The sequence below is a fragment of the Homo sapiens genome, chromosome 16 (genome assembly GCF_000001405.40).
Source record: "Homo sapiens chromosome 16, GRCh38.p14 Primary Assembly".
Lineage (NCBI taxonomy): Eukaryota > Metazoa > Chordata > Mammalia > Primates > Hominidae > Homo > Homo sapiens.
Window position 1 is genome coordinate 76,615,678 of NC_000016.10, and position 72,089 is coordinate 76,687,766.

At 35.5% G+C, this 72,089-nt stretch overlaps 1 long non-coding RNA gene across 1 annotated transcript, besides 2 other annotated features; it reads left to right on the forward strand.

Moving 5' to 3' along the window:
• The first annotated feature begins 19,320 nt into the window (after nt 1-19,320).
• Nucleotides 19,321-42,801, forward strand: LINC02125 (long intergenic non-protein coding RNA 2125). The gene is made up of 4 exons (NR_110934.1): nt 19,321-19,472; nt 19,820-19,946; nt 39,880-39,987; nt 40,991-42,801. It is a non-coding gene; the product is annotated as a long intergenic non-protein coding RNA 2125 (long non-coding RNA).
• Nucleotides 56,272-56,441: an enhancer, noted in NCBI's record as "experimental_44671 CRE fragment used in MPRA reporter constructs". NCBI's record gives its function as "activates a minimal promoter by MPRAs in K562 erythroleukemia cells, with activity observed for the non-introgressed 16:76705931 variant allele {active_cell/tissue: K562}" and the evidence as "EXISTENCE:reporter gene assay evidence [ECO:0000049][PMID:34662402]".
• Nucleotides 67,309-67,860: an enhancer, noted in NCBI's record as "NANOG hESC enhancer chr16:76716883-76717434 (GRCh37/hg19 assembly coordinates)". NCBI's record gives its function as "activates a minimal SCP1, AML or CMV promoter by ChIP-STARR-seq in primed H9 embryonic stem cells {active_cell/tissue: H9 hESC(primed)}" and the evidence as "EXISTENCE:reporter gene assay evidence [ECO:0000049][PMID:30033119]".

A 72,089-nucleotide genomic window follows, 5' to 3' on the forward strand; every position in this document is an offset into this window, starting at 1 on the left:
TAGCAAAGTTTCTCATTACTCACAATGTTTCCCAGGCTTTACTGCACACTTTCTTGGAGACCACACTGGTGTATCTGAAAGGTCACTGGGCTGGGAGGAAGAGAGACAGGTCCTGTTTCAGATTGTAACTTTACTTTCCTCATTTATGAAATGAAGGTGTTATCTAAGGATCATTCAGGTTCTAAGAAGGCCTTGTCCTAGGAAGGTGCTAACGATTTTCTAGTACTGTGCTGTGTTGAGAGAAGGAAGATGAGCATCAGTAGACATTTCAGAAACATACCATCTGCCATGACTTTTACAACAATTCAAAAAGAATGATAACAACCGAAAAATTTCTGATCAAAGCCGTGGCTGAATTTATGAATTTGATTTTCATGCAAATTCAGCTCTGAACATGAAGTGAGTCGTGAAATGGAATTTGAAGGGGTCGTGCTCCATGCTCATGACTGACTGAAACATCCATCTGCCCAGCTCTCTACCCAAGCCCCCATGCTCACAAAGAAGATCTCATTCAGGCTGATGTTTATCAGCTGCTGCAAAATGGACTTAATCGTTTGAAAATAGGAAAATGAAGTTGTCTTTAGACTGGTAATGAAACTCCTATTTGTTTTGGAGACTTTTCCCCCATTGGAAACATTAAAACATTACAAAATCTTACCTACTAAAAATTGTATGCAAATATATCTTAGGAATATGCTTGATTGCCTAAGTCTGTAGAGAATCAGTAAAAATTCTGATTTGCTGCTAAAGTTGTCATAAAAGTTTATGAAAAATAACAGAAGAGAAACAAGAGGAAAGCCACATTAGTGTATAACTTTAACATCTTTCATTCAAATAATAAGGATGATAAAACAGAAAATATATATTTTCTGTTACCTCAGGGAAGAGTCCAGTCATCCATCATAAACCAGATAATACATGTATTTGTAATTTTAACTTTAATGTATAGAACTTTTAATGATTTAGTAAAGCTGAGTTTTCAAGCGTAGTGAATAATTTATGTTTTAATTGAACTGCTTAATCATATTAATAGTTTTCACATCGTACTTCCAAATGATAGTCTTTAGTGTTTCAGTTCAGATTAGTCTTCATTCTTCAGTCCAGATAAACATAACTCTCAAACCGAAGAAAAATAATTGATGCTATAATTTACATCACGTTTGAATGGTTATTTCTATTTTATATTTCACCTCATATTGTATGATTGATTGAGAAGTTTCAAGGGATAGAATTTGTTCTGAAAGTCAATACAATAATATTGTCTTGCAAATTCAAAACCAATTTATTATTGTTTGTTTTTACAAACAGAATATGTCTTGTTTACTGGCTTTGATAATTTTGACCCACAAATGCATATTATTGTATGTCTCAAAAATGACCATGAAATTAAAAAATAAGAAATTTGTATACAAGTAACTCCAATGTCCTAAAACTGAATTCAGTGTCACAGTTCTTTTATATCTAGATATGTAAAATAAAAATTTCAACCTTAAGTGATTACTAAGAAACCTCACAGTTCCAAGAACAGCTTTCATATTGTAAATTTGATTTGTAAAACATAGATTCTCAGAGCTCCTCTGTGTTGCTTTTCCCATTGAAACAGAATAGTATTATTGTTCCTATCAATGTAATAACCAGAATGGCACTTTTAATATTGTATTTCTAGACTTTGTTTATGTTTTTAATTTATTTTCTTTACCATAGTTGTATTAACATTATTTAATCATAGGCCTGGCTATTTACTTTTCTGACAACAGGATATTATTTATTCGGAACACATAGTTTTCATATTAGCCAAAGCTTTCGAAATCATTCTTGTGTGTTAGTTGAATATATAATTAGGCATTTTTCTAAATACACAATAATTACCCAGCAGAAAATGCTACCATTTCTATTTCTTAGTTTTAATGTACACAGAGCGGTTAGTAACAATAACAGAAGTGAAAGACCCAAACACTCTTTGAGTTTTAAAGTAAGCTTCCTATTGAGGCATAACCTGTATAAAGGAAAAGGCACAAACCTTAACTATACAGTTCAATGAATTTTCACAAAGTGAAGATATCCAGGGAGCTGCTGCAGAACATTACCAGTTCAATTCTTTGTAGTTATTATGTATCCATTTGTAACTCCAATGCTAACTTCTTTTTTTTTTCTTTTTTTCTTTTTTTTTGCAATGGAGTCTTGCTCTGTGGCCCAGGCTGGAGTGCAGTGGCACAATCTCGGCTCACTGCAAGCTGCGCCTCTCGGGTTCACGCCATTCTCCTGCCTCAGCCTCCCAAGTAGCTGGGACTACAGGTGCCCACCACCATATCCGGCTAATTTTTTGTATTTTTTAGTAGGGACGGGGTTTCACCATGTTATCCAGGATGGTCTTGATCTCCTGACCTTGTGATACGCCCACCTCGGCCTCCCAAAGTGCTGGGATTACAGGCGTGAGCCGTCGCACCCGGCCTCCAATGCTAACTTCTACCAGCATTGATCATTTTGACTTCTTTTATTAGCATTATATGAATAAAATTATAAGGTAAGAGCTGTTTTATGTTTGGCTTGTTTCACTCAACATTACATTTCTGAGATATACCCATGTTGTTGCACCTGATGTTAATTGATCACCCTTCATTCCTCTGTAGTACTGCTTTGTGTGAATATACAGGAAAGATATAGCCCTTGATGGATGAGGATGTTCATAATGGGGCTGAAGTAACTAAATGATACACCTGGTTCACATATTAAATTTTGACCTGTGTGATGTGTGGAAAAGGGACTGCAATGAGTCACAGCATAGCTGTCAAGAACAGGTGTAAGAGGCTGGGACAGCTTGGAAGGTGGCCTTCGGGCAGAGGTAACTGAGAGATTAGAAAATATTTTTATGTAAACTACAAGGTTTTTCTAATTACTAGAGTGTGGGAGGTGAGAGTGGGAAAACTGTACAGACGGACATTTCTTTATCAACTGGGTGGGTGGAAGTTATTTTTATTAAGATTACTATCAGAATATCAATAATATCAATGTTCCCCTCCTGAGCATGTGAAGTCTGAGCTATCCTGAAATCTTCGTATCTGTTAACTGGGCATTTGACTAAATGGACCTGAAGCTCATTAGTACTGGAAATGTAAGGTTTGACGCTATTGATATAAGGGTAGTATTTAAAGCCACGAGAATGAATGCTATCACCTAGGAGGAAAATAGAGCGTTAAAAGAGGAGATCCTAGACTGAGCCTTACAAACATTCAATATTTTAGGGACCATATGAAAAGAGAACCTTGAAAGAGAGACAGACTCAGAAGAATTTCAGTTTTAGGAGCAGCAGTGGTTAGGGTGGTGATGTAAAAGTCAGAAGAGTATGAGGAGGAAGGGGGTAACAACTGAATCAAATGCTGTTGGCTATGGTAAGATAAGGACTGAAAAATGCCTATTGGATGCTACAAAATGGGTATCTGAGTTTGGCAGCCAGATTGGAGTGAGACATGAATGACGAAGAACTGAAGATACCATGTGTAGACTACTCCTTTAAAAAGTTACCAACAGAGGGCCGGGCGCGGTGGCTCACGCCTGTAACCCCAGCACTTTGGGAGGCCGAGGTGGGCGGATCACGAGGTCAGGAGATCCAGACCATCCTGGCTAACACGGTGAAACCCCGTCTCTACTAAAAACACACAAAAAATTAGCCGGGTGTGGTGGCGGGCGCCTGTAGTCCCAGCTACTCGGGACGCTGAGGCAGGAGAATGGCCTGAACCCGGGAGGCGGAGCTTGCAGTGAGTGGAGATCGCGTCACTGCACTCCAGCCTGGGCGGCAGAGCGAGACTTCGTCTCAAAAAAAAAAAAAAAAAAGTTACCAACAGAGGGAAGTGGAGTATACAGTGGTACCTGGAGGGGTGTGGATTGGTTTTCAAGTTAGAAATGATAAAGTGCATTGGAATGCTGATAAGAATGACTTAATTGAAAGAGATACGAGATACTGAACAGATAGACAAATAACCCAAGCCAGAGTGAACTCTCTCTCCAGTAGTCATCATTCGAAGTTCCAGAACCAACTTCCTAGCTGCCAGATTCAGCTAAGAGGTTGAACTTTCCCAAGGAGTGGCTTAAAGGCTTCCCAAGTAACTTCTTAATCACCCAGACCCCCTCAGGTCACCTGAGATATAGCACATGGCACAGAGACCACTCAACCAACAAGCAAAGCATTTGCAATCACAGTGCTAGGACAGCAATAAACGCCCTGCCCTGTGCTTTGCATCACCCGTTACCTCAGGGAAGGGTCCAGTCATCCATCATAAACCAGAGCACCAATGAACTTTGTTTCATGGCTCATCCTTCAGGTCTCAGATGAAAGACAATTCATGGTGGCAACTTCTCTGTGGACTGCAAAAGCCTAGACATGAAGTTCTGTTTTGTTCTCCCACTTACCTAATGTTGATTCAATAAATATTTATTAAACACATAATTAAGTTCCTAGGGCACTTTGTAATGCCTAACCCACAATAGATGCTACAAGAAAATTTGTAAAATAAATAAAGAAATTAAAAAATGAATAAAATCTAATAGAAGGAGTAATCAGGGTTGTTTTTTGTGGTAATTATCTCTCTGGAGCACATTTAAAAATTCTCTTGAACGTTGATATTTAATGTACTGAGAACAATATTTTGTAATATGTTTACTTACTTTTCAAAAAATTACACCCTTTATAAAACATTGACTCCATTGTGGAATGGTATGAATATTTAAAACACCATCTTTATTTATTAAGAAATCCTTCAAACAATTTAAATACATTATTTTATGCAACAAACTAATTTTTCCCTAAGCTCACGTGACATACCAACATAAGCAGCATATAAAAATAAGTCTATGAAATTCTAAATTGTGTAGTATCCACTCAAAAAGAAAATACAGTGATCAACTAGGGCTTCAGTCAAACATATGCTAGAAGGAAGAAACCCTGTCTTATTGCCTTAACTAAAGATCTCACTAGAATTGTTCAAAAAGCTATTTATAGTTGAATATATAGACATTATTCAATATGGCTAGAAAATAATCAAATTAAGCACCTAGAAAGTATATTTTCTATTTTCTGACATTAGGGTGGTGACATTTTGTGACAAATAAATCCAAAAGTAGATATCTGGAGTCTTGCATTTCCTTCTTAACATATGTAAATATATTGAAGCTATGCTTTATTTACCATTAGCTTGTTTCTTTCTTAACTAAAACTACAACACAATCCTCTCTCCCCATTGTAAAGGCTGAGAGTCCAGTGGATGTCAGTGTTAACTTATACTATGAAACATTTTTTTCTGAACTTTGCTTCCAGTTGTATGTGGTTTGAAAGCAGAAACCATGCTCAATTTGTGTTTTCTACCCAGATTTTAGAATAGCATCTGGCCTTTAGGAGGAGCATAATATATTTATTAAATGAATAAAGAAATGTATAAAAATCTTCCAGCATCAAAGCAGGAGCAATAGCTTGAATGCTGAAGTAATGACCCAGGACCGCTAACTATCACCAAAGCCTAGTGCTACATGTTCTTTAGAACATGATGAGTTCAACTAAGAGAGATTGTATGTAATTTAAAAGTATTTTCCTGCACAAGACTCATGAGGATGGTCTAGCATTAGGCACGCTACTATAGTTGCATCTGCACTCACTGCCCATCCTACCATTGTTTTCCTCTGCCTGATTGTGGTTTCACCTCCACATCCTAGTAGGATTCACAGTCACCATCCATGATGGTTGAAGGATTTCCTCTGACCCTGCCCCTCCCCTGTTCTACCCTTAGACTGGGGAAGACTTTCAAGTATCAGCCTCACATTTACAGAAGACATCGGATCTGAACCATTCTTCTCAAATACACAGATATGATGGGGCTGAAATGGGATTACAGAGGAGTACATAGCAAGCCTGCAACTCCATTAAATCTGTCCTCCTTAAGTTAATAGAGGCCCAAGATCACCAGATTTGATGGTTGCACTTATGGCTTGAATTTAATTAACGTTTCTGTCAAGCCTATATAGCCATACCCCTTTTTTGAGCATCAAATTTTCATCTCTTATGCATTTTTTTATTTTTTGTTGATCCATTGAGTCAAACAAATAATTTTGGATGCTGACTTCAAGCCAGCCAATATTCAAATGCCTAAGGTATCATAGTAAACAAACAAAAAATAAAATCTCTATGAGGATAGATCTTATGTTTTGAGGTTGGAGGCTAGGAAAACATATGAGAAATAAACACATAAATGAAAGGGCAGATAGTTATGCAAATCTTAAAGAAAAATAAAAAGGGTAAGAGGGATAAAGGGCCAGAGATATGGGTCAAGATTACTATTTTATTTATAGTTATCAGAAAAATGCCATGGTCACAAATTGGTATTTGAATTGAGACCTGAGAACATGAAGAAACATAACATGTGGATATCAGAGCAATGGGCCTTCCAGGAAGATGGAACAGCATGTGCAAATGCATAGAGATGAGAGCATGATCAATGTATCTTCAAGAAGGATGATCTGGATGAAGTGGCATGAATATATGTGATGGTAAATGATGTTATAAAGTAGCAGGTGGCTAGATTACATGGGACCCATGGGCCACAAATAAGTATTCTGGTTTTACTTTTACTTTAGTGAAATGATCTGACTTATAATACAAAAATGGATGCTTTATGGAAAACAAACATAAGGGGATGAGGAATGCAGAGAGAGAATGAGTAGTTAGCCGACTACTGCAAAAATCCAATGAGATGATGTTGGATGAAGAAGTTAATTATGGACGTACTGAAAAGTGGTTGGATTCCAAAGATATTTTGAATGGACAGCTGAGTAGTTTTATTGGTGGATTGGTTGTGGCTTGTGGCAAATAAAATGGATGTAAACAAAAAGAACTACAGGATAATTCCAAGTTTTTGGCCAAAGCAGCTGAAAAGATGGCAATATTATTTACTAAGGTGGGAGAAACCACAAGAAATCAGGTTTTGTGTCAGAGGGTAGAATTCTTATCAGCTTCCAAGCTGTATTGCCTAGAACATTAAACAGGCGGTCTAAAATGTGGAAGTCATATTCATTTATGTGTGCTTTGAAATATCAATACAAAACTTATTTAAGTAGAAAACTATCTCTACCAATAATGTGTGTGTGCATGCACACATGTTACTGCAAATAAAACACACACAACCATAACAAAAAAGCCTTTAGACTTGAAGAAGTTCTAGTTTTCACTTCAAAGAATAGATGACTTTTCCCCTGATTTGATTTTTCACATCTAGACCTTGGTGCTTGGTATGGACTGTCATTCAGATTCTTCTCACTTGTGACATCAAAATACTGAATATATGAACAAGTGCCAAAAATAAATTTTCTGCTTCCTTAACATTTTTCTCTTGGCTTGAGTTTTCTAGGGGAAAATAAACCAAGCTGCAAATAGCAGCTGCATTCTGACTGACGAACTGTCACCAGACCGAAAACAAACTATGTAACAAGTTTGAGATTAGAGTAGTTCTTGCTCCGGTGGTTACACAGGGATGGCATAACAGCCCCAGGACACACATGAGCTCAAGGCCTATCATCACATACCTGGGATGAAGGGTGTGCTTCTCTCCATTCTCAAATAAAGACTCAAATAGTGAATGTCCAGGCATCTCAACAATTTACCCCAGATTGTTTCCTTGCATTGAGAGACAGGATAAGGCCAACTCTGAGGAGAATATAGTAACTGGAATATCTCTGATTCAGTCCCTCTTATTCCTCCATTGTTATCCTCCTAATTACCTTCATTTTTTTCTCCACCAGTTACAGTTGTTGGTGACGATATGGGATCAATACACTATGAAATACAAACAGGAAATGTTGTCATACAATGCCTTTGCATAGAAAATAGATTGTAAAGATTGCAATATGAACACTTAGCCTTCTATGTGTAATCTCCAAGATAATTAAAACTAAAAATGGTTAAAATAGGTGACACTGAGGACATAAAATTATAGGTTAGAAGAGTTTTAATTTTCATGACAAGTCCTTTGGCACTATTGATTTTTAACATGTGCATCAACTGCTTCAATGGTGTATATTTTTAGGTAAATAAAAGTGGAATTTTAAAATTTGATAATGTCAATTAAATAAGCACTCTTATCTATGAATAGCTAATTATACACATAGCTATATATGAAGTCAAGAATATAATGAGTTACTCTCATAGTGTCAATACACCATTAACAATTGCAAAAAAAACGTACATGGTGCACTTTAATGGAAATGTCCATATGTAATTATCTGCTGTTCTTTGATCTTTTATTCTAAGAGAACTAAGACTAATAGGTCAATAAATGTCTGTAGATTGAAAAAATTGAAAGGTTCTGAAACTAGGATTCAATCCTCATTAGAGACTCATTGGAAGGGCCAATTAAATTTTGGAAGGCACAAGAAATTTTTGTGATTCGCAAAGTTCATTTTTATGAAGTTTATTTTAAATTTAAAACTATGCTATAGTTAATATACTAGCATCTTTTATTTTACTGAAAATATACGCTTCTAATTTCTGTGTAAACCCTACTGCCAATCTGTTATTATATACCACAGAAGTAATATTTCTGGAGGAATCTGTGGGATATTTGTCACTAAAAATGCTACCCAGAATCTGAACACCCTTCTCAAATTAGTGGCAGGCCTTATTGTGTCAGGTGGGCAGGGTCCTGCCTTTCAACATGCAAGAAATCAGCTTAATCCTCTTGTGGTGGCGAAGGCACAGCCGTGTGTGATTTGGGTTCTTCAACTGAATGCACCCACGTAGGATTTGAGGGAGAGACATAAGTCCAGAAGGAATGGAAACATCAATGTCATTAATTATTCAGCAATGCAGGTGTTCACATCCAAAGAGTCGTCTTGGTTGTTTTTCCTACTGCCTGTCCTCTCTTTCAGTTCCTGACAGTTCTCCAACCTTCCAGGCATTTTTGAAGGCGTTCAGATCTCCCTCCTAGGCCTTATTTTTTCTACTTAAGTTATCCAGAGTTGTTTTCAGTTGTTTACAACCAAGAAGCATTACTGATAAAATAATGTAATGATGACATACTAGAGTAAAATGAACTTACATGCATGCAAGTTAATTATCAGTATAAAGACTTCAACAATTATTAGCTACAACTTGCATTTTGCAGGACAAGTAATAGGGGTATCAGAGCAAACAGAGTGACTAAAAATGATTTTTAAAGGAACACAACTGCTTTTTAAGGGAATTAGAAAATATTTAAGGTCTCACTGTGATGTTTGATTTTATGTGTCAACTTGACTGTGGTACAAGTCCCCAGACATTCATTCAGACATTATTCTGGGTATGTCTTTGAGGGTGCTTCTTGCTGAGATTAACACCTGAATTAGTAGACCCGGCAGAGTAGATTGCCCTCCCTAATGTGACTGGGCTTTGTCCAAGTGTAGGGGAGATGAATTGTCTGCCCATGGGGATGAGATGTAAAGGAGAAGTCCCAATTCACTTTTTCCTTTTGACTACTGAAGAATATAACTATGTAGAGCAGCCCTGACCAACTGAACTATAATGTGAGACACACAGGTAATTAAAACATTTCTGGCTGGGTGCAGTGGCCTAGAACCACTGTACTTTGGTCACTCACACCTGTAACCCCAGTATTTTGGGAGGCCGAGGCAAGCAGATCACTTGAGGCCAGGAGTTCGAGACCAGCCTAACCAACATGGAAAAACCCTGTGTCTACTAAAAATATAAAAATTAACCGAGTGTGGTGGCTCATGTCTGTAGTCCCAGCTACTTGGGATGCCAAGGCAGGAGAATTGCTTGAATCCAGGAGGTGGAAATTGCAGTCAGCCGAGATCATGCCACTGCACTCCAGCCTGGGCAACAGAGCAAGACTCTGATGCAAAAAAAATCTAGTAGCCACATTTAAAGTAAAAAGAAACAGGTAATATGGAATTAATAATTTATTCAAACTAAGGTATTCAAAATGTGATCATTTCAATATGTAATACATGTAAAACTTTATTAATGAAATATTTTATGACAAAACAATTATATTCAATGTTCAAAATTCAATGATTATTTTTACAGTACATGTCAATTCGGGCTAGCCACATTTCATATCCACTGTAGCCACATGCTGCTAAGGGCTACCATACTGGATGGCAGACCTAGTGCCACCAGGGAAAATAACAACGCTACTTTCAGATATTTTTCTCTTTCTTGCTTTAAGAAACTGATATTTGGCTAACAGAGAATCACTAAATGGCTTTTTTTTTTTTTTTTTTGAGACAGAGTCTCACTCTGTCGCCCAGGCTGGAGTGCAGTGGCACAATCTCGATTCACTGCAATCTCCGCCTGCCAGGTTCACGCCATTCTCCTGCCTCAGCCTCCAGAGTAGCTGGGACTACAGACGCCCACCACCATGCCCAGCTAATTTTTTGTGTGTTTTAGTAGAGACAGGGTTTTGCCGTGTTAGCCAGGATGGTCTCAGTCTCCTGACCTTGTGATCCGCCCACCTCGGCCTCCCAAAGTGCTGGGATTACAGGCGTGAGCCACCGTGCCTGGCCAAAAATCACGAAATGGCTTTTTAAATACCTTCAAACCACCAGTGAATAAGTTGTTGTAGAGCCTGTGACTTAGAATGAATACCTACAGCTATGAGAACTGTGGTTTCACCGCTCTGCCAACATTCTCTCTGCCTCAATTCCAGCCATGACCTGCAAAAGGGCTCCATTTTCACATTTCCTAGAAATTCTTATCACCATGATGCAAACCAGTGACTTTTGATCATTTCATTTCTTTGTGTGTCATTCAGAGGGGTGGAAAGATGAGGAAAAGTCTGAACAGAATGTATAAAATTCTGTGGTCCAGTTTAGCCATTCACAATATGTAAATAGCCAAGGAGACATGTGTGTTCATGTTTGTGTGCAATGTCTATAAATTATCAGTGGCTAAAGCTCCAAAGACAGTACAGACCATGAAGACAAGTAGAATCATGATTGGAGAGAAATCCAATGGCAGGTTCACCAATCTGTCCCTGTGCCATTGGCTTTCTGTTAAGAAAATAGCTGTGTGAATAACTCTTAAAGCTTTGTATTTACTTGGTTACATATGTATAAAAATGTGATTTTTGAATTGTCTGTGAGCACTGGTGAGCTAAATGTTAGATCAAACTAAGAGTACAGAGTGTGCTACAGAGAGCAGATATTCACAGCCATTCACCATCATTCTCTTGCTGCACGGTAGGTACTACCCTGGATATATCTCTACTCTGCTTCCTCTCTTCTCTTATCCTTCCTATTGGCACATGGATGTAATGAGATCTAAGTGAATATATGGAAATATGTGGGTATGAGCATGTGTGAAGGCACATGCTTTTTATGTATTTTTGTGTTTTTTAGCTTTATTGAGGTATAATTGATAAACAAAAATTGTATATATTTAAAGTGTACAACATGATGTTGTGATATATGTGTACATTGAGGAAGGATGGCCACAAACTAACATATTTATGGTAGGAATACTTAAGATCAACTCTGTTAGCAAATTTCACCTATAAAATACATTATTATTAATATACCACCATGCTGTACATTAGGTCTCTAGAACTTATTCGTCTTATAACTGAAAGTTTGTACAATTTTACCAACATTTTACTATTTTCCCAACTCCAGCCCCTGGTAACCACTTTTCTACCCTGTTTCTATGAGTTCAACTTTTTAAGATTCTGCACGTAAGTAAGATCATGTAGTATTTATGTTTGTGTGTCTAGATTATTTCATTTAGCATAATGTCCTCTATGTTCAACTCTGTTGTTGCAAATGGAGGATGTCTTTCTATTTTAAGACCAACCAATATTCCATTGTACACACATGTACAATGGAATTGTAGAACACATCCCATGTGTCTTTATTCATTCATCTTTTAACAGACTCTTAGGTTGTTTCCATATCTTGGTTATTGTAAATAATATTGTAAAGAACATGGGAGTGAAGATATATCTTCAAGATAGTGATATTATTTCCTTTGGGTATATACCAAGAAGTGGGATTGCTGGATCATATGATAGTTCTATATTTAAAATTTAAAGGAACCTCTATACTAATTTCTATAACAGCTGCACAAATTTTCATTACCACCAAAGCGAAAAGGGCTCACTTTTCTCTGCATCTTAGACAACACTTGTTGTCTTTTGACCTTTTGATAGTAGCCATAATAACAAGCATGAAGTGATATCTCATGGTGGTTTTGATTTACATTTTACTGATGAGTGATGTTGAGCATTTCTTCATATAATATTGGTAATTTCTGTCTTGTTTAGAAAAATGTTTTTTTCAGATTCTTAGCCCATTTTTTAATCAGGCTATTTATTTTTTGCTGTTGAGTTGTATAAGTTCCTTACATATTTTTGTTATTAACTCATTATTGGATAAATGGTTCACAAATATTTTCTCCCATTCAGTAGGTTTCTTTTTCATTTCATTGATTGTTTCTTTGCTGTTCAGAAACTACTTTTCAGTTTGATGTGGTCCTACTTGTTTATTTTTGGCTTGATTGCTTGTGCTTTTGGTATCATATCCAAAAACTCACTGCTGAAACCAATGCATGGAGCTTTTCCTCTAAGTTTTCTCCTAAGAGTTTTAAGGTTTCAGGTATTATGGATAAGACTTTTATCCATTTTGTGTTGAACTTTGTGTAAAGTATAAAATAAGAATTCAATTTTATTTTGTTTTGTTTTGTGTGGCTATTCAGTTTTCTCAACACTATTTACTGAAGAGATTATACATTTCCCATTGTGTATACTTGGTGCCATATGCTTGTTTTTGTGCCAGTGCTGTATTGTTATACTGTACCTTTGTAATATAATTTAAAATAAAGAAGTCTGATGCCTCTGCTTTTGTTCTTCTTAATCAAGATTATTTTAGCTTTTTGAGATCTTTCACAATTTTAATTTGAAGATATATTTTTTCTATTTCTGTCAAAAATACTATCATAATTTTAATAAGTACTACATTGATTTTGTTGATTATAAAGATTAGTATAAACATTTTGACAATATTGATTCTTCCAGTCTATGAACATGAGATATCTTTTCATTCATTTTTATCTTTTCCAATTTGTTTTATCAATGTTTACATTTTTCAGTGTACAAATCTTTCACCCCTTTGGTTAATTTACTCTTGTGCATTTTATTCTTTTTGATGCTTTTGTAGATGGGATAATTTTCTTAATTTTGGAGGGATAGTGTATAGAAATGCAACTAATTTTTGTGTTTTGATTTTTGTATCCTACAACTTAGTGAATTCGTATGTTAGTTCTGTTTTTGGTGGAGTATTTAGGATTTCTATATATAAGAATGTGTCATCTGCAAACAAAAACAAGTTAACTTCTGACTTTCTGATTTGGGTGTCTTTTATTTCTTTTTCTTGATTAATTGATCTGGCTATACTTCCTGTTGAATAGAGGTATCAAAAGTGGGAATCCTTGCCTTGTCCCTGATCTTAGAGAAAAAGCTTTCAAATTTTCACTGTTGTGTATGATGTTATCTCTGAGCTTATAATATATGACTTTTATTGTGTTGAGGCACATTTCTCTATAGCTAATTTGTTGACAGTTTCTATCCTGAAAGGATATTAAATTTTTTCAAACACTCTTTCTGCATTTATTGAGACAATCATATAATTTTTATATTTTATTCTGTTAATGTGGTGTATCACATTTATTGATGCATAGGTTGAACCATCATTGCTTCTTGGGGATAAACTCTGCTTGATTATGAATAATGATACCTTTACTGTGCTGTTGAATTTGTTTGCTAGGATTTTGTTGAAGATTTTTTAAATCTATGTTAATCAGAAATATTCTCCTGTTATTTTCTTTTCCTAGTGTTCTTGTTTGGCTTTGGTATCGGTATCAGGGTAATATGGGTGTTGTAAAATATGTTTGGAAGTGTTTTATTCCCTTCATTTTTTGGAAGACTTTGAGAAAGATTGGTATTAATTTTTACTTAAATGTTTGGTAGAATTAGCCAGTGAAGTCATCAAGTCCTGGAATTTTCTTTGATGGAAGACTTTTGATTACTGATTCAATCTCCTTACTCATTATTAGTCTGTTCTGATTTTCTGTTTATGATTCACTTTTAGTAGGGCATATGTTTCTAGGAATTTGGCTATTTTTCTAGGTTATCCAATTTGTTGGCATATAATTATTCCTAGTAATTTCTAATGATCCTTTGTATTTCTGTGGTATCAGGTGTAATATATTCTCTTTCATTTTGAATTCTATGTATTTGAGTCTTCTTTTTTCTTAATCTTGATGAAGTTTTGTCAATGTCATTTATGTTTCAAAAGAATACCTCAGTTTTGTTTATATTTTTATAGTGTGTTTCAGTCTGTATTTCATTTATTTCTGCTCTGATCTTTGTTATTTACTTCCTTCTACTAACTTTCGGCTGAGTGTGTTCTTTTTCCTATCCCATGAGGTGTAATATTATTTATTTGAGATATTTCTTCCTTTTTAATGTAGGCATTTATTACTGTTCCCTCTTAGAAATACTTTTGTTGCATCCCATAACTTTTGTGTGTTGAATTTTATTTATCTCAAAATATTTTAAATTTCCCTTTTGATTTCTTTTTTGACTTCTTCATTGATGAGGATTGTGTTATTTAATTTCCACATATTTATATATTTTCTAATTTTTCTCTTGTTATTGATTTCTAGTTTTATACCATTATGTTTGGGAAAGATGCTTTTTATGATTTCAGTCTTCTTAAATTGTTAAGAGTTGTTTTGTGGCCTAATCTATGATTTATCCTGGGGAATGTTTTGTGTATGCTTGAGATAAATATGTATTCTGCTGCTGTTGGATGTTATGTTCTGTGTATATCTGTTGGTTCCATTTAGTGTAAAGTACGGTTTAAGTCCAATGTTTTCTTACTGATTTTCCTGTCTGGATGATATATCCATTGTTAAAAGTGATGTATAGTAATCCTTTACAATTATTGCATTACTGTATTTTTCCTGTCAGACATCTTAATATTTGCTTCATTTATTCATTTGCTCCTATTTTGGGTACATCTATATTTACAATTGTTATATCCTCTTGAGAAATGGACCCCTTTATTATTATGTAACAGCCCTCTTTATCTCTTTTTCTACTTTTTGACTTAAAGTCTATTTTGTTTTCTGATATAAGTACAGCTACTCCTGCTCTCTTGGTTTCCATTTGCTTGGAAAATCTTTTCCCATTACTTCATTTTCAGCCTGTGTGTGTCCTTATAGGGGAAGTGAGTCTTTTTAAGGTCGTCATATAATTGGATCTTTTTATTTTATCAATTCAGACACTGAATGTTTTTATTGGAGATTTTAATCTATTTACATTATTGATAGGTATTACTGCCATTTTGATAATTGTTTTCTGGCTGCTTTGTAGATTCTTTGTTCTTTTCTTCCTCTCTTGCTCTCTTCCTTTTTAATCTTATCCTTTAATTATTTTCTCCTTATCTTTTGTGTATCTACTATAGATTTTTGCTTTGTAGTTACCGTAAGGCTTACATAAAACATTTTAGAGTTATAAAGAGCTATTTTAAGCTAATAGCTTTACTTCAATCATATATAAAAACTGCACTCACTCCCAATAGTATGCTGCTTAGATCACAATTTATATCTTTTTAGACTGTGTACCTATTGTTATCATAGCTATAATTATTTTTAATACATTTGTTTTTTAAGACAATATACTTTCCATTTCATGTGCGTTTTGTACTTTCATATGTTTTTATGTTACAAGTTAGTGTCATTTTCTTTCAACTCTTTATCATTTTGTGTAAAACAGCTCTAGTAATGATAAACCTCCTCAGCTTGTGTTCATTTGGAGAAGTCTTTATCTCCCTTTCATTTCTGAACAACAGTTTTGCTGGGTAAAGCATTTTTGGTTGGCAGTTTGTTATTCTTTTAGCACTTTACATATATCATCCTACTTTTCCTTGGCCTGCAAGGTTTCGCTGATAAATCCACTGATAGCCTGATGGAATTTCCTTATATATCATTAGCCTCTTTTCTCTTGGTGCTTTCAAAATTCTCTCTTTATCTTTGATTTGTGTGTGTGTGTGTGTTCGTAATCTTTTATTGGAGTTTGATTCTATGTCTTGGTAAAGTCTTCTTTGGATTGAAGCTTATTGGAAATCTTGGAGCTTCATATACCTAGATGCTCATACCTCTACCTACATTTGAGAAGTTTTCAGCCATTATTTTTGTAAATAAGCTTTCTAGGCCTTTCTGTTTTTCTTCTCTTTATTATACAACCATTATGCAAAAGTTAGCTGTAATGATGGTATCCATAAATTTCATAGTCTTCCTTCATTCATTTTCATTCTTTTTTTTCTCCTTCCACTGGATATGTTCAAATAATCTGCCTTTGAGTTCACAAATTCTTTTTGTTTGCTTGGTCAAGTCTGCTGCTAATGTTTTCTACTGCATTTTAAATTTCATTCACTGTCTTTTTCAGTTACAGAATTTTCTTTGGTTCTTTTTTATGATATATATCTTTTTACTGAACTTCCAATTTTGTTTACATATTGCTTTTCCATTTTTATTGACTTGCCTATCTGTGTTCTCTTGTAGCTCACTGAGCTTCCATTGAACAATTATTTTGAATTCTCAGGCAATTTGTCTAACTCCATTTCTTTGGAAGTGTTAGTAGAATATTTTTGTGTTCTTTTGGTGGTGTCTTGCTTCTGGAATTTTCTTGATCTGTGAGTCTTGTGTTGCTTTATTCACATTTAAAGAACTCATCTCCTCCAGTTTTTACTGACTGACTACAGGAAAGAAATACCTTCACCAAACATCTCAGGAATTTCAAGGCTCTTTCAGATCTTTTCTATAGATGTGACTGCTCTACATGTCTTGTTTTCTATGAGGGGGAATTCTTAATACCGTATGCCTTCTCTTGAACCTTCAAAGCTGGTGCTGATACCCTCCTGTTGTTTTGGGGGTGGCACCCTAAAGTACTCAAGTTTGTGTACTTTTTCCCAGTCATGCAAAGTTGGGATGTCTGTACAAGCTGCTTGCAGTTGTCATTCACAAGGGTGTTTCTGATGAGCTGTCCTGGGTGAAAGAGTGAGGCACATTGAGCCTTTGAGGAGCCTGCTGGCCAGTTAGAAGGAGTTCACAGGTGACGCTTGCTAAGTGACTGATGGGTGGGCTTCCTGATGGAGTCTGTGGAGGGGTTAGTAGGGTCTGGAGTTTCACTTCTGTGCTCCCAGTCCCTCTCAACCATTCAGACATGTTGATTACTTCAGTATTTTGGGCACGATGAGAAAAATATGGGCCTCTTGAGCAATACTCCAGGTAGCTGAAGGAGTCAGATGCTCTCTCACTATGCTGTAACTTTCCCTTGTGGGAGAAACAGCAAACAAGTAGGGTGTCTCTCGGCACTGAGCGATGCTGTCTCAGGGGTGGAAAACTCCTTTCCTGCCATTTTGCTGACATCACCTCTATAGATACCTTTCAGATGTTTTATTAAAAGCTTAGGCCGAGCGCGGTGGCTCACGCCTGTAATCCCAGCACTTCGGGAGGCTGAGGTGGGCGGATCACGAGGTCAGGAGATCGAGACCATGGTGAAACCCCATCTCTACTAAAATTACAAAAAATTAGCCAGGCACGGTGGCAGGCGCCTGTAGTCCTAGCTACTCGGGAGGCTGAGGCAGGAGAATGGCGTGAACCCGGGAGGCGGAGCTTACAGTGAGCTGAGATCGCGCCACTGCACTCGAGCCTGGGCGACAGAGCGAGACTCCGTCTCAAAAACAAAAACAAAAAAGTTTAATGATGAGTAGGTACAGAAAATAAATGTACAAAATGTATATGAGATTCGTGTTCTGATGACATACATTTAAAAATATGTTATGTATTGCTTCGTGTATTACTTCAACAAATATTAACTGCCAAATTTGTTTCAGGCTTGAATCAACGATGCAGAATGCTGAGAATAAAGTGATAAGTGATGCGTAACCCTTACCCTTGGGGAAACAAAATGTGTTTCTTTTAGCTAGACAGATGAAATTAATAAAACCTGGGGCATAAGATGAGTTATACTAAAGAGTTTAGCCTTTTCCCAAAGACTCTGGAAAGCAGATAGAGAATCTGGTTCATGTAATTACATGTTTATATAGGAAATATCACTCTGGTTTTAGGTAAAAATGAAGGGAGGGGAAAAAGAGTGAGAGTGAAGTATGGAGATCAGAATGGAGTTGATACAGTCACGCTGGGCGCGGTGGCTCACTCCTGTAATCCCAGAACTTTGGGAGGCAGAGGCAGAGGCAGACAGATCACGAGGTCAGGGAATCGAGACTATCCTGGCTAACACAGTGAAACCCTGTCTCTATTAAACATACAAAAAAATTAGTTGGGTGTGGTGGCAGGCGCAGGCGCCTGTAGTCCCAGCTACTCGGGAGGCTGAGGCAGGAGAATGGTGTGAACCTGGGAGGCGGAGCTTGCAGTGAGCCGAGATCGCGCTACTGCGCTCCAGCCTGGGTGACAAGTGAGACTCCGTCTCAAAAAGAAAAAAAAAAAAATGAAGTTGATACAGTCAAAGGTGGGATATGATAGCTCCCAAATTAGGGCTCATGACTATGAATTAAGGAAAGTAGATGCATTTTAGAAATATTTATGATGTGAACTTGCCTAATTTGGTTAGTAGATATTGCAGAGATAAGAAAGAAAAAAGAGATTTTAAAAAAGCTTTATAGCAAATTAATGGGACACCCAAGTTAAACATTTAACCAGTTTTTTATATACAGTCTTGAAACGTCCTAAAGATGGAAGTTTTCACTTGTCAGTTCATATATGTAGTATCATAATTAGTCTACTCATGTTGTGTTAATTTAGTATTTAATACTTTAAATAAGAAATATGAGGCAATAGCTCGTATTATGAAACTTTTTTCAACCTGCACAGAAAAGGTTTTGAAACCTAGTGTATTAGCTATTGCTTAAAACAATACAATTTATTATCTCATGTTTTCTGTGTCATGAGTTGAAGAATAATTTAGTTTGGGTCCCGTTTAGGGTTTAACAAAGCTGCAATCAATATGTTAGCCAGAGTACTAGTCTCATCTAAGGCTCAGTTGAAGAAGGAACTTCCTTTAAGCTCATGTGATTGTTGGCAAAATTCAGTCTTCTTGCAGGTTATCGGAATGAGGGTTATGACTTTTTTACCAGCTGCTGGACAGAGGCCACCCTCAGTTGGTTGTCATGTGGCCCTCTCCATATTCTAACTCACAAGATGCTCCGACCTCCCGCCTGTGCGCCCCAGTGGCGCGAACCGGAGTGCGCCTGCGCGCGGGCCACAAAGCGCTTGCAGCCGGGAGCTGCGCGGCCGCGCTGAGAGTCACGTGGTGCGCCAGGAAGCCGCCTAGCTTCTTGGAGAGCTCACTGCCTCGCTCCGCTCCTTTCCTGGCGGGAGGCTCTGAGCCACCCCCACCTGCGCAGGGCGGCCAGGGGTGAGTGTCCACTAGGAGCGTCGCGCCCACCCGGACTGTCCACGCTGGGGCGCAGGCCGTCAGAATGTCTTGCCCGGACCAGGGGACAAAATGGCGGCAGGGTGCGCCTCTTTAACTTACACAATACTTTATCACTCTTAAAACTTGAAGTTAGTTTCAGACTTGTTTATTTTTCACATTCTGTTTATTTGAAACTGACAAAAAGCAAGAAAACATATTGGAAATACACCAATGGCAGCTGGTTTCTTAAAAGCCAGCAAGGAAAATAGTGTCTTCTAGGAAGACAGCTGTTAAAATCTTACATGTCATAATTACATATAGCATGTCACTTTTGCTGTATTCTACAGGTTAAAACAAAGTCACAAGTCTGACCCACACTCAAAGGGAGAAGATTATGCAAGAGCAAAAGCACGAGATGGAAACCATGGGGCCATCTTATAGTCTGTCTGCCGGAGAAAGATGAACACAAATCCTGTGAGTCTCTAGATTGTGTTTTTTCTATATATGCTCAAAGATTTAAGGATAAAATGATACCTAAACCAAAACAATAGTATATTATACACATACCTTTCTTGTTTTAGCCTTACATGTTTGCTTTTCAGTATATCAAAAGTTGTGTTTGTCAACTTCAAATAAGTAATTATCCAGATATATTGACTCACGGAAAATACAACATTATTTTCCAAAGCAGTGAAAATTGTGCTTTGCAGCTCTGGAGATGCTACTTTGAGCAAAAAAAAATAAGCTTAGAAAAAAATGTGCCTAAGTATCAGGGTGTCTTGTAATTCAATTCAAATTCTTAAAGCTTCTTTCTGTTCTAATATTCTTTGGTATAATCCCTGATGAGTATTCTGTGTATATGGTAACACAAACAGGCTTAAATTTGGGACAATTTTAATACTGACTGGTAAGAAACTTATAGAAGAGATGAAAGAGCTGTTCTTACTGTTGCTTGTTCATCTTTTCTCCTAAGTCTTATTGAGCAGAATGAGAAGAAAATAACTCCTAATACACATCACATAAGCAATGCATATAGACTACGTGTACTGTCATTCATAAAATTTGTCTCTAACAGCAACTATGCCAAAGCTACCAATGTTGCAGCCCATTTAGTCTTCTGTAATGCTTTTCATTCCTTAATTCTCTTGGCCGTGTTCTTGCCTATCTAAGACCAGTTACAAAAGATAGTTTACTTTCATTTTTTCTCCTTTTCCCATAGTTTCACATCATTTAGGTAGAGCAGCAACTCCCAAGTGTTCCTGTAATTATTTAGCATAGAATTCTAAAGTATCCGGAAATGCAAAATTCTGTAATACTGTCCAATTGTTAATTTAATCACACATATACGAAAGAATTAAAAAACCTACAATGCTATTGCTAGCATGAGTGCTCCAAAATAAATTAGGCATGACTCTTGCCATCAAGGGGCATCCAATCTATTTTGAAAAATATATCTATGAAACAAAGCCTCGTGTTCAAAGTGCTGTGAGACTAACAGTAACAGAAGAGCAATGGTAAAACTACTAACAACTTAGTGTCAGGAACGGTATATACTTTTTACATGAATCATCTAGTTTAAAATTAGTCCCAATTCTGTGAGGATGAGTTCACTTTATTAGTTTTTTTTATTGTGACTATTAAAAATTAACACAATTTTAGTGACTTAAAGCAGTATAAATTTATTATTTTACAGTTTTGTAGATCCAGGTCTAGCACAGGTTTTACTGGGCTAAAATTGAGGTGTGGCCAGGGCTGTGTTTCTCTCTGGAGGCCCTAGGAGACAATGTCTTTCTTTGCTCATTTAGATTTTTGGCAGAATTCAGTTATATGTGGTTGTAGGACTGAGGTCTTCATTTCCTTGCTTCTAGGAGCTACCCACATTCTATGATTCATGGCCTCTCTCTCCATCTTTAAAGCCACCTATAGTTGGTCAAGTCTTTGTCTTGCATCTGACATATTCATCTGCCTTGTTCTTGTGCTTTTAGAAACCCATGTGATTAGATTGTACCTACTTTAGTATTCAAAGATAATCTCATCTCAGGAAGATTTACTCTTGTCTACACAGTTCCTTTTGTGGTATAAGGCAGTATATTCACAGAAAATTAGGGTGTGGACATCTTTGGTGTCCACTATCTACCAACACAGCAATCACTGTAGCCATTTAAAAGATGAGAAAAGTCATTTCCAAAGCTAAAAAGGACATTATTTAGACCCAGGGTGTATAATCTGTTTCAAGGCAATAATTAGAATCCATAATGAGTAGAGTAGAGACACAGAGGTGGGGCTCTATGTGGGTGGGGATGCTTATATTCTTCAAAGTTTAGCGATCACCATTTTTTGTTTTTGCAGTAAAAGTACTATAAACTCGACTGAAGGATATTTTATCCTCAACTAAGGGCACAGGTTTATACATGGGTGGATAAACACTAGTCAAATTTCTCTGTTTTTATGTTCTCCAAAATCTGTTCTGTGGTCCATGCTATCATATTAATATATGCGTGCAATGACCTTTTCACATATTCAGACTCATCCATACCTTACTATCATGTTTAAGTATAATAGCAGTTATTTAATCTAACTTCTGTATACAAATGTCCTGAACAAACTGGTCTCTCAGTGTTTTTTTCTGTTATCTGTTGACTTGTGCCTTAGATGATCTTCCTTTTTCCTGCCTTTGTCCTTCCATTTACACCAGCTGAATTATATGTTTGTCAAGAATTGGTTCTGTTCTCTTCAAAACTGCTTATGCTACTTGCAGTGGTTACGTGTTTTAATTAAAAACCAAAAATATGATTAAATGAGTTTAAAGTAGAGGAAGTTTGTGGTTCAATTTAAAATGAAATTAGAAGCTTTAGAGAGACTCTAAAGAGTAGATTTAAAATCTCACGAAATTAGGTGTCGAGGAGATAACTGTAGAAGACCAGAAAAATATTTGGATGAATTTAGCCCTCAGAATGACCCAAAAAATGTCTGATTTTTCACTCGGTTTGAAATGATGTAGAACTGGGACTCTAAAGAGATGCGTTATGCATTATTTGGATCTTGAGAAAATTAGAGAGACGGTATTGGATCACAGTCACAGAAAGGCCTTATATATTTTTCCAAGGACTATTAGGGGATAAATATATACATTTATGAGTTTGAAGTTAAAATATTAAGTCGATATCATTATTATGGTTCAGGTTTTAGTTAAATTTTAAATGACATATAATATACAATTTACATACTATAAAATTACCCTTTAAAGTATACAATTTATTTTTAATATATTTATAAAGCTGTCAACTACTGTTAGAAGAGCCATTCCTTGCTCCTCTCCTCCAGCTACTGGCAACCACTAATCTACTTTGTGTCTCAATGGGATTGTATATTCTGGGCATTTCATATAAATTGAATCAAACAATATGTAGCCTTGTGTGGTTGGTTTCTTTCACTTAGCATGTTTTCAAGGTTCGTGCACGTTCTTACATGAATCAGTAGTGCATTCCTTTTTATGGCTGAATAATATTTAATTTATGGATATAACAAATTTTGTCTATTCATCAGTTGATAGACATGGAATTTTTCACTTTTTGGCAATTATGAACAGTGCTGTGCGGAATATTCATGTATGAGCTTTTGCGTGGACAAATATTTTCAGTTCTCTTGGGGGCATACCTAGGAGTAAAATTGCTGAGTGATATGGCAATTCTATATTTAACTTTCTAGGGCAATATCTGCTTTCCAGAGAATTGCATATTTTACATTCACACAAGCAACATATCAGGGATTTGATTTCTCTACATCCTTGCCAACACTTTTTATTTTCTGCCTTTTAAAATTATAGCCATCTAGGAGAATGTCAAGTGGTATGTCACTGAGGTTTTAACTTGCATTTCACTAACGACTATTGATTTTGAAGATTTTTAAACATTAGTCACATATATGTCTTCTTTGAAGAAATGTCCACTGAAATCCTTTGCTTCTCCTTGTTTTTGTGCCATTTTTGAATGTTCTTTTTTATTTTTTAATTGACAAATAAAACATGTATTTGTTGTGTATCATATGATGTTTTGAAATACATTTACATTGTAGAATGGTTTAAAATGTTCTTAAATGGAATGAGTTGCATTGGGAATAAATGAGTTGTCAGTCAACAAATTAAGCACATGCTGGATGAGCATCTATATGGCCTTTACAAATATATATAGCAAATGATTCATGATTGTCCAACAATGTGTATGTAAGTTGCATGAGCTATGATCTGATGACACTCATGTCTTTGCTACAGTTCTCTTGTCAAACCCTGATTCATTGAAGATATAAATCTCCTTGAAAAAGTCCTTTGCCCATTTTTAATTGTTATCTCATTTTGTGTGTTATCTTTTTACTTTTTTCATAATATCCTTTAAAATACAAAAGTTGTGAAGTTTATAAAGTTTAATTTGTCTGTTTTTCTTTGGTTGCTTGTGCTTTTGCTGTCAAATGTAGGTAAATCATTGCTTAATCTAAGGTCACCAAAATATACAATTATGTTTTTAAGAATTTTACAGTTTTTACTCTTATATTTAGGATTTGGGTTTTCGATTCACTTGAGTTAATTTTTATAGATGATGATGCAGCACAAGCAAGCCCCGACTTTTGGGTTCAGCCCAGAAGGGTTCTTGGCTTTGCACAGGAAAGAATTCAAGGGTGAGTCAGTGCTATTAGCAATCTCTTATAGAACGGTAGGTACTGTTCTTTGTAGAGCATGCCTACCTCATAGGCAGTGGACCCAGAGTCACCAACTTATGGGCTCTTGGCAACTGTATTTATACTCCCTTACATTCACTTTCAATTACATGGATGGGTGAGTCAATGCAAATTGATGGGACAGTTTGTTTATAACTTTCTAGGAAAGGGGTGGTAACTTCTGGGTGGTTGCCATCGTACTTGTAAACTGTCCATGGCGTTGGTGGGAGTATCCCAGGCCAGTGAGCAATGAGGGCAACTAGGGATCGCTTTCATCGCCATCTGCTGGTTCCTGCTAATTTCTTCACTTTATCCTGTTTGGGCCAGATCCTGTTTTGATCAGCAGGGCTATGACCAGAAAACAAGTCGTGCCAGTCTCTTACCTCAGTATATGGTCGAGTTCTGCAATCTTTTTTTTTTTTTTTTCGCATGTTGATATCCAGTTATCCCAGCCCATTTATAGAACAGATTATTCTTCTCTACTTGAAGTTTTGACATCTTTGTTGAAAATTAACTGATCATAAATGTATGTCTTTATTTCAGGATTCTCAATTCTATTCCATGGATCTGTATGTCTGTCCTCATGTTGGTACAAAACAGTCTTGATTACTGTAGCTGTGTATTAAGTTTTGAAATTGGAAAGTGTGAGTCCTCTGACTTTGTTTTTCATTTTCAGTACTATTGTGACTATTCAGGGTCCCTTGCATTTCCATTTAAATTTTAAGTTCACCTTATTTTGCATAAAAGGCAACTGAGATTTTGATAGTGATTCCATTGAATCTGTAGATCATTTTTGGAAATATTTCCATCTTTAAAAGATTGTCTTCCAATCTATAAATGTGAGATGTCTTTACATTTATTTGTATTTTTGTAAATTAATTTCAAAAATTTTTGCAGTTTTTAGTGTACTCATCTTACACTTTTTGGTTATATTTATTCCTAGGTGTGCCATTCATGTTGTGCTAGTGAAAATGGAATTGATTTCTTAAATTCATGTCCAGATTGTTTATTGCTAGTCTGTAGAAATACAACTGATTTTTATGTATTGATTTTGTATCCTTCAAACGTTAGAAACTGAGTTTCTAATAACTCAGTTACTGCCTCTAATTTTTTATAGATTCCTTAGGATTTTCTCTCTGCAAGATCATGTCATTTGCAAATAGAGGTAGTTTCATTCTTCCTTTCAAATATTATTACCTTGTTTCTTTTTCTTTCCTAAATGCCATAACTGGATCCTGTAGTACCATGTTGAATATAATGGATGAAAGCTGACATTCTTGTCTTGTTCCTGATATTAGGAGGAAAACTTTCAGTCACTAATCACTGAGAATGAAGTTAGCATTGAGCTTTTCATAGATGTCCTTTGTCAGGCTCCTTCCTATTGCCAATAGGTTTTTCTTTTTAATTATGAAAGGGTTTGAATTTTGTCATACGTTTATTTTCTGTCTACTGGGATGGTCATGTGGTTTTCATCCTATGGTATTTGTTGGTTTTTATGTGATATACCAACCATGCATTCCTCAGAGAAATCCCACTCATTCATTGTGTTTAATCCTTCATATGTTACTATACCTGTACTAGTATTTTGATGAGAATTTTTGCACCAGTGTTCATGAGGGAAATTGGTGTGGTGTGTGTGTGTGTGTTGGGGGGTGGGGCTCTTTGATTTTGTTTTCAGGATAATACTGGCCTCATAGAATGAGTTGTGAAGTGTCTCTCCCTCTCTCCTCTTCTATTTTTTTGGAGGAGTCTGTAGAAGATTGTTGTTGATTCTTCTTTAAACATTTGGTAGAATTCACCAGTGAAGCCATCTGGTCCTGTGCTTTTTCTTATAGGAAGTTTTTCACTGTTAATTCAGTCTTTTTTCTTGTTATAGGTCTGTTCCAATTTTATAATTTTTTTCTGTTTCTTTTTTTGAGTCTATTGTTTCTGTCATTTTGAGGATTTGACCATTTCATTTAGGTTATCTAATTTGTTGCTATATGATTGTTTATAGTATTCCTTTACAATACTTTTAATTTCTAAGATAAGTAAAATATAAGTAAAAATACCTCCTCTTTTATTTCTGATTTTAGTAACTTGCATCTTCTGTCTTTGTTTCTTTATCGGTCTTATAGGTTGTTAATTTGGTTTGATCTTTTCAAAGAACCTACTTTTGGTTTTGGTTATTTTCCCTACTCTTTTTCATTTACTACCACTGTAATCTTTATTTTTTCCTTTCTTCTGTTTACTTTGGCTTTAGTTTCCTCTTACTCTAGTTACTTAAGAAGGTGCAAAGTTAGGTTATTAGTTTGAAAATGTCTTATTTTTTTAAGAGAAGTTTATAGCTATAAATTTGCCTATAAGTATTGTTTTAGGTGCATTTCATGTATTTTAATATGTTGTGTTTTCCTTCACTTATTTCCAAGTCTTTTCTAATTTACGTGGGATTTCTTCTTGACCTGTTGGCTATTGAATAGTGTATTGTTAATTTCCACATTTTTGTGAGTTTTCCATATTTCATTGTTACTGATATCTAATTTAATTGCATTATAGCCAGAACACATACTTTGTATGATTTGAATATTTTTAAATTTATTGGACTTTGTTTTAAGGACTACCATAGGGCCTAATCTGGAGTCTGTTCTGTTGGGTGGAGTATTTTATAGATGTTAGTTCCAGTTCATTTATAGTGTTGTTCAGATGTTGTATTTCCTTCTTGAATTTCTTTCCAGTTTTTTAATTTATTGTTTAAAGGGGGGTTGATTTTTGCAGCTGTTACGGTTGACATGTCTCTTCTTCAAATCTGCAATTTTTCTTTATGTATATTGAGCTCTATTGTTTATTATATGTTTTTAATAGTTATATTTTCTAGATGAATTAACCTCTTATTATAAAATCACCTTTGTATCTAATAACAATGTTTTGCCTTATAGTCTATATTGTCTGATGTTAGTATAGCCACACCAGTTCTCTTACTATTGTTTGCATAGTATTTCTTTTTCCATCCTTTTAATTTTAACCTGTTTGTGTCTTTGAATACAAAGTGTATCTTTTGTAGACAGGTTATAGTTGACTCATGTTTTTTATCCATTCTTCCAGTCTCTACTTTTAATTTGAGGGCTTACTCCATTATTATGTAATGCAATTACTGATAAGACAGGACTCACATCTGCCATATTTGTGTTTCTTTTATGTACTCCTTACGTATTTTTTAGTTCCATTAAATTACTGTCTTCTTTTGTTAGGTACTTAGAGCATACCATTTAATTCATTTGTCATTTCTTTTAATATGGTTTTGAGTTTTTTTAGTGATTGCTCTGAGGTTCACAATTAACATTTAACTTATAAAAATCTAGTTGAGATAATATCAACCTAATTTCAACAGTATACAAGAACTTTGCTCTCATAAAGCTCATTCCCTACTCTTTCAGTGTACGGTTTTGTCACACAAATTGCATCTTTATATATTGTACGTCCATCAACATAGACTTATAAATACTGTTTTATACAGTTATCTTTTAAATCCCTTATGAGGAAAAAATTAGTTAATAACAAAATACATTTATATTCTCTTTTCTATTTACCTATAAAGTTACTTTTCCCGTGCTTTTAATTTCTTTCTTTGAATTCAAGTTATTCTCTAGCCTCCTTTTATTTCAGCCTTAAAGAATCTCTGTAGAATTTCTTGTAGAGAACTTCTGCTAGTGATTTTTATAGTTTTTTCTTGCCCATTTAAAATAAATGATACATCTTTTCATTGACAGGCTTTCCCCCCACTTCTTTTTATTACCTTGCCACTTATCTGTTCATCAACCCTGGACATTTGTCCTGTAAGGTTTTCCATGGTATGGACTTCACTTGTTATGTACTAATGCTGTGGTTTAACGTGTTTTTTGTCCTTGCTATTTCTTTAAATACTTGGTGATGGATCTCAGGCTTCAACAGGCTCATGTTCCATTGCATTGGAAAGACGGTAGGTGGTATTGTGTTCTTTAATCAGGAGGTACGTGATGTCTAGTTGCCTCACTCTTTGTTATATTAGCGGCAGAATGCCCAATGATTAGATTCATTAATTAGTTATTTTTGAAAAATTACAGCATTTAAATTCTGTCAGATTTTTTCTTTTTAATTTGCTGTGATGTTTTATATGAAGACACTTTTTATGGGCTACTGTTTGATTAATTACCTAATGGTACTTCCTATAGACGAGGCAGGATAAATGCTTGATACTTTCCCTTTGTTTACCATTTTTTATGCTATGATTCAGTTTCCTGTTGTCCTCCAAAGAATATTCTTTTTCTTAAATTTGTTTGCTTGATACTATGTTGTTGTTGTTATTATTTTTGGTACTCTAGAAACCAGAAATATAAAATTGGACAGAATTAGAGTCCATGCCTTTGAAACCCCTGCAACCTATATTCAGATTAAGCCACATTTTGAAGCTATTTAGGGAAAATCACATAAAAAATGAGATCTTCTCTCTGATTGTATGAAAACTTTGACCCTCCTGTACACATCTCTGGGATTCAAAAGTACTGAACAATTCCAATAATCAACAGCATTTGTAAGCACTAGAAAGGAATGAGGTCATAGAATTTAGAATAGAGAAAGGACAGACAATAAGCCAAAAAAAATTCATTTATAAATACACAAATATCCAAATATTGTAGATGTTCTGAATGAGTAAAATGTAGTGCAATGAGTAAATCTAATGAAGAACAACTCATTGAAACAGAATGGTGATTTGAAAAAATCAGTTTTTAAATTGGGTCTGGAAGAATGAGTGGAAGCCAACCAAGCAAAGACAAGGGAAAAACCTTTCAGGCCCTGAGAGCAACACATGTGGAGGGAGCTGAGGCATGAAATATCTTGGTGTAATTTAGGCAAAGACAGGAGGCTTCCCCTGAGAATGTTCCTTAACTTGACCTGGGAACTGCCAGGTACAACTTGAGATGCAATAATAAACATTATTTTTTCCCGGTTTACAAATTAATTTTTTTCTGCACATGAACTTACTACTAATCAGTGAGAGTAAAGAAAATAACTGATGTCAACCTTTTTTGTTTGTTTGTTTGTTTTCAGCGATAGGGTCTCACTCTGTTGCCTAGGCTGGTTTTAAACTCCTGGGCTCAAGCAATCCTCCTGTCTCAGCCTCCCAAAATGTTTGGATTACAGGCGTGAGCCACTTTGCCCAGGCAACACATTCTTTATGTTTCGTCAAGCTGCCCTACCTAATATTAGATTTGCAACAAGTTTCCAAATCTCCAAGTGCAAAAACATTTGTTTCACTATCAGAGAGTCAAAGTTTTCCTCAGATTCTGTTTCTGAAATATTTCCAGTAACTGATAAGTGTGGACAAGTTCATGCACTAAAGGCAGGGTCTCTTTTACTCCTGGAGTTTCTAGGATGGAAGAAAGAATGGTTTACTCCATTCAGTGCCTCAGATACAGTTTCACTACCCTTTCTATTGCAGTTTTTAAACCAAATCAGTTGATTTACATAAAATGAAATTCACCAATTTTAAATATACTGTTAGATGAATTTCGACAAATACATACACCCACGAAGCCGTTATCATGATCAAAATGTAGAACATCTCTGTCATCCCCAAATGTTCCATTATGCCTTTTAAAAGTCACCCCCCTTGACTCCAGGCAAGCACTGATCTTGCTGTCACTATAGGTTAGTTTATCTTATTCTAGACTTTTATATAAATAGAGCTATAAGATAACGTCTTTTAGTGTAGGCTTTCTTTTTTCCAGCAGAATGTTTTTGAGATTGGTTCATGTTCTCTTGTATCCATAGTCCATTCTTCATTGCTAAGTAAAAAAGTGTTCTATTGTTCTGATATACTAGTATTTATTTATTTGCCATTTGGTCAACTTTTGGAGTATTTCTGATTTTGGTCTATTATGCACAAAAGTGCTGTAGACAATTATGTAGAAATACTTGTGTGGACGTAAGTTTTCATTTTTTCCTGGGTAGATTTCTAGAGGTAAAACTGATGAGGTATTTATACATATAGTAAACATATGTATAGGAAACTGCCAATCTGTTTTTCAGAGTAGTTCTCCAATTTTGCATCCTCATAAAACATGTACAAGATTTCCAGTTGGTCTGCATGCTTCTGAACACTCGATATTGCCAGACTTCTAAGTTTCAGGTATCTTAGAGAAATCTCATTATGCTAATATGCATTTTCTTGATGATTACAGATATTGATCATATTCACGTATATTGGTCATTTATAAATCTTCTTTTGTAAATTATTTGATCAAACAAGTTGCACATTTTAAAGTTGGGTAGTTTGCTTTGTTATTGAGTTATGGTTGTCAGGATTATTAATCTATTCTTGATATGCCCAATTATGTAATGCATCATCTATTCTTGATATGAAATCTAATAATATATAAATCTACCTTATAATGTAATTTATAATCTATTCTTGATATGCCAATTATGTAATTTTTACTATCTTGAAGTTTAGACTTACAAAATTTTGTAAAATCTAATTTTTTATTTTGTGATTCATTTACTTATTTATGCTTTTCAAATACCAGATTTTTAAAATGATTTGTGTTGTTCTATTTAGAAGTCATTGCATTCATGAATGTTACAAGGATATTATATAATTTTTTCTAGAAGTTGTTTTTATAATTTACTTTTCAGAGTTTCAACGGTATCTATTTTTATGTAATTTTGTGTACGATATGAGATAAGAAACAAAGTTCTTCTATTTTTCATTTGGACATCCAATTGTTTTCATTGGATTTGTTGAAAAGAAAAGCTTTTCCCTATTGGATTTTCTTGGCAACTTTGTTGAAAATTTTTATATTATACCCATGGGCGTATTTCTAGACACTTTCTTTTCTTTTTTCTTCTTCTGTTTTTTTTCAAGATGGGGTCTCGCTCTGTTGCCCAGTCTGGAGTGCAGTGGTGCAGTCTCGGCTCACTGCAGCCTCCCCATCATGGGTTCAAACGATTCTCCTGCCTCAGCTTTCCGAGTAGCTGGGACTACAGGTGCATGTCACCGCACCCAGCTAATTTATGTATTTTTTGTAGCGACGGGGTTTCGCTGTGTTGATCTGGCTGTTCTCGAACTCCTGACCTCTGGTTATCCACCCTCTTCAGCCTCCCATAGTGCTGGAATTACAGGTGTGAGCCACCATGCCCGGCCTAGACACCCTATTTTCTTTCACCGATCTAATTTTACACTTTTTTGTTCACACCAATGCTGCACCATTTTGATTAATGTAGCTATAAAGTTACGTTTGAAATGAGATAGTGTAAGTCCGTCTGCTTTGTTCTTACTGTACACGGTGTTTTTTGCCTCTTCTGGGTCTTTTGAAAGGCCATATAAATTTTAGAATTCGCTCATCCATTTCTATTAAAAAGTCTGTAGGATCTTTGCATGGAATTGCCTTGAATGTAAAGACTGGTTTAAAGAGTACTGAGGTCTTAATAATACTTAGCCTTCTGATTCTCAAGAACATTGTATCTCTCCATTTACTTTCATCTTTTTTCATTTCTCTGTGCACTATGCTTTTTCCATTTTTCAAAATGCAGTTCTTATATCAATTTTAAATCTGTTCCTATGATTTTAAGTTTTTGGATGCTAACAATAAACCATTCTTTTTAAATTTGAATTTACAATTCTTATAAGAATATATATGTATTTCATTGTGTTACATTATTAGCTTCCCGTATTAGTTCTAGCAGCAGCTTTTAAAATAGCTTCCTTAGCATTTTCTCTATACACAATCATGTCTTCTGTCTTCATTTCTGTCTTACTTTCTAATGATAAAGCCCATAACCTATTTTGCCATGAAATTTTTATTGGAACTTAAAAGTTCTTTCAGAAAAGGCCATTTGAAGACAGGCAACCATCTATAGATAGTTATTTCTTTCTTTCCATTCTCTGTGTTCTTTTTCTTCTTTTTGCCTTATTGTACTGGTTACGCTTCCAGTGCAATGTTTGAATACAGGTTGTAAAAGAGAAATTCTTGCCTTGTTACTGATCTTAAGGAAAATCCAGAGTCTTTCATTGCTGGGAATGCTGTTATCTGTAAATTCTTCACAGTTGCCCTTTAAAATTCTGAAAAGCTTCTTCATTTCTATGTATATGAGGGATTGGCCTGTACTCTATTAATATTGTATTTTTGGCTTGTTTTGGTGTAATGCTGGTATTATAAAATGTGTTGATAAGTGGAAGAGAAAAATACACAACAAAAATGATTGTTAAGTAGAACAATTAGTGTTTAGTGTGTACAAAAAATTGAATATGGAAAGTTTCTGGATGGGGGAAGAAAAAACACAAAGTTTATTTTAATAGTACACATAAAGAAACTAAAGATTCAATACAGACATATATAAATACATATAAATATATTTAATTAAATATACACATTTAATTAAACCAGGAATTGTAAATAATGCTGAAAGCACCAATGCAATTATTATAGCGTGAATTAATCTGAAAGATCTTTCTAAACAGAATTCTCTGGATGAGCTTTGGAATACATAAACTTTGTAATAATTCTCCTAATTGTCATGTTTCCAACACCCTTCCCTGAATTTGAAAGAAGAAAATTACTTACTTGTACTCAGGTTTGTTTTCAGTCGGTAATTTACTATGTGGGCAGTTTCATATTCTATTATCTGTCTTACTTTCTCATGATGAGACCCAAAACCTCTTTGCTTTGAGAACCTTATTACAAATTTTAAATCCCTTGAAAATAGTCAATCCCCAAAACTCCAGTTCCTCCTCTTTTCAATAATTCCTTGAGTTTTGTTGTTATCTTGAAAAGTGTGTAGGGATACTCCAGAAGATTTTATATATTATCTCACGGTCAAATGATGTACAATTATAGATATTACTATTGATAAGGGAAAGGTTCCCTTGTCCCCCTGGCAGGGCATGCGATGAGGGTGTGGCTCGCTTCTTCAGTGCCCTGCTACTCAAACCTCTAGGGTAGCATACAGATGGGTAGGCTGTGGGGCTCCAGACCCGTGGCAGTGTATAGGGGAGGATGTTTACAGCTCCTGAAGCCTCAGTAAGCGCATGTTACAGGGTGCTCTCTTAATTTGCGTCTATAGGCAGCTTGTGTTAACCAGCAATTAGACCCCATTTCTTATCACAAGGACAAAGGGATTTCTGTATCCCGGGGTTTCTTGCTTTGATGTATCGGAAGAATCAGATCCATGGGCTTGGAGTGTGAGTGCAAGGTTTTACTGAGTAGAAGTAGCTTTGAGCAGATGGGGCAGCCAGAAAGGAGATGGTTTTCCCCTGGAGTCGGGCTGCTGAGCATCTCCGACTGCCCCAGCCAGCCAGTTGTGTCTTCTTTCTCCCATGTGTTCCTCACAATGTCCAGTGGCTTCTCCTCATGAGGATCTCAGGTTTTTATAGGCCCAGGATGGGGGTGTGGCAGGCCAGGTTGGTCTTGGGAAATGCAACATTTGGGCAGGAAATGCCTGTCCTCACCTAGGTCCCTGGGGGTGGAGCCCTAGTTAAGGACCCACCCTTCTCTACCCAGCACTTCCCTTCCCCACCTTCCATATCATTTAAAGGGACCATGCTCTTTCCTTCCCGGCACTCCTGTATCACTAAGTTAATTCAAAAATGATCCGAGAATGTTTTACTTTTATGCCAATTATCTTAAAACTTTACTTCGTATTTCCACCAGCCAATTTCTTGAGTCCGTGTGTGTGTGTGTGTGTGTGTGTGTGTGTGTGTGTGTATGTACATTAAACAGAAAATCTGGTCTCATCTGTAAAGCTTGACCCAATGACACTTTTGAAATAGATAATATTTGACAGATCTTTTCTTCAAAATACAACCTCACTTGATTGCACTCTATCTTGGGTTTTAGCTTTTCTTTAGTCAGTCTCTTCCTTCAACTAGGAAACTCCATATTGATTTTTTTTCACCTCAAATGGATTCATTGGTTTCATTAAGAAGTTCTAAATTTCACCATGTATATAACTGAAATGGATGTCTCTTCAAGACAAATGGATGTGTATTTTGCTGATTCTTTCAGTTGATTAAATGACTTTATGTTTATTACATTATTATATACAAATGATCATTGTAAAAGGAAGCACAAAGTATAAAAATTTAGTCTTTTCTTATATTTACCCTGACCCCACTAGTCAGATGTAATAGTAACAACTTGATTTGAGTCCTTCCAGATATATAGTGCTAGAAGATAGATAAATAGAATAAATGAAAAGTCATATGAGATAATTTATTAACTTGTTTTATTCCTAACTGTCTCCCACCATGGAATTTTAATACCACATATATCTATTTATCTGTGTGTGTATTGATGCATATCTATTGTTTTATACATAAAAATAATAAGGTTCTTTTTCTCCAAGAACCATTTTTTCTTCCTTGGGTGAGATATTGCCCCTACAGAGAACCTGCGATTTAGATTATTGTGTTATTAAAGCTCTAATTTATACAATAAGACATGTAAGTGTTTCACAATTCTGAATACGACTTAATATGAAAGAGATTTATGAAAAGGAATCCCAAATAGAAGTTTTTAATAGCTATAATATCAAATAATAAAAACGACCACCTTTGATGTTGATTAATTTTGATATCATGGCTATTTGCTTAAATTAGCCAGTTCTTACCTAACATATTCTATTTCATAGAATAGTTATGATGTGAACATTATAAGATCCTTGTATGATTTAACTAAATAATCCAGGTGGCTTTTGAGAGGGAGAACACTTTTTTAAAAATAACTTTTGACTTTTCTCTTTTGTCAGCGTGCAGAAAAGTGTGACACTAAAAGAACCAACCTGATACTACTATCCTTAGAAAAGCCTGCATACAAGGTTGGCTGTCATCTGGGAATGTAGGTGATCAAGAGTTCTCTCCACTGACATAAACTTTGTTTAAATAATAAGGATGACTCATTGTGACTAGACTATGCAAATAATGGGATGTGTGTTAAACATCTCCTTTCCTTCTGGGAGTCTGGAATTTTGGTGTATGCTAAACAGTGGGTGCCTGCAAGACCAGCCTCAAATAAAAACCCTGGGCACTGAGTCTCTAAAAAGACTCCCAGTAGGCAATATTTCACACGTGTTCTCACAACTTACTGCTGGAGGAATTATGCACGCCTTGCATGACTCTATTGGAAAAGGACTCTAGGAATCTTGCACCTGATTCTTACCGACTTCTCCCCATAATCTTTTTTTTCCTTGTATCCTTTCCATGTAATAAACCTTGGCCATGAGTCTTGCGAGTTCTTCTAATAATCATTAAACTGGGCGCTGGTCTTGAAGACCCTTGACACAGTTAGTCTATTTGGGATTCCTACTAGAGTATCGATATGAGTTGAACTGTGTTTCCCCAAGAAGATGTGTTTAAGTCCTAGCCCCCAGTAACTGTGACTGTGACCTTATTTGGAAATTGGGTCTTTCCAGATGTGATCAAGTTAAGATAGGGTCATACTGAATTAAAGTGATTCTTAATCTAATGTGACTGGAATCCTTATGAGAACAGAGAGAGAGACAGACACAGAGGGAAGAAGTCCACATGAAGATGGAAGCAAAAGTTGGAGATATACTGCCATAAATCAAGAAGCACCTGGGGCAGGTAGAAGCTGGAAGAGGAAAGAAAGAATCCCCTGAGCCCTAGAGGCTGTAGAGGGAGCGTGACCCTTTGAAAACCTTGATTTGGGACTTCTAGTCTCCAGAATAGTGACAGAATAAATTATATTCTGTATATTTTATGTAATTATATTCTGTATGTTTTATATAATTATATAATAATTACATATATATATGTTCTACAATATAATTATATGATAAGGGATTACATTCAGCCTGTTTAATATATATAATATATAATTATATGTATCATTATATAATATAAATAATCTAGGTGGCTTTTTAATATATATAATTATATGTTATGTATTTATATATCATTATATGTTAGATAATTATAATTATATGTTAGATAATTATATATAATTATATGTTATATATATGAAACAGGCTGAATGTAATCCCTTATATATAATATATAATATGTGTTATATAATATATATTAATATAATATATTGCATTACTTAATATATAATATATAACATAATCATATAACAATTATATATAGTTATATAATTATATAATTATGTTATATAATATAATTATATAATTATATATAATATATAATATAATTATATAATTATATATAATATATAATATAATTATATATTATAATGTTATATAACATAATATATAAGATAATTATATTTTATTATATATTATATAATGTATAATTATATATAATATAATATGTTAGATATTACAATATATTAATATTATATATTATATAATACATATTATATATAATTATATAATTATATTGTAGAAAGTCACCCACTTTGTGATACCCTGTAACACCACTCCTTGGGAACTAGTACAACTGTCAATTTAGATTTTTTTTATTAGGGAAGAAAATTACCCATTATATTTAGTTTTTTAAATATGTTCATCATATACAAAATTTTATTTTTGTTCATTTTTGTAACTATAATAAACACTTAAAAACAGAAGTTTTGTCCGATTGTTCACTATGTATCTTAAGTGACAAGAACAGTGCCTGGACTAGTAGGCATTTTGTAAATATATTTAATAAATACATAAATATATTAAATAAATAAATACATTGAATACAGAAATACATTCAAAAGAATAAATGAATGTATATAGAGAGGAGATTTGTTACCAATATGTGAGTTAAAATCAGAGTGATATGTCAATAATTTGTTTTAATTTTCTATTATTATTTAATTTTCTATTATGGTTTAACATTGAAAATATATTATTACTTTCCTTTGTCTTCCCTTTTGATGATTCTGTCAATATTATTCCACAGTGTTTTCCTTTGTGAAGAAAATACAGCTGTTCTGGTTTGCATTCAATTAACATTAACCTGGTTTTCATGATAGGATATTTGTCAAATTTCTCTTTTTCCACTTGTGCTTTTGAAATCTTGTTTCATCTCCTTATTTTTTAAACTAGTTTTGTAAAGTTTCCTAATTATAAATCTCTCTGTCTCTGTCTCTCTGTCTGTCTCGTGTGTGTGTGTGTGTGTGTGTGTGTGTGTGTGTGTGTGTGTGTGTGCGCGTGTGTGATAAATCTGTTCTGGCTGCACATTCACCTTCTACAATTCAGGCCAGCCAAAGCCCATAAATTATAGGGTAACTTGTAATAAGCAATCTAGAAGCATACTGTTCAGGAGAAATATAATGTGTACCACATATATTAATTTTAAATTTTCTAGAAGGATACTAAAAAAGGAAAAAGTAGATACAATTTAATTAATCAATTTTAATAGTACAATTTAAACATATCGAAATAGTATTAAACATATCCAAATAGTATTAATTTAGCATGTCATCAATAGAATATTATTAACAAGGCATTTTACACTTTTTTGGTACTGTCTTTGAAATCCCATATGCATTTTGTGCATATGACAGTTCTCATTTGGACTTGCCACACTTCAAATGCTCAATAGTCATATGTAGCTTGCAGCTACCTTATTGGGCTGCACACTTCTAGTGACATCTTGTCATTAGCACCAGTGTATGTTAAATATATCTGATTTCATTATTATTAAAACGTCCCCTGAGTAAAGGCAGATGCTGTTTCCCAGAGTTGCTGGCAAGCTTGATGTTTGATGAGTCTAGTAATGCATAGGATCTGTTCTCAGGTTGCTTCATCAGCCATAGCCCGTCTCCTGAAAGATGGCTCCCTCTAGTGTCTCTACTTGAGTTAGTGAGTCGATTTCAGGATGATGTAAATGCCCTTTCAGCCTTTTATCTTCTCCCACTAAGGATTTACCATATGTAGGACAGGTAACCACTGAATTTCTGAAACAGCCTCATGAAATCCAGTCAGTACATTTAGCAGCTATTTTGTATGGCCAGGGGAGAATTTAAAGGCTTAGACAATTCAGCAGCTACAGCAGGGAGATCTTTGGGCTGTGGATCAGGATGGGCTGGAAAAGATAGGGAGGGTTACTATTGGGTGCAAATGCAAGGGATAGATCTATTCATAAATGCTGTGAACTTTGGAACCCCCAGCTAAAGTGTACACTTGAGCACCATTTCCATTTAACAGTGTGCTCCATTGGGGTGTTTCCTCAATTTGAATGTTTCACAGACATCACCTAAGTCATGATGGGTGTTTCTGGTTTCAGGATTGCCAGGTCTCTTGATGTAGGAGCAATTCCTGCCAATGCCCAACAACAAGCTCACAATTATGTTTCTAAAGGGCTGAATTGAGCAGCTGCATCAGACCACTTTCAAGTCCAAAATCTCTGCCGTCTCCACTGAGCAGCAATATTGATTTCTGCCAAAAGCTCTAGTCTGTGTGTGTTCCAGTTGTTGACACTTCTACAATCATTTGTGCATTCGGGTCATAAGGCTCAAGAGACACTGCCTGATTGACAGCCCTTTATAAATCTTTTATTTGCTTGTTTCTGTCAGGCCACAATTCAATCTCAGATTTCTTTCTAGTGACTTTGTGGAAAGGACTAACAATATCCCAGAGTGGAAGATGTGATTATGCCATAACTCAAACAGATTCTCCAGTCTCTGGGCTGTTTAGTAACAAGGTCAAGATCAGATTCTAAATTATTTCTTATGATAGGAGGAAAGCCTCTTGTGATCTGGCTCATGTTCTTTTCTAAATTTTCAGGGACTGGGGCAGGTCTTGAATTGTACTGGGGTTTATCTGCCGTGCTTTATTGACAGCTGGGTGACACAGTCTCTAAAGTATACTTTGCTTTTTCCTCTGAGGAGGCAATTAAGATATCATTGATGTTATCAACTTACTCCTGGTTATCAAGATCAAGTGCAGCTACGCTGGATTGTGATAGTATACTGGTTAGCTTAAATGTCTTTTTGTTAATATGTGGAGGCAGTGTTCTTGATTGACTTCTGAAATAGGTGTACAAAAGAAAGCATGAGCTAAGATCTATACTGAATGCTCTCCTTTGATCCATTGCCTGTTGGTGCAATTGTATTGGTTTTGCTTTTTGTTTTTCTGAATTATATCTATAGCACATCCAACGCTATGGTGGATCTACCTAGATGAACTCCCAGTGGTCCACTATCAGTATGTGTAGATAACCTGCTTTGCGTTTTTGGTGTGTAAGGGCTATTAAAAGAGAATTATTGGGTTTACTGATTTTTTAAAGATTGAGTAGTATTCCATTGTGTATACATACTACATATTCTTTATTCATCTGTTGATGGATACTTGGGTTGATTCCGTGTCTTGGCTATGGTGAATTATACTGTAATTAACATGGGAGTGCAGCTATCTCTTTGCCGTATTGACTTTACTTCCTTTGGATATATACCAAAAAGTTGGATTGCTGAAACTACCATATGCTACTTCTAATTAGAGTTTTTTGAGGAACCTCTACATTGTTTTCTATGGTGGCTATACTAACTTACATTCAAACATACATTAAAATTCCACATTGTATACCATAAATATAAATAATTTTCATTTATCAATTAAGGAAAATAATTAATGGAGATCAATATCACTATTTCAATCATTAATGCTAATTAAAGCATTAATGTTCTCTTTTACTTCTGGAACTCTGTATTATTTAGTATTTTCTACAGAGGAGGTCTTAGGCAATTGCAAAGATTGTAATTTATCATTTCAGGTGACACCAGGTGGAGGGTGACTATGGAACATGGAACACACGCAGTGTAATAATGTAGGAGCAGAGTCCTCCATTCTCCTGTGACACCCATTCCCATTATACACTTAGGTAAGGGAGATGAAATGAGAGAATACTTTCTCCAGTCGTATTTTCCAAATTAGAGTTTAACTGGTACGTTGTTATTGTCTACCACAGCATTTCCGCGTTCTCCAAGTTTCACCTTTAGACCTCTTAGACTGTCCTCCTAGCCCCTATGTGGATTTCCATAGACTGATTGCGAAGAGTTAATAATTCCACATATTTTAGTTATTGCCCTCAGGCCATTCCATCCACATCACTTTCTAGTTCTTTGGATTCCCTCACTGAGGGGTGGGTGGGCAGATCCCAAATCCTTACTTAATTTACATAAAAAGGAAATATGGCTTTAACTGAGGGATTACATTCAGCCTGTTTAAGTATTTCCATTCCAAATCATAATCCTTATGATTGGATTTGTACTTATCCATGCTAAGTTATATGTGGAAACTTCGAGGGGGCTTCTTAAGGTATGCATGTCATAGCCAACAATGAAGTTGGATTTTTACCTCTCATGCTTCAAGATTATACCGCCAAAACCCTACCAATAATCCTCTCAATTCCCCCTTTTTCATCCTGTTTTTCAGCAGCAGTGGAACAATTCCAGCAGAGTAGGTCAAGCATCACTGCTTTCCTTCTTCTTTATAATTTCCCTCTTTAGTCTCACCTTTCTTTCGGGAAGCATGAACATTTCTGCTACCAATTAATCCCATACATAATAACTGAGGTTACTGTCTCTTGAGTACTTCTTGACCACTAACTAAAACTATGAAACATGACAAGCACAAATTTAGGGATCCCCATAAATCACAGCATCTATCATGGTTTGGGTCAGTGGTATCAAATAGGTATCCATTGTCTTGATTGTATTTATGATTTCAGGGATGTATACATATGCCAAAACTTAAAGTATATGCAATTTGTTATATGTCAATTATATCTCAATTAAAGCTGTCAAAAACTGTAGCTGTATGACCCCAATTGCCATTTAACCAATCTAAAGTTGCCTCCACCTTTATCATTTCTACTGTTTCAGAACCTCCAAGCTTGTGCATAATTATCAATGGATAAGAGACAGAAGAAGCAATATACACAGCATCTGGGAGGCTCCTAATCCACAGATAAGGCTTCCTAAGCTTCCTTTCCTATGCTAGACATATTTTGGTGATGGAGTATGACAAGCACACGGGACACATTAGCCATGGAGGCTGCTGAGTTCTGGAGTTCCACTAGACACATGGTCTTGCTGTGGTTATATGTATAACTTGCATGCTTCAGCTCAGCTTCCCATGATTTTCAGGATAATTTAATATGAGCAGTCTAAATAGACCAGGACGTAATGCTGAAATGATTTCTAGATCAGTAGTCAGCGCGTAGCCAACCCTTTCAGGACCCTCATTTGTCTTCTATGTTAGTGTATTCCATCAGTCGATATTTGCAAAGAATTCTGTTCAGAGTCAAAACTTCTTCAGAGATCCCTAAGGAGGGAGGAATAAATTACAGGCCCATGGTTACTCTTTCATATAATATCTAAAAGGCCATTATGTGAAAAGATTGTCTCTGAAATCTAATTCTTGCCTCAGCCAGGTCAATTTAGGAAAACTGCACTGGCAGCAGCCAGCTCTGTAATGCTGCCCAAGCAGATAAAAGCTTGTAGATTTGAATAAGGCCCAGACCGCGCTTGCTGCCTCTGTGGAAACAGATGTTTTCCTGTGTGAAAACAGCCACTTGCCTATGGACAAAGCTTTTTATAAGCTGGTCGTGGACACAGATGTCTTCAATTTTTTTTTTCACTGTAATGATACTGCAGTGAACAGCTTCTGAGATGGCCCCTAGCAATCCTGCCTCCACATCCAGGCCTTTGTCCCTTCCCTGTGAATGGGTGCTGGCTGAGTAGTTTGTTTCAAACCAGCAGAATATGGCAAAAGTTGTCACTCCCATGATTAGGTTACATGATATAGTCGAGTAGAATGTATTCCTTTGCTGGCTTTGATGAGGCAAGTTGTTTTATCAGGAAGGTCCACATGGCAAGAAACTGAGGGCAACCTCTGACCAACAGCCAGCTAGAAAACGAACCCTCAACCCAACAGCTCATGGGAACTGGATCCTGCCAATGATCATATAAGTGGGCTTGGCAGTTGATCCTTTCCCAGTCAAAACTTCAGACAAGAACACAACCCTGGCTGACAACTTGATTACAGCCTATGAGAAATTCTAAAGGAGAGAGCCCAGGTAACACTCATAGAAACTGTCTCATTGGCCGGATGCAGTGGTTAACACCTGTAATCCTAGAACTTTGGGAGGCCAAGGCAGAAGGATTGCTTGACACCAGGAGGTTGAGGGGAAGGAGTGGCTTTGGGTATAAGTGCAATTTAGGCTGAATCCTGGAGGAAACCTAACGTTCCTTTGAAAGATTTGAGGTTTATAATTAAAAGCAGAGATTCCATAGACTTGGCAATTTAAAAATACCAGATGTTGCATTGTGAGCAGGAGGATATCAGTTCAGCACCTCTACCCCCCAAAAAGAAAAGAAATTCAGGGAGGGAGCAAAGAAACATTCCTAAAATGAATTGGAGCTGGAGGCCATTATCCTAAGTGAGTTAATGCAAGAAGAGAAAACCAAATACTGCATGCTCTCATTTATAAGTGGGAGCTTAACACTGAGCACACATGGACATAAACATGAGAATTACAGATACTATGGAATTCTAGAGTGGGGAGGGAGGGAGGGAGGGAGCATGGGTTGACAAACTACTTATTGGGTGCTGTGCTCGCTACCTGGGTGCAATATGCCTGTGTAAAAAAACTGCCTATATATGCCCTGTATCTAAAATAAAAGTTGAAATTAAAAAAAATGTGTGTGTGTGTATATATGTATGTGTGCATATATGTACATATATATGTATATACATATATACATACATATACACGTATCATACGTATATACGCACACACATGCACATACATCCAAGAGACAAAGATAAGTGGGAAAAATATAACTATATTTTAGCATACTGGATGTTTCTATATTTTAGCTTTTATCAGTTTTATAAGGAATCATGCAATAGCAATCTCTTGAAAAACAAATCCCTCGGAAGCAAAAGAATGCTGTTTAAATTACTATTCTCATTGCAAAGTATAGAGATAGCAAGACATTCAGATCACTAAATTCACCTTCTAACATTAGATTATTTTTATATTTAAACTTTGAAGTTCACTGAGCTTTTACATTTTAAAGATATTAAAATATGAAATTATGTTTTAGTTTGAATGATTTTCTTTAATTAACTATATACTTTTGTGGAATTTTTTGAAGGCGATCTAGTTAGCAGGAAAACTGATTTTCTCTCTGCTTTTTACTGCTTCCCATATTCTGGTGGAAGTTACCAAAACAATTCAAAATGTGTTCAGGATATATGTAAACTTACCTCGGGGCTAATAAAAAATAAAAGGACATAATTTTGAGGAGGTTCTGCTATATTTAGCAGAGATTGGATTATTTTGAACTAAGATTGTAATGATAATCCAGCAAATCTCCCTTTTTTGATGAAACCATGTCAAGTCATTCTGTTGGATATCATTGGAGACTGTTATCTAAGATATTTAATGAAAAAAATGGAAATCAATAGCTTGGAGGTTAGGGCAAACTGAGCTAAATAATAAAGATTTCATTTGGAATCCTGTTTGTCATTAAATATCAAAAAAATTTGAAAGACTTAGGAATGTCCCAGGAACATAGTAGGTGCTCAACAAATACATTAAATGTGTGTGTGTGTGTGTGTGTGTGTGTATAACACTAAGGGTTTGCCTACTAGTCTTCTATGGGCAGGAAGAAGGCTTTGTACATGGCCTGTGGCTTCTTCAGGGTTTTCCCCTGACAAATAATGCAATTCTGCTTATGTCTAGTTGGTAGAATCTACTTACAAATGTTAAAATAGAACACCTGCACTCCCATAATTACCAGTGGATTTAATTTAATTCATTGAAACTTACTAGATTCTAGTGGTGTGAAAAAGTACATTACATTTGAAATGATTTAATTTGTCTGTTTTTCTGGTTGCCTTAAATTCTATCCATTTATTAATCCGAGGAGGAATTAGTCATGAACCCAGTATTCTGATACAATATGGGATAACCTTTTCTCCAAAACACAATTTTCCATCATTGTCACTGCAATTTTGAGAGGTGTATTACCATACAACAAGATAAACACTGTGTGATTTAGTATAAGGTATTGTTGACAAAGTTAAGTGCTTTACCTGGAATGTGTTTAATGATGCCCATGGGAGGGAAGGTTTTCTGAGCAGATGTAAGGATAATTTTGTTGCCTCTGAGCATCGGCTTAACATCATTAGGACACTACCAAGCAGGAGGGAGAATGTGCTGCCTTCACTGCACAAACTGAAGGAGAAAATGAAATCAATTCAGCCGTCCTTTTTGGTAATTTTGTATGGACCAAGTTTTGTGTTGTATTCTGTATGTTTGTTTTATTTTTACCTGATCTTTACTACTTAAGTTTTATTATTTTAATAAGTAGTAGTTCTTATTCTCATTAAACTCACTATACTCTTATTATACAGTTAATATCATACTCAAAATATTTTTATTGTTTTTCAACTTATACAAATTTATGGAGTAAATGTAAAATTTCGTCACATGTATATAATGTGTAGTGATGAAGTTAAGGTATTTAGTGTGTCCATTACCTGAGTACAATACATTTTTGTTAACTATAGTCACCCTAATCCATATATTTTGAAAGTTGCTGGAAATCATTTTTGGAAGAAACTAGGACAAATTATTCAATATTTAAATAGCAGGGAAAATATATAAAATATGTTCAATACTTCTAAAATATCTGCATTTAGGGCAAAGGACATGAACAGACACTTCTCAGAAGACATACAAGTGGCCAAAAAGCATATGAAAAAGGGCTCAACAACACTAGTCATTAGAGAAACACAAATGTAAATGACAATGAGATGCCATCTTACACCAGTCAGAATGGCAATTATTAAAATGTCAAGAAACAACAAATGTTGGCAAGGTTGTGGAGAAATGGGAACAGTTATACACTGTTGATGGGAATGCAAACTAGTTCAGCCACTGTGTAAAGTAGCTGGAGACTTCTCAAATAACCTAAAACAGAATTACCATTTGACCCAACCTTCCCACTACTAGGTGTATATATCCAAAGGAAAATAACTTACTCTGTCAAAAAGACATATGCACCCGTATGTTGATTGCAGTGCTGTTCCCAATAACAAAGACATGGAATCAACCTAACTGCCCATCAACAATGGGTTGATTAAAGAAAATGTGGTACATATACCTCACTGAATACTGTACAGCCAAAAAATGAATGAAATCATGTCCTTTGCAGCAACATGGATGGAGCTGGAGGTCATTATCCTAAGTAACCTAGCACAACAGCAGAAAACCAAATACCACATATTCTCACATATAAATGGGAGCTAAACATTGAATACACATAAAATAAAGATGCAAACAACAGACAGTGGGTAGCAGTAGATGGGGAAAGGAGGGTGGGGGACATGGGCTGAAGAGCTGCCTGTTGGGCACTGTGCCTACTGCCTGTGTGATAGAATCATTAGGACCTCCAGCCTCAGTGTCGCTCAGTTAACCTATGTAACAAACCTGCACATGTACCCTTTAATCAATAATAGAAGTCTAAATTTAAAAATAAAAATAAAATACTAACAAAAGGATTTAAAATATAAAAATATTTATTTTTATAGATAGTAAAGAATATATGAATGCTTTATAGCGTGACTTATAATACATTAATTTATTGCAAATTATAATGTATTTTTTAAAATTTATATCTATTTTTATAAGCATTGGACCCAACTGTTAAGATATTTATAAAGGGATATTGAAGACAAAGTTATAGAGTTAGGATTATGAAGAGGTTAACAACATAAAACATTACCAGGAAAGGAAGAGGCATTATTTTGTTAGAGAAGTAACAGGTACAGTTTCAGGCAGGGAAAAATAAATGAGGTATTTACAAATGTCTCTTCGGCTTCTACTCCTGTGATTTTTCTGTTAACTCTGAATACACCAAGGATAGATATTATTGAAGATAATTACTTGCCTTGGGAAATATCATGGGTGTTTTTTTCCTCCTCAAATACAAATAACAGCCTGTTCTATTCAGTCACATAATTTCTAAAATCTCGTTCTGACATTTTCCCCAAGTGATTCAAAGTCTTGTGAGGAAACATTCTAGTCTTCAGAAACAAGTTTAGGATGCAGGTCTCTGACAAATTAAGCCTCATGATGCCTGAAAAAAAGGACTCCTGGGAATGGAAAACCGAGAAGGTCAGTATCCTCTGCATATTCCTGTAAGAGAAAAGTCACTCCTGAGGAATGACTTATTTCTTTCGCAACAAGGAAAAAGTGGATCAGGGTGAATATTTTCCTCTCTGATAAATGTATCTCTTGTAGTTATGGTTGTTTCTATGACAACTTCCATCACTTTTGAGAACAAGATACTCCCTAAATGCAAATTTTAAAAGTAAACTACTGTACTTTTTGTGAAAGAAACCAAACTAAACCAAAACAAAAACACTTGTATGTAATGCAAAGGTAAATTATTTTTTTTCCGTGATGCAGAATTACCTTTGCACCTTTCAAGATAGTTGTCATACGAATTGCTTGATCTATGGGTGGCGTGGGTAGATTGAGTGATTCGAGTTATTTGGAACGATCCTTAGATATTCAACTTCTTATAGTGTTATGAACCAAATGTAGTAGTAATATGCAAATGGCATTGCTTTAATATGGTGTGAGCATTTAAGGACACTTGCAAAACCAACAGTGCAAAATTCTTGATATTTTAGATAGCAGTTTATCCCTAAATTTTATTAAAATACATATTTCTTTTAACATATAAAGCATGAAAATAATAAAGGTAATAATTAGTAAATTACAATACATGAGAATTTCTTTTCTTCATAGTTAATACTAGAATAGGATTTTTTTAATTGGGCAGTATTAAGTATTTATGAGGACGTGAAGTAACGAATTCTTATTCACTGCTCATGGGACTTTATATGACCATTTTAGAAAATAATTGGACACCATAAGATTAGGAAAAAAATGTTGGCTAACACTTTAAAATATAGATAAAAGATTGAGCAATGAGATTTATTATTTCTTTAGTTCATTAGTTTGCTTTGAGAAATTGCTTTGAATTATATAGACATGATGAGACTGATGTGATCATTGTAGTTTTATTCATGCCAGGAATAGAGCAAAGTATTAAATGGCACTTTGACACTTTGGATATTATTTTAGTATTTGAGATATGAAGCTTTAGGCAGAAGAGGAAGGAATTAGAAGATAGAACTAGATAGCAACCATTATCAGGAAAGAATTACAGCATAGCCTTTTATAATGTAGAAAAGAGGTCCTTGATTAATAGCAAAAAATAAATCAAGCAATAAAAATCATTTTGAACTGAGAATTTCCTGGTGACAGAAGTCGGAGCCAGAAGATGGGGATGTACAAAAATTAAATTGTTTGGCTAAACTTCTAGTATAATACTTGAATTTCATGAGAAAATGAAAGGTTCTGAGAGCAAAAAGACTTTTAACGAATTGAAATTATGAATACTTATAAGAATGGTCACTTATAGAATTTAGAAAATACTTTTAAAAAGTAAATACATCTAGTGACTGACAAATGATAGTTTTTATTCAAACAAAAAACTCAAATTGATTTTGAAGAAGAATTTGTGGTAGTGTGTGAAGTTTAAACAGGAAATTATATAATACCTTGATCAAGAAAATCAGTTCAATTAATTATTGATGATAAAAGCTAACACCACATAGTATTAGCTGGAAATCTTAGTTATTCACTTGTAAGACAATGTGAAAAAGAAAGAAATAATATTAAGTATCAGAATGAAATACACATTCTGGCCTATTAATTGCTTTTCTGTAAAATAAACCAATTTTATCTGACTTTAAGGAAAGTAAGTACTACGTGAGTGGAATAATACTAAGGATAAAGCTTCTTCAGGCATGTGGTATTTTTAGAAGATCATTTAATCAATCTGATTCCACGCAATTGATCTGAGTCCATAGGTCTGGTTTGATTGGCATCAGTGATTCCAGTAGTTCCCAGAAACAGCCAGGTGATGAGATCTGCTATAGGATGTTATTTTAGGAACATGGAGATAGCACAGCCTCTTTCTCATGCCGGCACTCATGATGAAGACTAAAGTTGGTTCTGGCCTGTGTCCATGCTGTGCCTAGGGATACAAGCTTGATCCATTCACATATAATGTTAATACGTGAAGACATCTTTCATAATCATTTTGGTAACACACTGTAAGGAGTGAAGAAATGTTGAAATTATCTTGTGTGGTGGATAATACCCAAAGATAGGCACCTGTTACTCCTTCCGTGCACCTCCACGTAGCTGCTTCCATCACGAGATGAAGTCTAATCCACTTCCAGACCTCTTGAATCTGGGCTGCTCTTAACGACTGGCTTGATTAGTAGAATGCAACGGAATTGATCTTCCGGGATTTTGGAAGCAAATCATAGGAAGGTGGCAGCTTCCTATGTCTTCCTTAGTCTTGTTTGGGGGAAAACTGGGTCATGTAAGAAGTCTGATAACCATGAGACCATCATGCTATGAAGAAATACAGTCTAGCCTCATGGAAAGCCTGCCTGGGAGAGAAGATTCCTGATCACCCTGTAGCTGTTCCAGCCATCCCAGTGGAGGTACCTGACAAGTGAGTCTCGAGCTCCAGCCACCATCTAATGGCAACGGTATAAGAGACCTCAGGTGCAAACTACCTAGCTAAGCCCAGCCAACTCTTGTTACTATGACTAATAACACTAAATGATTGTGTAAGCCAATACATTGGGAGTGGGAGGTTGTGCTGCAATATGTAACTAAACACCTGACTTCAAATGGGGATATTTAGCATTTTGTCTTCTCCATTCTGCATTTTAATAACCTCCAAAAGTATCTTCTTGGCATGTTTCTTGTTGTTGTTTATCATATTAGCACCCTGATAAATTATATGCCAAGAGTGTCTTTACTTCAGGCTACATTTCTTGTGTAGGTGTGTGCTTTCTGCTGGGCTGTCAACTCAATGATGCTACAAGCCTCTAAATTCCTTTAAGACTGCAGCACACATTATTTTTTGGCATGCTTTGATTATATCCCCTTTGCTGTCTGTCCCTGAACTCTTTATAGTAAAAATTGATGTTGTGAAGGAAGCCCCAAAAAAAGATCCTGCAAATAATATCAAAGCAGAATATGTATTTATCTCTCTTGTCATATTAGTCATTAACAACACAATATGTTGGTCCCTTCTTAAGATCAATTTCCTCAAAATATACTACTGTTTCTCCTGTGTGAGACTGAAATATTGACTTTAATTTGCATTTTTCCTGATTACCAGTGAGCTTGAACATTTTCTTTCCACGTGTTTATTGCTTTTCAGGTGACTGCTCATACATATTTTGTGCCTTATTGAGTTTTAGGATTTCTTTATACTGGCTGCCTGAATAAGCTATAAAGATACTCCTTGCCTGTGTCTTGTGTTTTGAATCTGTTTATGATTTATTTTATTGCATAGATGTAGCAGTATTTCATGTATGATTGTGCAGCTTTAAGAAAGTCTTCTTTACCCTGATATCCCAAGAATAATTACCTATATATTTTCTAGACATTTTAGATAAGCTTTACTCATTGGGATGTTTAGTATATTTGAGCTTGACTTTGGTATGTGATGTGAGCATGGGATATATTTTTCCTATGGATGTTCAATTTTCCCATTAGCATTTAGTAAAAAGCCATCATTTCTCAGTGATTTGTAATGCCTCCCTTTTTCACAAGCCAGGTTTCCAGGCACACCTGAGTGTGTGTCTGTGCTCAATATTCTCTCATCTTGTCTCTTTGACTGTGTCATATTAATACCATGCTCCATTAAAATGTAGGTAACAGTTTAAACTTTTGTTTCTAGTTACCTCACAGTATGTTTCTTTTGCTATTATAAAGGAGAGTGGTTTTTAAAATTACATTTTGTAATTAATCATTGCTTTTGAGTGTAGCGTGCAAAGGAAGTGAATGTATAACCAGAAGCATTGATGCTGCTACACTGCCTAATTTTTAACCCCAGCATTACCAGCTGGTAGTGACTTGTAATTCTGCTGATTTTTGCCTTCTGCAGTCTGCAGCTCAGTTAATAAAATCAATTATGTTTAGAGTTATACCGCTAAATGACTCTAAAATCCTTTTAAGTATATTATTTGCTAATTCTCTGTGTGTCAGGCATAGCAAACTTGAGGTAGCAGGCACTTCAGTTACATGAAAGGAAAATGTTATAATTAATCTTAACACTTGAAAGAAAATGTTGCTAAATGATTTAAGGTATGGTTATAGTGTGATCTGTCCAGCAGAGGGACTAGCAGAAATAATACATTGAAATTGAAATAGAAATATATTTGTTCCCCCATATTGTGTCACTTAGGTTGCACTCTATTTTCGGCATATTTTGTATAGCATTTTTCTCATGCCATGGACATCTGCATACATTTTTGCCCAATACGCTTTGCTTTTATAGAAAAAATGTTTTCCATTTTAATCATCATTTCTGAAATCCTGGTGACTGTTTTTGTGATAATCACTAATACTGTTCACAAAATATTCCTGGCTTTTTGCTTTCAAGGCACCAAAATGATTGCATTTCCTGAAGCTCGCAGTTTATTGAAGTCCTGTGACTTATGATGACCTGTAAGCAGAAGTGACCAGTGACTCTTTGGTCAGAGCATTTAATGGCTAGTTTGAGATCCTCCAGAGATCTTTTCCCCTTTGCGAATGTTTTCAATGATGGTTGTCCCGTCAGCCTGTATCCCTGGGTCACTATGAAGTGCAGAGCCACCTGCTGCCTGTGTTAGGGGAAAGTATAACTCTGTTGTTCTAAGCACTGAGACTTGGGGTTGTTTATTACCACACCTGGCCTATCCTAACTGTTATAAGTAATGATACCTAGAAAAAGGGCCTGCTGTAGTGAAAACGAATATATGTAACAGTGTAATAGTTGATTGTCAGACTGAAAGTAAACTGATATTGAAGGCTCTAAGAGTGGTTATTCATTTTATTCTGTGATGAAAATGTTTGGTCCAACTATGGCCTGAAATAGCAGTAAAAGAGCATAGAGGCTGTATGGGACACATAGGGTTATAAGAGGCAACTGCCGTTTATCATTAATTAGTGAAAGACAAAACTCAGAAGGCTTTTGTTCAATGAAAGAAATCGGACTCATATTGCAATAGTATGACTTTTACCCATTGTTCCAACTTCTAAATGGATTAAAAAGCCAGCTTTTAATTTTTCTAGGTTGTGAGTGTGTGTTTATTTGCACAATTAAGTGCATACTTGGACAAATTCTTTTCATAAGGCCATGCTTATTTATTTATTTATTTTAGAGACAGTCTTGCTTTGTCACTCAGGCTGGAGTGGAATGGCGCAATTAATCTCATTGCGACCATGTCCTCCTGGGCTCAAGGCATCCTCCCACCTCAGCCTGTTGGGTAGCTGGGACTACAGGCGAGCACCAAGTCCAGCTGATTTAAAAAAAAATAAATAAAGATAAGGTCTCACTATGTATGTTGCCCAGGATGGTCTTGAACTCCTGGCTCAAGTGATTCTTCTGTCTCAACCTCCCAGTGTTGAGATTACAGTCATGAGCCACCACGCCTGCCCAGGTCATGTTTTTTTGATGAATTATTTCTTTTAGATCCAAAACTGATTTAGCGTATATATGGCACATCCCTTTAACAAATTTTCTCAGATTAAGTGGATTTCTAAAAAGCCTCAGTTTTTTGCATGCTTAATTTATTGAGTTTCCTTACTCCTAAACAAGCTGTTCATTGTTGTTAATAATTCTGCTCATTTTTCTTCTATATTTGTGATTCCTTCTGGCAACATATTGATTTCGTTCAGTAGTTACCCAGAATTTTTCACACCGGAGACACTAATTTTCAGACATTTGCATCATCTTCATAACAAAATCCATATTTAAACATTTTGCTACATCCTAAGCTTAGGGCTACTCATATTGGATATTGCAATTTCCTATAGTCCCCTGGGTGAATGTATTTTTTCACCTTCTTTGCCCAAAAATTCATAGCAGGAAGAGTCAAGAACAATAGTGCATTTGATATGACACTCAATTTCTGTTTTTCTGTATTCTCTGTAGTAGTCGGGCCTTGACACTTAGGAGCTTGTGCCGCCTACTGTTCATGACCTATATAATTCCCACTCCTTCAGCATAGGCAGGACCTGTGATTTGATTCTAGCCAATGGAAAATGGCAAAGATAAAGGGACTTTTCACATGTAATTAAGGCCCCACATCAGTTGATTATGAGTTATTCAAAATGAAGATGAGGCCGGGCACAGTGGCTCATGCCTGTAATCCCAACACTTTGGGCGGCCAAGGCAGGTGGATCATTTGAGGTCAGGAGTTTGAGACCAGCCCGGATAACATGGTGAAACCCTGTCTCTACTGAAAATACAAAAATTGGCCAGGCGTGGTGGCACATGCCTGTAATCCTAGCTACTCAGGAGGCTGAGGCAGGAGAATCGTTTGAACCTAGGAGACAAAGGTTGCAGTGAGCCGAGATCGTGCCACTGCCCTCCAGCCTGGGCGACAGAGTGAGACTCCATCTCAAAAAATAAATAAATAAATAAATAAAAACAAACAAAAGGAAGATGACACTGGGTGGGCCAGACTTAATCAGAGGAAAATCTTAAAAGCGATTCTCCTGGCAGCCTTCAAAATTTTGTGGTCATGCTGTGAAAGGGGCTATGTGACAAAGGACTGTGGCCAGCCTCTAGAGGGTAGCACAGCCCTGGCTGACAGCCAAAAAAGGAAGACCTCGGTCTTCTAAGCACAGGGAAGTGAATTCAGCCACCAAACAGGACACTCATCCCAGTCTGTGTCTGGATTACAATCTTCTGAGACCCTGTGCAGAGGACCCGCTAAGTTGTGCCCAGACTCCTGACCCATGGAAACTGTGAGATAATAAACTTCTGTTGTTTTATTAAAAATTTAATTGTATTTTAAACCGACAAGTAATAATGTATATATTTATGAAATGTTATGACCATAAAGTCATAATAAGTATGTGAGGTGATGGATATGTTAGTTCTACTTAATTTTTCCACAGTGTGCACATATATCATCACATCAGATGTGTGTTGTTTTAAGCCAATAAATTTGTGATATTTTGCTAAGCAATATAAAAAAATTTATTATTTTTAATGTTAAACCTCTTTATTGATCTTAACATAGAATAAAATTTTCCTCTTTAAAGTATTCAATTTAATGACTATTAGTATATTCACAGAGTTAGGGAATTATTATCACCAAAATCTAAGTTTAGAATGTGTTAATCACCCCTAGGTAACCATTTTGCCATTAACAGTCATTTCCCCATCCCACCCCCAGCCTGGGCACACAATAATCTGCTTTCTGACTCTATAGATCTATTTTGAATGTCTCATGTAAATACAATTTTCTAATATGTAGGCTATTGTGACTGGCTTCCTTCACTTAGTATGGCGTTTTAAAGGTTCATTCATGTTGTAACATGTATCACTATTTCATACCATTTTATAACCAAATATATTCTTTGCATGGATCTGTGACCTTTTATTTACACACTCATCAGTTTACAGATATTTGGATTGTTGCAGCTTTTTCAGTATTGTAAGTAATGCTTACATGAACATTTGCATGTACGTTTTTGCGAGGCCATATGTTTTATTTCCCTTGAATGTATACCTAGGAGTTGAATTGCTGAGTCATGTGATATTCCTGTGTTTAGCATTGAGGAACTTTCAAGTTATTTTTCAAAGAGGCTGCACCGTTTTATATTCCTACCAAAAATGAATGAGAGTTTTCATTTCTCCATGACCTGTCCAACATTGTTTTTGTCTTTCTTTTTTATTATAGTCATACCTGTGAGTATGAAGTCATATTTTGGTTTTGATTTGCAGTTCTCTAATGTCTGATGATGTTGAGTGTTGAGAATTTTAATATGCTTATTGAGGATTTGTGTATTCTTTTGGAGAAACGTCCATTTAGGTACATCATTTATTGCTTTTAAAATTGAGTTGTCTTTTTATTATTCATTTATAAGTGTGATTTATATTCATACATTTTCGCATGTGTGTACTAAAAATATTTGCAATTCATATATCTGATAAGGGACTTAAATATATACAGGTACATACGTGTGTGTATTTGTGCATATTTGTGTGTATATACACACTTTTTTATCAGAAATACAATTTGCAAATACTTTTTCCTATTCTATGGACTATATGTTCACTTTTTTGATGGTATCATTTGTAGCACATGTTTTTAATTTTGATGTGGTCATTTATCTATCTCTTCTTTTGTCACTTGTGGTTTTTGTGTCATATCTGAGGAACTGTACCGTAACCCAAGGTCACAAAGATTTACTCCTATATTTTCTTCTGAGTTTTTAACACTTATAACTCGTGTGCTTGTTTCATAATTTATCTTGAGTTAATTTTGTTTAAGGTATGAGTTAAGGGCCCAACTTCATTACTTTGTATGTGGATAGACAGATGTCTCTGCACCATGTCCAGTGCTGTGTAGACATTACCCTGAGTCAGCATAAGCCACATTTTGGTCAAATGTTGTGCTTAAGCCCTCTTAGCTCACTAGAGTTTGGCCTTTACCATTTGATGAGATCATGGCTTGGAGGCTGTGATTACGGTTTAAAAAGTTTAGGTTCCTGCCCCCATCTTCAGCCAGGGACTCATAGCTTGGCATTCCCCCTGCAATCCCTCCTACAGGGATATAGCTTTGGGCATGCACACAGTATTTCAGACTGCCAGAGATTGTTGTGATTTTATTTTAAAGCCCAGCTTCCTTAGAGTTTCATCTGAGTCAGAGTTGCTAATTGTTTGCCCAGTGTTTGGGTCAGAACTTGTGCTTAATCTCCTAGTGACAGTGAGACTTCTGCCCTTTGTGGCTGGATCTGCACGTGACTTGTTGAATGATTTTAAGTCTGTGTCACCCTGTGTTATGATTACTCCTAAGTGGGTGCATCCTAGCACTGTATACAGCTTTCCCGATCCCATCACCCCAGGGATGATTGAGGACCCAGGATGGCTCTGCTCTTACTGGCTTTCTCTTTCCTTGGTTCTCTCTGCTAAACATCCAGGTGCTCTGCCCTTTTATTTGTTATTACAATTATCATGGAGCTATGCACTCCCCCTTAATCATTCTCCACCAGAATCTGTGTTGTTTTGACAGTGTCCTTAGGCATGGACTTTTCCATATTCTTCTGCGAAGTCCATCCTATCAGGAAAGAGCTCCTCATGGATTACAGAATGAATGGATGTGTGAATGCTGCTTCCAGTGTGACACCTTGCTCTGAAAGCAGGTGCTGGGAGGTTGGCAGCATCTAGGCTTCCTGGCTTTCTTCTCTAGCACACAACTTCTGTCTCTCTCAAGAGCCAGCCAGGGCTAGGACAATTAGTGCCAAGCATTCTTGGTCTCCTGTGCTTGGAGTAGAGCTCCTATTCTGTGCAGGAGAAGGGGGGCTGCCCTGTCAACCAAGCCTTCACGAGTAGAGCTTGGGCAACAGAGACCTGAAGGAAATGACAAGTGTTAATTACGTACCTCTTTAGGGTTGACCTGCAGTCTTAGCTTGTGAGCTGAGGAAAGAAGAGACTGTATTTCCAGCTACAGGACACAGAGTAAAACTTCCATCACACTGAGCTTAGGGATAGGGGAGGGAGTAGGTTGTGGCTCAAATGCCATAGGTTTTCACTGTTGTTACCACTGCTTAGTAGATTTTTCTTGAATAGATCTTTCTCCATTATCTGTATAACTTTAGGACAATTTCCAGATACCTTAGGGGGTTTTTAATAATTTCCTCCAGTTAAATGATTGTTTTGTTGGAGAGTCTGGTGGGCCCTACCATTCTGAAAGCAAATTTCTTTTATTATGTTTTGTGTTCATAATAATTTCACCTTTATGCTGCAAACTTCCTATTATTAATCTGTGATTCAGTTTCCAGTAAAACATATAAATCTTTTTACACATTAAAAATATAAAGGCATATATTAAAAAAAGGGTGATTTTTAAATACTGTCATATTAAAGAGGAATTTGTCATGCTCAGAAATAGATATAAATATTGTAACAAGTTGTAAAGAAACTTATTAAATAAAATATGACGGGAAGGTACCCTGGAGTTTTGGAAACAGGTATTTTCTGGGTGTGTAATGATTTTGTATAATGAAAAATAAATACAGATTAAGTAATCAATTACTTAGAGTGTGCCAACAATGGATAGAAATTATAATTTAATTCTTAGTAAGTGGAAAGAAAACATTATAACCAGTCATGTTGAAATTAAAATGTGAGAAATTGGTATGGACTCGTGCCTTTTAATATATGGATGATAGATCAATATATTCACTACTTATATTTATATTCGTGTTCATAGTTCTTGGATTCTACTGATAAGAGCTAGAAGCATCGACATCCTGGGATGAGCATACCTAGTGCCGGGACCTTGGTTTCTATAAACCATGACCCATTAAAGGAATCGGAGATTCTTGGAGAAATGGCTGATTTCCATGTTGGGGTAGGAAAAGTGGAAGCTAAGCCTGGAACGTCTTGTGCCCAAAACTACAGTAGTACTTAAAATATTATGAGAGCATGTCAGATGTCAGCTTGAACGGGCTCCCTCTGGCAAAATCTGTGACAATCTGAGCATCAGAATAATAAGAGTAACAGAATATTTATGGAATAAAATACGCAAATATGAACCTGTACTGATATAAATACATTAATGGTGGAAAAGAGATAGCTGTTATGTGTGGCAGAGGACCAACTAGTAAGTGCAGAACTAATGATTCCTTATAAAATCACCTTCCTGCAACCATCATATAATGATTGATTCAGGCAAGGATCATTAATAGCTGTTATCATAGGGGGTAAAATTTTAATGAGGAACAAAATATTTACATAACTTCAAAGTGTCTCCTTCAAATACTTATTAATCACACACAAAAAAATAGTGACTTCATAGGGAAGCAACCTGGTATACAATAACTAATGAATAGATCAACTTCACATCATTAGTAAAGAAACAAACTGACATTTTGTGTCTCCTAAAATAATGCTGTCCAGTGAGCACAGCATCACGTATACAGTTTTCCTAGTAAAAATGCATAACCTGCATCTAGCCATGAGGAAACACAAGGCAAATACAAGTTGAAGGAAATTTTACAAAATAATTGGCTTGTGCTCTTCAAAAGTCTTGAGGTCATGGAAAACAAAAAACGGTCTGAAAATTGTTTTCTGTTAAAGGAGAATAAAGATACATGACAATTAAATGTGATTCTGGTTTGGACTGTGACTAAAAAAGTTATTATGATAGACATTGTTAAGACAATGGGTAAAGTTTGAGTATAGACTATAGAATAGCTAATACTATTGTATTGTTGTTATGTATTCTAATTTTGATAATTATACTGCAATTACATAAGAGAAAATACAAATTCTTAGAAAATAGTTACTGAATTTATTGTGGAAAAAGGGATGTGATGTCTATGACTTATATTCAAATCATTCAGAAGTACATAGTTGTATATTATGTAAAGAAAAAAATATATATACACATATATATGCATACACACACGATTAACAAAAGTCATTTAAAAAGCATACAGCATTTGACCCAGAAATGCCACTACATATTATAAAATGTATTTGTTCTAAAAAAATGACAATGGAGAAAAATCTATTTGCCTAACTATTGAACTGCAGGTTAATTTTAATCATTTAAGTAGTAACGATTTTAATTTCCCATAATAAAAGATTGATTAAGAAAACTAAATCAGGTTTATATAATATTGGATATCCACAAAATATGTTTATAAAATATATATGGTAATTGCAGAAATGCTTATGCTAACATACCCATATCAAAAGTGTTAATGATAGTGGTATAAAATTAACATGTGAAGGTGGAGTGGCAAGAAACGTGAAAATAAGTTGTAATGGAATTCTGAACAACTTTCTTTACTTCTTTTTATTCCTATGTAAATGTTCTCTAATAAAATATGAATACAAAAAATGTGGAGAGATCAGTCTTACAGCCCAGCAAAATTACATTGCAAATATTCTGAGCTTGTAGCCTTTGAATTCAAGTGAATTCATTTTTATGGGCAGTAAATGAAATGGAAACAATGATGGTTGTAGTGTTCAACCAATTTGGATAGAGGCTGGATTACCAGAAAGAAAATTTCAATTAAATCCTTGGTTTATTTACCACATTGTCACACAGTCCTCAGCAAGCCCACAGTAAGTCATAAAAAAAAATTCCAATTTCTTTTCTTTCTTTCTTTCTTTTTTTTTTTTTTTGAGTGGGGCAGGTAGAAAAGAAAGTACTTCCCAAGTTCTAGAGGCTATGTTTCATGTAATCAAGCTCGGCTGGATACATTCAGGATACGTACACTATGCAGTGGAGGATGAAACAAAGGTTTTGTCAAAGGATTTTCTAAAAGCTCAAACAACAACAGCAAAACACAAAACAAGCCTTGTCTGAAGAGTACAGATATTATAGTCATGAGCACAAAAAGTAAAAGGAAGATAAATAAAGGGAAAAATCCTGTTTCTGAATTTGTTATGACATAAAAATATCAAAGATGAGACAGTTATTCTAAGAAATTGTGAAAGATGATGATAACAATTTTGTAATCAGAGGTGTTAATATTTGATAAAACATTAGGCTTAAGTTTATGTCAGCTTTATTCTGATTAGTTTATTTTCAGGTCTAAATGGATAAGGAATTAAATTAGTATCCTAAACACAGATTTCAAAGATACCAGGAAAGCAACTGAAGCTGGTATAAAACAAAACTTTTTTTCTTAAGTCTGGGTTCATTTTTATGCCACCCTTAAGAATATACCCATGAAGAATTTCACTGAGTAGTTAGAGGAGAGGGAAAGTCATGGGTTTCAACCGTTAAAAAAGGCATTTCATGATGGGCATTCGGATTCAGGACTGAAAGCTAGCTCTCAGGATAGGAAGGATGCAGCCATAGTTCTGTGTTTGATTAGTTATAAGAAATGACATTTTTTCTTGGTGAGAAAAGAGTCTTCATTTAGGTTCAATGGCAGTCTAGCGCACGGTGGGGGAGGGGGAGTGTATAGTAGGAGAAGACAAGCCTTTTTCACCTGCTGTGTTCTCAACACACAACACAGGACACTTCTGTGACTGGATGTATGTGTGTACGTTTCTTCCGCACTAACCAGTTCCCCCACACTAGCTCGGTGTCCTATAATTCAATTCAGTTGTGACACTGCTTACCTGGAGTTTGTGCCAGATCCCATAGGCTAAGGTTTTAGTCCCACAAGACTTTACTTCAGATGCCAGTTGCAAGTCCAGGCTTCCAGTACATCTGACCTACCAGCTATAAATTGGAGGTTCTTGTAACCCCCTTGGGTTCAGTCATTTGCTAGAATGACTGAACTCGGGGAAACATTTTATTTACTATTGCCAATTTATTACAAACGATATTTGAAAATATATAAATGAACATCCAGATGAAGAGATGTTTATAAGGGGAGGTTCAGAAGGATCCTGAGAGCAGGAGCTTCTGTGCTCGTGAAGTTGGGGTGGGCCACCCTCCTGGCAGTGGTCATGTTCAGCAGCCTAGAAGCTCTACCAACCCCATCCTTTGGATTTTTATGGAGGCTTCATTGCATAGACATGATAAATTACATCACTAACCATTGATGATCAGTTCAACCTTCAGTGAAAGTTACAGCCCTCTAGTCACATTCCCCTGGCAGCCAACTGTCATCCAAAGGCTATCTAGCAGGCTCAGTCATCTCACTTCCAGATAAAAAGACACTAATCGCTGCAGAGATTCCAAGGGGCCTTTGTGCCAGGAAATGGGGGCAGAGACTAAATTTATATTCTTACTGTTTTACAGGAAGTCACTCAAAGCCTGATTCTTTAACAAAGCTAGTTGGTTAGAATAATGTTAATGATAGTGCTTTCATTTAATATATCCTGGGCAAATGCTGTTGTAAGGGAATACTTTCGTTTTATATAATTATAATTTAAAGGAAGATTTCTAGCAGATTGATCTTGCAGAAGTAATATCATGTAATATTGTCAAATGTGTTTATTTCCAACAAAATTTAGTAGGAGAATGTGTATTTCAAAAGCAGTTCAATCCAAGAGTTACATAAACAACAGCTAAAGAAAGTAATCTTAAGGGGTTGGTAATAGCTTATGCTACATATAAATCAGCCATCACAAATTGATGTATTTACAAATTATGTATATGTGTGTATATATACACCCATACACATCATATGCATATACACATATATGTGTAAATATACAGAACATAATATTACATATATATAATAAAGATATTTGCAAAGCATAAAGGTCATAGCATGAACCTAGGAATATAACAGTCCAATGAGTTCATCTTTTCAGAAAGCTACTGCCCAGAAAAGGCCAATGTACTGAGAATAGCAGGTATTGCAGCAAAGAAAGAGTTTAATTATCACAGGGCCAGTCAAGGGGAAGGACAGCAGACATTTCTCAAGTCTGCCTTCCTGAAAGCTCTTGGAGTGGTAGGGTTATTAAGGATAATTTGGTGGGCAGGGGGCTAGGGAATGGGTGCTGCTACTTAGTTGGGGATGAAATTATACGACTGCCTAATCTGTCTTTGTGCACTGAGTCAGCTTCTGGGTGAGAGTCACAGAACTGGTTGAGCCAGTTCCTTGGTGTGAGTTAGGAATCTGAGTGAGTCAGTTGGTCACCAGAATGCAAAAGTCTGAAAAATATCTCAAAGACAAGTCTTAGATGTTGACAATAGTGATGTTGTCTATAGGAGCAGTTGAGGAAGTTGCAAATCCTGTGACTCCCCAGCTACATGATTCTTGAGCAATAAGCAATTATAGAAAGGCAAGCTAGAGGACAATGGCTTGAGCCTGTTTGCCCACAGCTCTGGCAACCAAGTGAATGGGTAGTACTAAGAATTGCCTCCTTGGGAATTCCATGTAGTTCATGGCTTTTATGATTGAAATAGCATTCATACAGGTCTGACCTTGTGGAAAGAAACAGATGTTCATGGACTTGGTTATGCCTGACCTTGCACCACTCATGATGATGTGCAATTTCCTGATTTTCACTGTAAGCTATACATTCCAAAACAAATTCTCTGGATTTTATGACTTTAAAGTCAGGTTTAAACCTACAATTTTATTTTTATGTGATAGTTTATTTTTTCGGGACTGTCATTAAGTCAGTGAAGTGACATACCATTGATAAGATCTTAGCAATATGAAAAACTAGGCATTTTTTGTAAAAGTTATTAATATCAAAATGGAGTCACTTATGTGAAGCCCTAAAGAAATGGAGCTGGGAGATCATGAAGAAGGAAACTTCATGCTCATATGCCTATAATTGGAGTTATAAGAGCTTTCTGCCTATATGCCTATGATGGGAATTATGCAAGGAACTCCTTAAAAATGTGGTATTCCAGTTAAGCCACTTGCACGAGGATGCTTGCCTATCAATGGCTGTCTCTGCCAATGAGCTAATGTCAACTCTTGCAAGAACGAATGGTCTTTGTTTCAAAGAAGCTTGCATGGATTTCTCCTTTTTGTCTTTAAATCTTCCCTGTATCCCAGCCACTTTAGATGTGCCTGTGGTTCACCATAGCGTGTACATCCCAGATTGCAATTGTCTGCTATTCCTGAATAAACTCTCCCTTTGGAAATCTTGTCTCTCTGTTATTATTTTCATAATATAATAAACTCAAAAAACTAAATAGTATTCTTAGTAGAGAATGAAAAAGGAATGCAGAATTTGTGAAAACAAGATGTAGTATTAAATACAAGTTAAAAAATAGGAAGAAGTGGAATATGAAAAAGAAAACTAGGGTTTAGGCTCTGACAACTAAGGTAATTATTCAGTGCTATTACGCAGATTGTTGATTTTTGAGAAATGATTAAATAGCTAAAAAATATTTCCATAAATCTGTGTCCTACATTAGCTAATTTCCTCAATTTGGAGGCTGACATTATATTAGTAGATTCTTTAGAGCTGAATAGTACAGAATAATAAAGTCTTCAAAAAAAGGAGGAACCTGTGGGAATGGATTAAAATAACTTTACCTGTAGAGGACTTAGGAAGTTGGCAAACGGGGCCCTAGGTGTACAGCCGAAAGTATCTTCAGTTACTGAATAGAGAGAGAGAAAAAAAGCCAATATCTAGAAAGAAGCAATTTGCATTTTAAGGTGTATATCACATGATCTGAGAGATGGCAACACATCAGGTGAATAATAACTTCATCTGCTGCAAGCTTTCTTAACATCTCTATTTAGTGCTTGAATGCATCTTTCTATTTTATTCTCCTATCTCCTACTCTCTCAAAGTACTAAGCACTACACAATATCTAAAGTTATCATTTCTAAGGCTAACTACATCTAATTTTTATCATGGGTTGTAGTTTTCCAACGTAGACTAACTCTAAGAAAAGCTATATGTCCACCTTTCATTTTTGCTATATCTCAGTGCAAATGTAAATTGCAAATCTCTTTACCTCTGAGATCGTGTTGTGGGTCCCCTGCAGTTACAGAAATAATGAAGTTATCATCAGAAGGTCAGAATCTGCCTACCTGTATGGCCGTGGAAAGCAGTTTCCTGCTTCCAAATTGGATCCTTTTTTTAAAAGCAGCATCTTGTTTGCCTCTTCTGATATTCACATATTTCAAAACAAATTTTATTATACAGAGAAGAAAAAATTATGATTGTTTCCATTTCTCTGAAACTATAAAAATTTACAAGAACATTTATGTCAAGTTTCTGATTTTCCCCTATTAGGTAACTAGATTACTCAATAACAGTAGTATAGGAATGTTTCTCAGAGATAGTCACTCTCCTGAAATACATTATTGGAATTTCATAAAGTCGTTTACCGGATTCTTTTGTGTCCCAGGCTCACTGCCTATCACGGTCAATTTCATGTGTCAACTTGGGTAGGCCATGGTATGCAGCTGTCTATTCAAACAGCAGTCTAGATGTTGCTGGGAAGTTATTTTTTAGATAAAATTAACCCTAAATTCAGAAATTTTGAGTAAAGCAGTGTGCTCTCCATATGTGGGGGGGCCTTATCAAATTAGTTGAAGGTCTTAAGACTGAGGACCTTTGAGGAAGAGGGAATTGTGCCAGCAGACTCCCTTCAGATTCCAGCTGCAATGTCAACTCTTCCCTGGGTTTCCAGCCTGCCAGCCTTCCTTGCAAATTTCAGACTTGCCAGCTCACACACCTTTATGCACCAGTTCCATTAAATAAATCTCCCTCTCCCTCTAGTTTTACCCAAATCTCTATAAATCTGTATCTAGACCTATATATGTTGTTATCATATATTGGTATATAGATCTATATATAGATATATATCAACAAGATTGATATAGAATCCTATTGATTATGTTTTTCTGAAGAACTCTTCTTTCTTTATGATTGCTTCAGTATGTTTTAAGAGACTTAAATACATTGGCCAAGAGACTTAAATATATTACAATTACCCTCAGCTTGACTACACTTTACATAGGTTTCTTCCTGACTCTAGGGCCCTGGTCTCCATTTTTGTACAGCATTTACTTTGGAAAACATAATTGTAAATTTTTCTCTGCCCCTTTGAGATGTGAATTTTTTTTAAAAAAACCTCTTAGTAGTTTTACAACGTAACTCTTTGAATGTAAATATCAAGGGAGATAACACCCCTATCTCCTGGTTTCTATGGAAGGGTAGGAGCCTAACTTTGGTGGCTGCCTTGTTCCTATTGTAAAACTACCCTTTTGTCACAAAGAGAGTGGAAAATTTATGTTTCAATGGGTAAAGTCAGCTAGAAAACACATATAACCTATGCTTTCTCTCTCATCCCAGAACTTAAAATTTCTCTCACTCTTTGTTTCAGTGGAGTCGAGCTCAGACCGAATTCTGGCCTCTCTCCTTTATTGCAATAGACTTGAAAAAATTCTTTCTTCCCTGTTCAGCTTTTCCTGATGCAAATTACAATATAAAGAGGCTCCTGTTGTGCAAAGGCATAAAAATGATACAATGGACTTTGGGGACTTTGTGGGGGAGAGGGTGGGAAGCGGGTGAGGGATAAAAGACAGCAAATTGGATTCAGTGTACACTGCTTGGGTGATGGGTGCACCAAAATCTCACAAATCACCACTAAAGAACTTACTCATGCAACCAAATACCACCTGTTCCCCAAAAACCTATGGAAATATAAAACAAAGAGGCTTCTCTTTTTCGAGTTTAATATTGAAGTTGTTGAAAGTTGGCCACAATCTTCAAACAATGAGATTTATATGAAATATTTAAATTTCTTTAATTGTTCAGAAACAACATAGCTGCCTGCTAATGAAAAGAACTTAAATTTGCTTATTAAAATTACGATGTTAAGCCACACTGTATACAGAAGTAAATAGTGTAATTCCAGAAGTTAAAAAGTTTACAGTAAAACAATGAATGATCTAGGAAAGTTTAGTAGCTATATGTGATGAATATCAGTTATCTCTCTTTGTTCTACATCTCTCAATTCATCTGGTTATTGTTAAATTAATTTCCCTGTAGCACTACTTTGTCCTCTGCATTTCATTGGTCAGAACTTCTCAAGTCTCCCTCTGTGAACAAGGATTAAAACCACATGTTTTAGCCAAATATCCCAAGTCCAACAGAGTTCTATCTGAATTCTAGTTTTCCAAAATTATATAAATCTAGGAAATGAAGGCTAAAGTGTCATTCTGATATTGCAAGATACTACTTTGTATGTGAATACTTACTGGTGAATGCCTAATATCAGTTTCTTTAGATTTTTTTTTTCTTCTTGAGTTAATCTAATTCCCCCGAGATGAAATATTTATATATTTTTCTCTGTTCGATTTAAGCCTCACAAGTTAAGTAAACCCTTATGAATTACAGACTGGAACCCTCCTCATGTTGTGAAATAATGAAATGCAAATCACAATTCAAGTTGCTGCTCTACTTACTCTCCTCCTTTTTATTCCTATTAATTAATCCTACTGGAGGAGCCAATGTCCACTGTGCGGACCACCAGCTGGATGATCAATTTGCCTTGACTTACTTTAAAACAGAAAATTACTGTGCTAGCAGATGTCATTTTCTATGGTAATATATAGCCCTCCTATACACAACAAGATTCCCACTGTTTAGTCAGGACTTTCTAGAATCTGTCCAGGTGAACAGAAAATGTCAAAGCCCACCATGATTGGCCCATGCTCATAGAATTTATGCTTCCAGGTTGATTTACTCAAGGGCTAGATGGAGTGCATTAGAACGAGTGCATTTACTTGTTCATCAAATAAATTTAACATACTTGGTAAATTGCAAGCTTTGTTCTACGTGTTGAAAATGGAGAGGCAGGAAGACAGTTTCCCGGCTCTGAAAGAAGTTAAAAGCGTTGAGAAAAGACATTAGATTGTATGTTAATTTTTTGTTAACAGTACTTTTTAAAGCAAAGTTTTTGCTAAATATTTGTTTAATTTCAGGCATTTTAAGTTCTATATGTATGTTTTACAATAAGATATGATATGTCAAGCATTTCATGATTAGGAGTATAATAAGGCTTCATTTGATAGCAGTATTTTCCAATGGGAACAAAAAACAATAGACTTTACTGCTTGGCCAGTATGACACTGGCTTATGATCAGATCAGACAATGCTTGTCATGTCCAAAAAAGGCAGGAGAAATTGCCAAGCGGGAGGAGAAATTGCCACGGAGCAGGATACATTCTTTTGGCTCTGAATTTGTAGAAAAAAATCAAGACACAGTGACCATATCACATCTTAAAAACGTATTTTGTGTATTTGACACATTGCTGCTAACTTTTCAGCTATTTTTTTTTGCTTCCTTCGTACTTCATTTGTGTATTTTGTGTATTTGACATATTGCTGCTAACTTTTCAGCTATTTTTTTGCCTCCTTCGTACTTCATTTGTTTCTTCATTTGCTTTTTATGTTCTTATGAATAAAAATTATTCATTATTCTGAAATTTGTTTGTTCATTCATTGTTTATTTACATCTGCTTACACCCAAGGAGGTTCTAAGAGGCTTTCTAATAAGAAACTTGAATATGATTTTGATATTAAAAGCAATATCAAAATAAGAGACTGCTAGTAAAAAGGTAGAAAATATTTTATAAGAAAATTTACACTAAGTTGAAAACTTAATTTACCTCAGAGATTTCTCTCAGTGACTTAGAAGAACACGCATAAATAAGATACATTCTCTTACTCTAATTCCTAGCAATAAACGTCTTAACATTAATTTTTACAAAGTTTTGGGAGCCAGTGAACAATGTTATATTCCACAATTGCCTAATTTTCTTTTCTCTGTGTGTGTGTGCCCATGAGTTTCTGTTTATATTATTTATCTTTTAGTAATTATTTTTATTATCTGTAGATTAATTTTGGTGATAGTAATGTTGTAAAATGATAAAAATGGAATGTTCTAGACTAGTAATCTACAATGATTAATGAACAGAATTTAATATAATATGAATTTAGTAATTTCTGACTTGTAGTATATGTGACACTTTTTGCTTAATTTGGTTTCTCTTTAATAATTCATTACTCCTTCAGCTTGTCAGTTGAGAGCTATTTTTGTATCCTTTTTCTGAATAACAGTTAAATTTATTTAAATCTGCCATAAATTCACAAAAAAAAGGCACAAAGATGTTTGTCTTCCTCTTTATGACTCTGTGAGGCCCCTCCTGACTTTGGTCTCCCCAGTGCTTTTGCCATGATTACATCGACTTCTTTGCATGGAAGCCCAGATGATTTAATTTATATCTCTCTTCCTTATCTTTAGCTTTCCAGCTTCATATTTCTGTGTATTAAAATTCCAGATTAATAGTAGAATTTACTCTTCATGTCATTAGTGTTTTGTTTCAATCTCACCTGGTAAAACACCACCAGGGTGTGCTGAAATTTAAGGCTGACACTAACTACTTAGAGTTAGTATCAGACTCCACAGGTTTAAGAGCCCAGGCTTCCATAAGACTTCTCTTACTTCAGATACCAGCCACAAGTGGTGTCCTCAGACAGCCCATTCTTCTGACCAACTGACTACCAATTTATAGGTTCCTATGACCACCCCTCAGGTTCAGTAACTTGCTAGAATGACTTAGGGAACTCATAGAAAATGCTATGTTTAAGATTACAGTTTTATTATAAAGGATACGTACAGAACATGGGCTGGGAGTGAAAAAGACATACCTTCCATGTTTTTTCCCCATAGATTTAGGGTGTGCTGCCCTCCTGGCACATCAGTGTGTTTACCCATCAGGAAGCTCTACTGAGCTTTGAGTCCAGAGATTTTATTGGGGTTGTGTTATGGAGGCTTGCTTATTGTATCGTTGGCCATGTGATAGAACTCAACCCCTAGCCCTAATCCCCTCCTTGGAGGTCAGGCTAGCCCAAAGACCAGCCCCCATCCTGATGCTATTTACAGGTCTCCCGTGAGTCACCTCATTTGTATAAAAAAGAAACTCCAGTCACTCAATCAATTATAAGGGTTTAGAAGCTCTGTGCCTGGAACCGGATACAAAGACCGGAGATATTCTTTATTACCTCACAGATAATAGCTCCAAAGACTTAAGATGTGTGAAAACTGTAAAGGGGATGTTACAAAGATTAACTCTTGGTAGATCTAAATTGAGGCTCAGGATTTCCTAATTTTTACAAGTATAAAAAGAACTTTACATGGTTTATGAATGTGTAAATTGGCACAATCACTTGGGGGAAATATCTGCTAATATCGATTAAATTAGAATATATGAATATTCTTGATCCAGCAAATCCACTTCTAGGTAAATGCCTGACAAAATTGTCCACTGTCAGGAAAAACTGTATGACGTTTAAAAATGCGTATACACCCACACAAAAGATTACTGTGTTTTCTGTCTAGCTCATCCTTCTGGGTTTTCTAATTTATTGGTTTTGGGCTATTTTATAACTCTAGAGGGTGTAGGAAATGTTATGCTGTACATTATTATTTTTTTCCTAGACAGGCTAATGGATTTAATCTTGTGGAATGCAACTTACTATTGTCCTGCTGATGCTGACCAGTTTAACATTTACTTATTAATTTGTTTCAGCCTTTCTGTTTTCCTATATATGGTGTATTTGAATTCTCCTTTGAGCCAAACAAACATTTTGCTTGTTTGTTAATTCATTAATGAGTTATATATGCCTTTGGCATGTGTTATTTTTATATTTGTATGGAATTCATGATTTTGCCTTTTAAAGAATATATCATTTACCACCATCATAAATGCTGCAATATTTATGGAAGCACTATTTGTAGGGGGAGAATAGGGTTAGTAGGGGGCTTGCAACTCTGTTTTATCCTCCTTAGGGACATCTCAGGCAGCTTTGACCTCTCTTAAACATACTGACGGAATTTACTAGCTGGAAGATAAACGAGGGCCTTCTGGGGTTGCTATATACCGATTTCTTACCTAAGAAAACCTTTTAGTATGCTATACCTGGTGTGTCTGGGTTGTATATTGTAAATAAACCTCCAGTGAGGATGTGCAGGGGATTGGAGTTATCACTTCATTCCTCTGAACCCAAAAAAACATACTCAGGTGGAAAACAAGGTGACCTATGGAGCTGCATCTAGAAAGAGATAAAATAATGATTGCTTTTGATATATGTCAGAGCATTTTATAAAAATTCTGTTTGACTCTCATCTAATACTCTTGGAGGTGTAACTTTGTGGTCACAGCAGATTTGACTAACAACCCGCAACTGATAAATGTGCAAGTAGTTTATGGCTCTTTAAAGTTGGAGGTTAACCAGCAAATATTGATAACATAATTTACTGTACTTCTGAGAGTCCGTCTTATGCATAATTTAGCCATTTTATTTAGACATACTTAGACATTTCTTTCTTGACTAGCTGGACAAATTCCCTTCTTTCTCAGTTCTTCCATAAGTGAACTTTGTTGTGTTCTTGATGGTTCCCTCATGGATGAGTTACATATAATTTTGAGAGTTCTGTTTTATCTCCTATTGTCCTCAAGGGCTAGGAAGAAAAGGCATTCCAATATACTCATGCAAATGAAGGTTCTATATTTCATTACATACTCTTAAATATTGTTTAAGTTTTACTATTTTAAATACTTCATTCAATAGTTTCTTAATTGAAAAACGTAACAAGTCAAGAAATACTCTTACAAGAAGACAAGTACAACATTTATCCCAATGAAACATATTCAAAAGTTAGACTTTTATGTTATTTGTAGTTAGGACCAGCATGGATTTTTTTTGTTTTTTCTTTTTGGTTAGAGTGGGAAGACAAATTTGCTTTTTAAAAGGCTACCTATATTGATTTCCTCATACTAACATTAATATTTCCCTTAACAGAACTCTGTGCCCTTGTAGGGATCAACATCTTAATGGGATTTTTGTTTATGAAAGAAAAGACTTATATGAGAACTAAGTTGCTCTCCAAATTTAATATAAAGTGGAATTTTGGAGAAAAGGTATATTTTCGTTTTCCTTTTTAATCTGACAGATTGTTAAAAACATGTCTCTGCTAGTTATAGTAGGAGTCCTGTAATTTTTATTCTGTATGAATGGACTTTGATTTTTTTAATGCCCTGTAAAAAAAAGTAGTCAGTGGAGGTCCAGTGTTCAATATGGCATGTAAGGAGCTTGAAAGTCATCACTTCATCCTAACAAAAAGTAAAATTTGAGCGATCTGAAAAACCAGCCACTCATCTCAGATCTGTCAGAGAGGTGATGTCACAAGGCAGATTTCTGCCTCAAAGTCAGAAAAAGACTGTTGAACACAAAGAATCACAACTTATTAGAGCAGAGGCTTACAGGCAGAAACCTCCACTGTAACAAGAATCAGGTTCCTTTTACCTAGTTCATCACATCTGGCTATCAAGAAAAAAATTACAAGGCATACTAAAAGGTATAAACCACAGTTTGAACAGACAGAACAAGCATGAGAACCAAATTCAGATATGACAGAGATGTTGGAATTATTAGCTCAGGAATTTAATACAACTACAATTAATAGGATAAGCGTTCTAATCAATAAAGTGCACAGCATGCCAGAACAGGTGGGCAATATAAAGGAAAGGAGGAATGCCTTTGATGGGCTCATTAGTAGACTGAACATGCTGAGAAAATAATCTTTGAACTTGAAGACATCTCAATAAAATCTCCTAAAACTAAAAAAAAAAAAGGGGAAAAAAAACCTGAAAAAACCCAGAATAGATTATCCAAGAAGTGTGGGACAACTACAAAAGGTACAATTTAAGTATAATGGGAATTTTGGAAGGAGAAAAATGAGCAAAATAAAGACATATTTGAAACAATGATGACTGTTAATTTTCCCAAATTAATGTCATCTAACAAACCATACCCCCAGGAAGCTTAGAGAACACCAAACAGAATAAATATGAAAACATGTATACTAAGGCGTATCATATTGAAACTTCAGAAAATCAAGGGCAAAGAAGAATTGTGAAAGGGATCAGAGAGAAAAATAGCTTACCTGTAGAGGAGCAAAGATAAAAATTCTATCTGACTTCTCCTCAGAAATCATATAAGCAAAAAGAGAGCACAGCAAAATATTTACAGTATTGGGAGAAAAACAACATAAAATTTTACACTCTGTGTAATTATCCTTCAAAAATGAAGGATAAATACTGTATCCAAAAATCAAAAATTGAAAAAAATTGTTGCCAGTAAACCTGCCTTGTAAGTAATATTACAAGAAATTTTTCAGAAGAAAGGAAAATTATATAAGATCAAAAACTCAAATCTACATAAAGAAAGGAAGAGCATAGGAGAAGGAATAAGTGAAAGCAAAATAAAAACATTTATTATTATTATTCTTAACTGATGTAACATATAAGAAGTTTTTCAAAATTACAGTAGCAAAAATGTATTTTATGCTTAATCAATGTATTAGATAATGTATGAAATTTTAAAATATATATGTTTATGTATAAATGAATGACAGCAATGATACAAAGGGCTGGAAGAAAGAATTATTTTGTTATTGTGAGGTACTTGCACTGTCTATGAAGTGCTATAGTTTTATTTGAATGTGGGGATGGATTCGTTGTAAGTGTATATTGCAGGGAAACCACCAAAAAAAGTTTTCTAAAATACCAGAAATATAACTGATATGCTAAGGACAGAAACCAAATCATACAAAATTCAATTAAAACCACAAAAAGCAGTAAGAGAGTAGAAGACAAAAATGGGAACAAAGAACAAAGGCAAAAATATAAGAGAGTAACAAATATATATTAATCCAGCTATATCAATAATCACTTTAAATAGCAATGGTCTAAATTTAACAACAATTAAAAAATAGAGATTGTCAGATTAGATTAAAAAACAAGACCTAAATGTATGTTGTCTACCAGAAACCTGCTGAAATTTAAACAGACACGTATAAATTAGAAGTAAATGGATGGAAGGCTGGGCACGGTGGCTCACATCTGTAATACTAACACTTTGGGAGGCCAAGGAATTTGAGACCAGCCTGGCCAACATGGTGAATTCCCATCTCTACTAAATATACAAAAAGAAAAAAAATAGCTGGGCGTGGTGGTGCACACCTAGATTAATGTAATTTGTTAGTGTCTTGTTAAGCTTTTATTAAGATAAAAAGAGAGGACACAAATTACTAACACTAGAAATAAAGGAGATACCACTGCAAATCTTAGGAACATTAAAATGATAATCAAAGGAAACTATGAAGAACTAACTCTATGTCCAAAAATTTGATAACCCAGATGAAACAAATCAATTCTTTGAAAGACACAATCTGCCAAAACTCACACAAGAAGAGATAGAGAAACTGAATAGGCCTATATCTACTAAAGAAATTGAATCAATAATTAATAAACTTCCAAAACAGAAAGCACCAGGCCTAAATTTGTCCACTGGTGATTTTTATCGAACACTTAAGAAATAATTTATATCAATT